The sequence below is a fragment of the Pan troglodytes genome, chromosome 4 (assembly GCF_028858775.2).
Source record: "Pan troglodytes isolate AG18354 chromosome 4, NHGRI_mPanTro3-v2.0_pri, whole genome shotgun sequence".
In the NCBI taxonomy this organism is placed as follows: Eukaryota; Metazoa; Chordata; class Mammalia; order Primates; family Hominidae; genus Pan; species Pan troglodytes.
This window is the reverse complement of record NC_072402.2, coordinates 178,749,288-178,819,388: the sequence shown is the minus strand read 5'-3', so window position 1 is coordinate 178,819,388 and position 70,101 is coordinate 178,749,288. Positions and strand designations below refer to the sequence as shown.

Here is a 70,101-nt window from a genome sequence, read left to right as displayed (position 1 = left end):
AAAGAATGGGAAGAGCCAAGGGACACATCAGGGAGTTTCCAAATGACAGACCTGCAAACCTGCAGGGCAGTCCTCTGCTGAGGAAGAGGTAGCTTACACTCTGAATGCATCTTGAGGAGTATTCTCCATACCTGAGGAATAAATTAAGGCTAACAAGGGGGCCTAAATTGTGATTGGCTCTGCTCTTGATCAATTGAATTCCATGCTCGGACTGAGGCAGCAGAGGGCTTCTTACACCCACCTCCACCACCATCACCCTGCCTAAGTCATCTCAGAGAATCCTCTATCTCAGTATTGGGCCTACATTCTTATGCTTCAGCCCTTTTCCATAATGACCCCTCCAGATTGCCACACTCTAGAACCACTACAGAGGGTGGCGTTACTGCTGTATGGACACTTCATCTCAAAGTGAGGGGCCAGCTCACGTGATTTGCAGGGTTCCTTTCTCTGGCCTTCTAAAACATTCTCCAGGTTGAGGCTGAAACTGCTCCCCCAAAGCCCCATAATAGGCATGAACAGATTATCCTCCTCTTCTTGGTTCTCATGGCTAGAATCCTTAACCAATCCTCTCCCCACAAAGTAGGGTTGATTTCACAAGCTGTTATTTCAGCTGCTCGTTCTGCCATCTGCTCTTGAGTTGCTTGGTGAACACCTCCAGCGGGCTTGGAGCTGCACTGTCACGCTTCACCCCAATCAGCTTCTGGCCCCCCACACTCAAACACATCTGCATCGGCACACCCCTCCCACGCCCCAGTTCTGCCCACAGTGGATCCATCCATCTGCGCTCCAGGCCCCAGCCCCTTGGGAGCTTGCGCTATCAATTACTTGCACTTAGTTCAGAATCTTTAGCCACTCCATGTTCATGGTTATTTCATTTATTCAATGTAGTAACATGTTTAAACCTCTCCCGTCCTGGAAAAAAAAAAAAAAGTCCTACATTTAACCCTATCTCCCTCTTTAGCTTAAAGTCATCTGTAATCTTCCTTGCCATTTATTTACTCCATGTCCCAGGTTGAACAGTATCCACACACCCCCAAAAATTCATGTTCTCCCTAGGAATCTTAGAATGTGACTTTATTTGGAAATAGGGTTGTTGCAGATGTAATTAGTTAGGACTGGATCCTTAATCCACTATGACTGGTGTCGGTGTCCTTAGAAGAAGAATAGAGGGAACGCAGAGGCACACACAGAGAGGAGGCCATGTGATGATGGGGGCGGAAACTGGGGTGATGCATCTACAAGCCAAGGAATGTCAGGGCTTGCAGGAAACCCCAGAAGCGAATGGAAAGGCATGGAGCAGATTCTTCCTAGCATCTTCAGAGAGAGCATGGTGCTGCCAACACCTCATTTTGAACTTCTAGCTTCCAAAACTGTGAGAGAAAAAATTTCTGTTGTTTTAACAAGACACCCAGTTTCTGGTATTTTGTGACAGCAGACCTAGAAACTGAATATACCCTTTAAACCACCACCGTTTTCCTTTTGGTTCCAAGATTCTTTCGTGTATGAACTGCGAGAGCCAAATCCAGTCTTTATTTGGCCTCTCTGGAGCACGTGCAACTCATTTATTCCTTATTGATGCTTCTCCCCCACATCCTTCTCGTCCTCCTTCATTGCTTCCTAATCTCACAGCCAGCTACCGCATAGTGGAGTCCCTGGGTTCATCACCACCTTTTCCCACTCTGTTCATGCTCCACTGCAATCTCATCCAAATACCAGCTCTCCTCCCACCCCCATGCTGATGATTCCCCAAGCCCTCTGGCCTAAGCCTCTCTCCTGAGATCTACTTTGAGTTCCCCACTGCCTCCTGGACATTTCCACCTAGAACTTGTACAAGCACTTCAAAAACTACATGGCTAAAATGGAAGTCATGGTCTAGAAGCCTCCTTCCCAAATAAACCTGCTTTTCCTCCTGTAACCTGCATGTCAATGAGAGGCTTCACGTTCACACAGGGGCATAAGCCAGACACCTGGCATCTTCTTGGGCTTCTCCTCTGCACCCTTGGCCATGGTCACTGAAGCCAAAGGACTCTGCCCATAAGGGTTTGGGGAATGTATCCTCTGCATCCCTGCTGCAGCTGCTTCAGCTCAGCCTCTTACCACCTCTTGTGGCTAGCGGAGACCTCCACTACACCAGACTTTCATGCTGCTCTGGGAGCACTTTCTTATACCACCTTGTTTTAAGCCATTCCCCTGCTTTGAATGCTTCAGGGTTTCCTGGTCACCTGCAGGATGCTGTCCTTAGCATTCCTCCACTTGGAATAACAATGCCTTGTAGCATCTGGCTTTCAGGAGTTTAGAGTGGAGGGGCTCTGCATTCAACTCCAGGACCTACCACATACTTGGTGCGTGGCCCTGGGCAACATACTTACTTTCTCTGTGCCTCAGATTCCTCACCCGAAAATGGGGATAATAATAGTACCTACCTCATAGGGTTGTTGTAAAGATTAAATGAGCGAATATGTTCAGAGTACCCGGAACTGTGTCCAGCATGTCGTAAGTGGGCACTAAATATTAACTGCTGTTGCTGTTAAGTATTACCTTTCCCCACTCATTTCTGTACAGCTTCCCATGTGCGTTGTTTTCCAGCCGATCAGAACACTCTTCCATCTTAGAAGAAAAAAAAAGAAGCCCCACCTGTGTTCCCCTGGCTCTTGGCCTTGACACACACTGTCTGGAACACCTTTCCCACCACCTCTCACCCCATGCTCCCTATGAACATACTTCGACTCATCTTTTCTAACCTAAGTACCCTCCCCTGCAGTCAAGCATGCTCTTCATTGAGCCTTCGTAAGGCCCTTGTGCTCACCTCTATTGCAGCACAGATCACACTGCATTATAAACGACCATCTCCTGTCTCTCTGTCCATCTTTCAGAGTTTGCTGTATTGATCTTAGTGATGTCAGCACGTGGCACTCAGCTAGACAAAGAAAGCAGGCTCAATAAAGGCTGGTAGAATTAAGTAAAGAATTGTATAAAGGCATTAAATAGAGATGGGGTACAAATATGTCCCAGGCTGCCTGGGATAGTCCTGGTTTAGGCCATGGTCCTGATGTAATTACTAACAACACCCTCTTTCACTGTCAAAAATATCTCCTTTGGACAATACATTATAAGGTCACTCTAGGTATTAGAGCTGTGATTCTCACCCTATCAGGCCCAATTTTCTCTCTGCTTAACAGCTATTTTAGAATACCATATGCACTATCTTTAAATGGGATTGATAGGCAATAGAAACTGCCAATAACAGAATTTCAAAAAAAACCAATGTAATACCCTAAATAGAATGCTAAATGGAAAATGAAGGAGATTTTTTTTAAAGTAGCTTAAACTAAAATTATGTGTGCAGTATTTTGATGTGTAAATGCTTAGGTCTTACACTTCTGGCCAAGATGGAGTAACAGAGACCAAAATTACTTTCTGACCTAAAACAACAAAAATACTGGACAAAATATATGAAACTATGGCCCTCAAGCAACAAAGGGAATCAATCACTGGAATCAAGCATCAAAAGGCAGTGATCCTCAAGAAATGAGAAACAAATGAGGCTAGCCCCACAATTGACCTCCCAAACACCTTAGAAAACTTTCCAGGCCACAGCACAGGAAGAAAGAATGCAGATGGAGCTCAGAGATCTTCCTGAGTTGAGAGGACAGAACTCTGAGTCTGGGAAGGCCAATGTGGCTAGAATTCATAGGGCAGAATATTGAGGAGGAGAGGGCTGTACAGAGACAGAGCTCTGGAAATCTGAAGATAATACTTACCCTCGTTGACTGTTTAACAGAGTAGTGATCAGAGTATGCAGGTATGAAAATCGCCTGAGAGGGTGGACCCGGTGGCTCGCACCTGCAATCCCAGCACTTTGGGAGGCTGAGGTGGGTGGATCACAAGGTCAGGAGATAGAGACCATCCTGGCAAACATGGTGAAACCCCATTTCTACTAAAAATACAAAAATCAGCTGGGTGTGGTGACACACGCCTCTAGTCCCAGCTACTCAGGAGGCTGAGGCAGGAGAATCTCTTGAACCTGGGAGGCAGTGGTTGCAGTCACCCGAGATCCAGCAAAGCATGGGCAACAGAGCAAGACTCAGTTTCAAAAAAAAAAAAAAGAAAGAAAAAAGAAAACTGCCCGAGAATGGAAAAAGAATCATCCACAAAGAGAGCCAGCCCCTCTTCCCCCCTGGCTCTTGGGACCCCGATAGCAAGGTGGGGAGGCACCTCGCGAGGCGTGGTCTCAGAGCCAGCCCCTCTAACCCTTCTGGCTCTTAGGACCCCCATCACAGGGGGCGGAGGCACCCCCCGCGAGGCGGGCACAGAGAGCCAGCCCCTCTTCTGATCCTGGCTCTTAGGACCGCCATCGCAGGGGGGAGAGGCATCCCCGGTGAGGCGGGGACTCAGAGCCAACCCCTCTTCCCCCCCTGGCTCTTAGGAACCGCATCGCAGGGGGAGGAGGCACGCCCCACGAGGCGGTGACTGAGAGACAGCCACTCTTGCCCCACTGGCTCTTAGGACCCCCATCGCAGCGGGGGGGAGGCACCCCCCGTGAGGCGGGGTCTCACAGCCAGCCCCTCTTCCCCCACTGGCCCGTAGGACCCCCATCGCAGGGGGGGGAGGCACCCCCAGCGAGGCGGGGTCTCAGAGCCAGCCCCTCTTCCCCCACTGGCCTTTGGGAACCCCGTCGCAGGGGGAGGAGGCACGCCCCACGAGGCGGTGACTGAGACACAGCCACTCTTGCCCCACTGGCTCTTAGGACCCCCATCGCAACAGGGGGGAGGCACCCCCAGCGAGGCGGGGTCTCACAGCCAGCCCCTCTTCCCCACTGGCCCGTAGGACCCCCATCGCAGGGGGGGGAGGCACCCCCAGCGAGGCGGGGTCTCAGAGCCAGCCCCTCTTCCCCCAAGGGCCCTTAGGAACCCCATCGAAGGGTGGGGAGGCGCCTACCGCGAGGCGGGTACAGACAGCCAGCCCCTCTTCTGCTCCTGGCTCTTAGGACCCCCATCACAGGGGGGGAGGCACCCCCCGCGAGGCGGGGTCTCAGAGCCAGCCCCTCTTCCCCCACTGGCCCTTAGGACCCCCATCGCAGGGGGGGGAGGCACCCCCCGCGAGGCGGGGTCTCAGAGCCAGCCCCTCTTCCCCCACTGGCCCTTAGGACCCCCATCGCAGGGGGGGGAGGCACCCCCCGCGAGGCGGGGTCTCAGAGCCAGCCCCTCTTCCCCCACTGTCTCTTAGGACCCCCATCGCAGTGGGGGGGAGGCACCCCCAGCGAGGCGGGGTCTCAGAGCCAGCCCCTCTTCCCCCGCTGGCTCTGAGGATCCTCCGTGGACTCACAGCCTCTTTACCATATTGTGAGTAATATCATCTCCCCCTCTGGAGATTACGAACTCTTTCACAGACGGGTGTACACCCTCGGTGTACAGAGGGTGTACACCCGTCTGTATTGGGAGTAATATCATCCTCTTCCTCCCTGAATATGAAGAACAGTATCACAGGGGTGTTTCTGCTCCCTGCGATATGGCGTGTCATATCCTCCTCTCCCACGCTGCAATTAGAGGGAATATCAGTGGGGGCGTGTCCACCTGTAGGGAAAAGAAAGAGAGATCCGACTGTCACTGTGTCCATGTAGAAAGGAAAGACATAAGAGACTCCATTTTCAAAAAGACCTGTCCTTTAAACAATTGCTTTGCTGAGATGTTGTTAATTTGTAGCTTTGCCCTAGCCGCTTGGCCCCAGCCACTTTGACCCAACCTGGAGCTCACCAAAACATGCGTTGTATAAAATCAAAGTTTAAGGGATGTAGGGCTGTGCAGGACGTGCCTTGTTAACAAAATGTTTACCAGCAGTGTACTTGGTAAAAGTCATCGCCATTCTCTAGTCTCAATAAACCGGGGACACAATGCACTGTGGAAAGCCGCAGGGACCTCTGCCCTTGAAAGCAGGGTATGGTCCAAGCTTTCTCCCCATGTGATAGTCTGAAATATAGCCTCATGGGATGAGAAAGACCTGACTGTCCCCCAGCCCGACACCCGTAATGGGTCTGTGCTGAGGTGGATTAGTAAAAGAGGAAAGCCTCTTGCAGCTGAGATGGAGGAAGGCCACTATCTCCTGCTTGCCCCTGGGAACTGAATGCCTCGGTGTAAAACCCGATTGTACATTCGTTCAACTCTGAGATAGGAGAAAAGCTGCCCTGTGGCGGGAGGCGAGACATGTTTGCAGTAACACTGCCTTGTTCTTCTTTACTCCACTGAGATGTTTGGGTGGAGAGAAACAAATCTGGCTTATGTGCACGTCCAGTCATAGTACCTTCCCTTGAACCTAATTATGACATGGATTCTTTTGCTCACATGTCTTCTGCTGACTCTCTCCTTATCATCACCCTGCTCTCCTACTACATTCCTTTCTGCTAAAATAATGAAAATCATAATCAATAAAAACTGAGGGAACTCAGAGGCTGGTGCCGGTGCAGGTCCTTGGTGTGCTGAGCGCCGGTCCCCTGGACCCACTGTTGTATCTTTACACTTTCTCTCTGTGTCTTATTTCTTTTCTCAGTCTCTCGTCCCACCCAACTAGAAATACTCACAGGTGTGGAGGGGCAGTCCACCACTTCATCCACCTTCTGTCATATTGAAAGTAACATCATCTTCTTCCCTCCAGGATCGTGGGAATAATATCCCTGGGGGGGTTTCCACTTTCTGCCATGAATGTAGTCATATCACCCCCTCCGCCGTGGAATATCATTAAGGAACATCTCACACGGGGGTGTATACTTCCTCCGATATTGGGAGTGACATCAACCTCTCGGTCTCTGAATATGAGGAAGAAAATCACAGGGCGGGTGTACACCTCGTGCTCTACGATGGGGAGTCATATCTGTCTGTTATGGGGAGTAATATCATCCTCTCCCTTTCAGGATACTAATAACAATTTAACAGGCTGGGTGAACACAGCCTGCGATGCTGAAATTATCATCCTCTCCCCCCGTTCCCCCCCTGGCTCTTCGGATCCGTATCACGAGGGGGGGAGGCACCCCCCGCGCGGCGGGGACTGAGAGCCAGCCCCTCTTCCCCCCCTGGCTCTTAGGACCCCCATCGCAGGGGGAGGAGGCACCCCCAGCGAGGCGGGGTCTCAGAGCCAGCCCCTCTTTCCCCACTGGCATTTAGGACCCCCGTCGCAGGGGGAGGAGGCACCCCCCACGAGGCGGGGACTGAGAGCCAGCCCCTCTTTCCCCACTGGCCCTTAGGACCCCCATCGCAGTGGGGGGAGGCACCCCCAGCGAGGCGGGGTCTCAGAGCGAGCCCCTCTTTCCCCACTGGCATTTAGGACCCCCGTCGCAGGGGGAGGAGGCACCCCCCACGAGGCGGGGACTGAGAGCCAGCCCCTCTAAGCCTTCTGGCTCTTAGGACCCCCATCACGGGGGGGGGAGGCACCCCCCGCGAGGCGGGTACAGAGAGCCAGCCCCTCTTCTGCTCCTGGCTCTTAGGACCCCCATCACAGGGGGGGAGGCACCCCCCGCGAGGCGGGGTCTCAGAGCCAGCCCCTCTTCGCCCACTGGCCCTTAGGACCCCCATCGCAGGGGGGGGAGGCACCCCCCGCGAGGCGGGGTCTCAGAGCCAGCCCCTCTTCCCCCACTGTCTCTTAGGACCCCCATCGCAGTGGGGGGAGGCACCCCCAGCGAGGCGGGGTCTCAGAGCCAGTCCCTCTTCCCCCACTGGCCCTTAGGAACCCCATCGCAGGGGGGGGAGGCACCCCCCGCGAGGCGGGGTCTCAGAGCCAGTCCCTCTTCCCCCACTGGCCCTTAGGACCCCCATCGCAGGGGGGGGAGGCACCCCACGCGAGGCGGGGTCTCAGAGCCAGCCCCTCTTCCCCCACTGTCTCTTAGGACCCCCATCGCAGTGGGGGGAGGCACCCCCAGCGAGGCGAGGTCTCAGAGCCAGCCCCTCTTCCCCCGCTGGCTCTGAGGATCCTCCGTGGACTCACAGCCTCTTTACCATATTGTGAGTAATATCATCTCCCCCTCTGGAGATTACGAACTCTTTCACAGACGGGTGTACACCCTCGGTGTACAGAGGGTGTACACCCGTCTGTATTGGGAGTAATATCATCCTCTTCCTCCCTGAATATGAAGAACAGTATCACAGGGGTGTTTCTGCTCCCTGCGATATGGCGTGTCATATCCTCCTCTCCCACGCTGCAATTAGAGGGAATATCAGTGGGGGCGTGTCCACCTGTAGGGAAAAGAGAGAGAGATCCGACTGTCACTGTGTCCATGTAGAAAGGAAAGACATAAGAGACTCCATTTTCAAAAAGACCTGTCCTTTAAACAATTGCTTTGCTGAGATGTTGTTAATTTGTAGCTTTGCCCTAGCCGCTTGGCCCCAGCCACTTTGACCCAACCTGGAGCTCACCAAAACATGCGTTGTATAAAATCAAAGTTTAAGGGATGTAGGGCTGTGCAGGACGTGCCTTGTTAACAAAATGTTTACCAGCAGTGTACTTGGTAAAAGTCATCGCCATTCTCTAGTCTCAATAAACCGGGGACACAATGCACTGTGGAAAGCCGCAGGGACCTCTGCCCTTGAAAGCAGGGTATTGTCCAAGCTTTCTCCCCATGTGATAGTCTGAAATATAGCCTCATGGGATGAGAAAGACCTGACTGTCCCCCAGCCCGACACCCGTAATGGGTCTGTGCTGAGGTGGATTAGTAAAAGAGGAAAGCCTCTTGCAGCTGAGATGGAGGAAGGCCACTATCTCCTGCTTGCCCCTGGGAACTGAATGCCTCGGTGTAAAACCCGATTGTACATTCGTTCAACTCTGAGATAGGAGAAAAGCTGCCCTGTGGCGGGAGGCGAGACATGTTTGCAGTAACACTGCCTTGTTCTTCTTTACTCCACTGAGATGTTTGGGTGGAGAGAAACAAATCTGGCTTATGTGCACGTCCAGTCATAGTACCTTCCCTTGAACCTAATTATGACATGGATTCTTTTGCTCACATGTCTTCTGCTGACTCTCTCCTTATCATCACCCTGCTCTCCTACTACATTCCTTTCTGCTAAAATAATGAAAATCATAATCAATAAAAACTGAGGGAACTCAGAGGCTGGTGCCGGTGCAGGTCCTTGGTGTGCTGAGCGCCGGTCCCCTGGACCCACTGTTGTATCTTTACACTTTCTCTCTGTGTCTTATTTCTTTTCTCAGTCTCTCGTCCCACCCAACTAGAAATACTCACAGGTGTGGAGGGGCAGTCCACCACTTCATCCACCTTCTGTCATATTGAAAGTAACATCATCTTCTTCCCTCCAGGATCGTGGGAATAATATCCCTGGGGGGGTTTCCACTTTCTGCCATGAATGTAGTCATATCACCCCCTCCGCCGTGGAATATCATTAAGGAACATCTCACACGGGGGTGTATACTTCCTCCGATATTGGGAGTGACATCAACCTCTCGGTCTCTGAATATGAGGAAGAAAATCACAGGGCGGGTGTACACCTCGTGCTCTACGATGGGGAGTCATATCTGTCTGTTATGGGGAGTAATATCATCCTCTCCCTTTCAGGATACTAATAACAATTTAACAGGCTGGGTGAACACAGCCTGCGATGCTGAAATTATCATCCTCTCCCCCCGTTCCCCCCCTGGCTCTTCGGATCCGTATCACGAGGGGGGGAGGCACCCCCCGCGCGGCGGGGACTGAGAGCCAGCCCCTCTTCCCCCCCTGGCTCTTAGGACCCCCATCGCAGGGGGAGGAGGCACCCCCAGCGAGGCGGGGTCTCAGAGCCAGCCCCTCTTTCCCCACTGGCATTTAGGACCCCCGTCGCAGGGGGAGGAGGCACCCCCCACGAGGCGGGGACTGAGAGCCAGCCCCTCTTTCCCCACTGGCCCTTAGGACCCCCATCGCAGTGGGGGGAGGCACCCCCAGCGAGGCGGGGTCTCAGAGCGAGCCCCTCTTTCCCCACTGGCATTTAGGACCCCCGTCGCAGGGGGAGGAGGCACCCCCCACGAGGCGGGGACTGAGAGCCAGCCCCTCTAAGCCTTCTGGCTCTTAGGACCCCCATCACGGGGGGGGGAGGCACCCCCCGCGAGGCGGGTACAGAGAGCCAGCCCCTCTTCTGCTCCTGGCTCTTAGGACCCCCATCACAGGGGGGGAGGCACCCCCCGCGAGGCGGGGTCTCAGAGCCAGCCCCTCTTCGCCCACTGGCCCTTAGGACCCCCATCGCAGGGGGGGGAGGCACCCCCCGCGAGGCGGGGTCTCAGAGCCAGCCCCTCTTCCCCCACTGTCTCTTAGGACCCCCATCGCAGTGGGGGGAGGCACCCCCAGCGAGGCGGGGTCTCAGAGCCAGTCCCTCTTCCCCCACTGGCCCTTAGGAACCCCATCGCAGGGGGGGGAGGCACCCCCCGCGAGGCGGGGTCTCAGAGCCAGTCCCTCTTCCCCCACTGGCCCTTAGGACCCCCATCGCAGGGGGGGGAGGCACCCCACGCGAGGCGGGGTCTCAGAGCCAGCCCCTCTTCCCCCACTGTCTCTTAGGACCCCCATCGCAGTGGGGGGAGGCACCCCCAGCGAGGCGAGGTCTCAGAGCCAGCCCCTCTTCCCCCGCTGGCTCTGAGGATCCTCCGTGGACTCACAGCCTCTTTACCATATTGTGAGTAATATCATCTCCCCCTCTGGAGATTACGAACTCTTTCACAGACGGGTGTACACCCTCGGTGTACAGAGGGTGTACACCCGTCTGTATTGGGAGTAATATCATCCTCTTCCTCCCTGAATATGAAGAACAGTATCACAGGGGTGTTTCTGCTCCCTGCGATATGGCGTGTCATATCCTCCTCTCCCACGCTGCAATTAGAGGGAATATCAGTGGGGGCGTGTCCACCTGTAGGGAAAAGAGAGAGAGATCCGACTGTCACTGTGTCCATGTAGAAAGGAAAGACATAAGAGACTCCATTTTCAAAAAGACCTGTCCTTTAAACAATTGCTTTGCTGAGATGTTGTTAATTTGTAGCTTTGCCCTAGCCGCTTGGCCCCAGCCACTTTGACCCAACCTGGAGCTCACCAAAACATGCGTTGTATAAAATCAAAGTTTAAGGGATGTAGGGCTGTGCAGGACGTGCCTTGTTAACAAAATGTTTACCAGCAGTGTACTTGGTAAAAGTCATCGCCATTCTCTAGTCTCAATAAACCGGGGACACAATGCACTGTGGAAAGCCGCAGGGACCTCTGCCCTTGAAAGCAGGGTATTGTCCAAGCTTTCTCCCCATGTGATAGTCTGAAATATAGCCTCATGGGATGAGAAAGACCTGACTGTCCCCCAGCCCGACACCCGTAATGGGTCTGTGCTGAGGTGGATTAGTAAAAGAGGAAAGCCTCTTGCAGCTGAGATGGAGGAAGGCCACTATCTCCTGCTTGCCCCTGGGAACTGAATGCCTCGGTGTAAAACCCGATTGTACATTCGTTCAACTCTGAGATAGGAGAAAAGCTGCCCTGTGGCGGGAGGCGAGACATGTTTGCAGTAACACTGCCTTGTTCTTCTTTACTCCACTGAGATGTTTGGGTGGAGAGAAACAAATCTGGCTTATGTGCACGTCCAGTCATAGTACCTTCCCTTGAACCTAATTATGACATGGATTCTTTTGCTCACATGTCTTCTGCTGACTCTCTCCTTATCATCACCCTGCTCTCCTACTACATTCCTTTCTGCTAAAATAATGAAAATCATAATCAATAAAAACTGAGGGAACTCAGAGGCTGGTGCCGGTGCAGGTCCTTGGTGTGCTGAGCGCCGGTCCCCTGGACCCACTGTTGTATCTTTACACTTTCTCTCTGTGTCTTATTTCTTTTCTCAGTCTCTCGTCCCACCCAACTAGAAATACTCACAGGTGTGGAGGGGCAGTCCACCACTTCATCCACCTTCTGTCATATTGAAAGTAACATCATCTTCTTCCCTCCAGGATCGTGGGAATAATATCCCTGGGGGGGTTTCCACTTTCTGCCATGAATGTAGTCATATCACCCCCTCCGCCGTGGAATATCATTAAGGAACATCTCACACGGGGGTGTATACTTCCTCCGATATTGGGAGTGACATCAACCTCTCGGTCTCTGAATATGAGGAAGAAAATCACAGGGCGGGTGTACACCTCGTGCTCTACGATGGGGAGTCATATCTGTCTGTTATGGGGAGTAATATCATCCTCTCCCTTTCAGGATACTAATAACAATTTAACAGGCTGGGTGAACACAGCCTGCGATGCTGAAATTATCATCCTCTCCCCCCGTTCCCCCCCTGGCTCTTCGGATCCGTATCACGAGGGGGGGAGGCACCCCCCGCGCGGCGGGGACTGAGAGCCAGCCCCTCTTCCCCCCCTGGCTCTTAGGACCCCCATCGCAGGGGGAGGAGGCACCCCCAGCGAGGCGGGGTCTCAGAGCCAGCCCCTCTTTCCCCACTGGCATTTAGGACCCCCGTCGCAGGGGGAGGAGGCACCCCCCACGAGGCGGGGACTGAGAGCCAGCCCCTCTTTCCCCACTGGCCCTTAGGACCCCCATCGCAGTGGGGGGAGGCACCCCCAGCGAGGCGGGGTCTCAGAGCGAGCCCCTCTTTCCCCACTGGCATTTAGGACCCCCGTCGCAGGGGGAGGAGGCACCCCCCACGAGGCGGGGACTGAGAGCCAGCCCCTCTAAGCCTTCTGGCTCTTAGGACCCCCATCACGGGGGGGGGAGGCACCCCCCGCGAGGCGGGTACAGAGAGCCAGCCCCTCTTCTGCTCCTGGCTCTTAGGACCCCCATCACAGGGGGGGAGGCACCCCCCGCGAGGCGGGGTCTCAGAGCCAGCCCCTCTTCGCCCACTGGCCCTTAGGACCCCCATCGCAGGGGGGGGAGGCACCCCCCGCGAGGCGGGGTCTCAGAGCCAGCCCCTCTTCCCCCACTGTCTCTTAGGACCCCCATCGCAGTGGGGGGAGGCACCCCCAGCGAGGCGGGGTCTCAGAGCCAGTCCCTCTTCCCCCACTGGCCCTTAGGAACCCCATCGCAGGGGGGGGAGGCACCCCCCGCGAGGCGGGGTCTCAGAGCCAGTCCCTCTTCCCCCACTGGCCCTTAGGACCCCCATCGCAGGGGGGGGAGGCACCCCACGCGAGGCGGGGTCTCAGAGCCAGCCCCTCTTCCCCCACTGTCTCTTAGGACCCCCATCGCAGTGGGGGGAGGCACCCCCAGCGAGGCGAGGTCTCAGAGCCAGCCCCTCTTCCCCCGCTGGCTCTGAGGATCCTCCGTGGACTCACAGCCTCTTTACCATATTGTGAGTAATATCATCTCCCCCTCTGGAGATTACGAACTCTTTCACAGACGGGTGTACACCCTCGGTGTACAGAGGGTGTACACCCGTCTGTATTGGGAGTAATATCATCCTCTTCCTCCCTGAATATGAAGAACAGTATCACAGGGGTGTTTCTGCTCCCTGCGATATGGCGTGTCATATCCTCCTCTCCCACGCTGCAATTAGAGGGAATATCAGTGGGGGCGTGTCCACCTGTAGGGAAAAGAGAGAGAGATCCGACTGTCACTGTGTCCATGTAGAAAGGAAAGACATAAGAGACTCCATTTTCAAAAAGACCTGTCCTTTAAACAATTGCTTTGCTGAGATGTTGTTAATTTGTAGCTTTGCCCTAGCCGCTTGGCCCCAGCCACTTTGACCCAACCTGGAGCTCACCAAAACATGCGTTGTATAAAATCAAAGTTTAAGGGATGTAGGGCTGTGCAGGACGTGCCTTGTTAACAAAATGTTTACCAGCAGTGTACTTGGTAAAAGTCATCGCCATTCTCTAGTCTCAATAAACCGGGGACACAATGCACTGTGGAAAGCCGCAGGGACCTCTGCCCTTGAAAGCAGGGTATTGTCCAAGCTTTCTCCCCATGTGATAGTCTGAAATATAGCCTCATGGGATGAGAAAGACCTGACTGTCCCCCAGCCCGACACCCGTAATGGGTCTGTGCTGAGGTGGATTAGTAAAAGAGGAAAGCCTCTTGCAGCTGAGATGGAGGAAGGCCACTATCTCCTGCTTGCCCCTGGGAACTGAATGCCTCGGTGTAAAACCCGATTGTACATTCGTTCAACTCTGAGATAGGAGAAAAGCTGCCCTGTGGCGGGAGGCGAGACATGTTTGCAGTAACACTGCCTTGTTCTTCTTTACTCCACTGAGATGTTTGGGTGGAGAGAAACAAATCTGGCTTATGTGCACGTCCAGTCATAGTACCTTCCCTTGAACCTAATTATGACATGGATTCTTTTGCTCACATGTCTTCTGCTGACTCTCTCCTTATCATCACCCTGCTCTCCTACTACATTCCTTTCTGCTAAAATAATGAAAATCATAATCAATAAAAACTGAGGGAACTCAGAGGCTGGTGCCGGTGCAGGTCCTTGGTGTGCTGAGCGCCGGTCCCCTGGACCCACTGTTGTATCTTTACACTTTCTCTCTGTGTCTTATTTCTTTTCTCAGTCTCTCGTCCCACCCAACTAGAAATACTCACAGGTGTGGAGGGGCAGTCCACCACTTCATCCACCTTCTGTCATATTGAAAGTAACATCATCTTCTTCCCTCCAGGATCGTGGGAATAATATCCCTGGGGGGTTTCCACTTTCTGCCATGAATGTAGTCATATCACCCCCTCCGCCGTGGAATATCATTAAGGAACATCTCACACGGGGGTGTATACTTCCTCCGATATTGGGAGTGACATCAACCTCTCGGTCTCTGAATATGAGGAAGAAAATCACAGGGCGGGTGTACACCTCGTGCTCTACGATGGGGAGTCATATCTGTCTGTTATGGGGAGTAATATCATCCTCTCCCTTTCAGGATACTAATAACAATTTAACAGGCTGGGTGAACACAGCCTGCGATGCTGAAATTATCATCCTCTCCCCCTGTTCCCCCCCTGGCTCTTCGGATCCGTATCACGAGGGGGGGAGGCACCCCCCGCGCGGCGGGGACTGAGAGCCAGCCCCTCTTCCCCCCCTGGCTCTTAGGACCCCCATCGCAGGGGGAGGAGGCACCCCCAGCGAGGCGGGGTCTCAGAGCCAGCCCCTCTTTCCCCACTGGCATTTAGGACCCCCGTCGCAGGGGGAGGAGGCACCCCCCACGAGGCGGGGACTGAGAGCCAGCCCCTCTTTCCCCACTGGCCCTTAGGACCCCCATCGCAGTGGGGGGAGGCACCCCCAGCGAGGCGGGGTCTCAGAGCGAGCCCCTCTTTCCCCACTGGCATTTAGGACCCCCGTCGCAGGGGGAGGAGGCACCCCCCACGAGGCGGGGACTGAGAGCCAGCCCCTCTAAGCCTTCTGGCTCTTAGGACCCCCATCACGGGGGGGGAGAGGCACCCCCCGCGAGGCGGGTACAGAGAGCCAGCCCCTCTTCTGCTCCTGGCTCTTAGGACCCCCATCACAGGGGGGGAGGCACCCCCCGCGAGGCGGGGTCTCAGAGCCAGCCCCTCTTCCCCCACTGGCCCTTAGGAACCCCATCGCGGGGGGGGAGGCACCCCCCGCGAGGCGGGGTCTCAGAGCCAGTCCCTCTTCCCCCACTGGCCCTTAGGACCCCCATCGCAGGGGGGGGAGGCACCCCCCGCGAGGCGGGGTCTCAGAGCCAGCCCCTCTTCCCCCACTGTCTCTTAGGACCCCCATCGCAGTGGGGGGAGGCAACCCCAGCGAGGCGGGGTCTCAGAGCCAGCCCCTCTTCCCCCGCTGGCTCTGAGGATCCTCCGTGGACTCACAGCCTCTTTACCATATTGTGAGTAATATCATCTCCCCCTCTGGAGATTACGAACTCTTTCACAGACGGGTGTACACCCTCGGTGTACAGAGGGTGTACACCCGTCTGTATTGGGAGTAATATCATCCTCTTCCTCCCTGAATATGAAGAACAGTATCACAGGGGTGTTTCTGCTCCCTGCGATATGGCGTGTCATATCCTCCTCTCCCACGCTGCAATTAGAGGGAATATCAGTGGGGGCGTGTCCACCTGTAGGGAAAAGAGAGAGAGATCCGACTGTCACTGTGTCCATGTAGAAAGGAAAGACATAAGAGACTCCATTTTCAAAAAGACCTGTCCTTTAAACAATTGCTTTGCTGAGATGTTGTTAATTTGTAGCTTTGCCCTAGCCGCTTGGCCCCAGCCACTTTGACCCAACCTGGAGCTCACCAAAACATGCGTTGTATAAAATCAAAGTTTAAGGGATGTAGGGCTGTGCAGGACGTGCCTTGTTAACAAAATGTTTACCAGCAGTGTACTTGGTAAAAGTCATCGCCATTCTCTAGTCTCAATAAACCGGGGACACAATGCACTGTGGAAAGCCGCAGGGACCTCTGCCCTTGAAAGCAGGGTATTGTCCAAGCTTTCTCCCCATGTGATAGTCTGAAATATAGCCTCATGGGATGAGAAAGACCTGACTGTCCCCCAGCCCGACACCCGTAATGGGTCTGTGCTGAGGTGGATTAGTAAAAGAGGAAAGCCTCTTGCAGCTGAGATGGAGGAAGGCCACTATCTCCTGCTTGCCCCTGGGAACTGAATGCCTCGGTGTAAAACCCGATTGTACATTCGTTCAACTCTGAGATAGGAGAAAAGCTGCCCTGTGGCGGGAGGCGAGACATGTTTGCAGTAACACTGCCTTGTTCTTCTTTACTCCACTGAGATGTTTGGGTGGAGAGAAACAAATCTGGCTTATGTGCACGTCCAGTCATAGTACCTTCCCTTGAACCTAATTATGACATGGATTCTTTTGCTCACATGTCTTCTGCTGACTCTCTCCTTATCATCACCCTGCTCTCCTACTACATTCCTTTCTGCTAAAATAATGAAAATCATAATCAATAAAAACTGAGGGAACTCAGAGGCTGGTGCCGGTGCAGGTCCTTGGTGTGCTGAGCGCCGGTCCCCTGGACCCACTGTTGTATCTTTACACTTTCTCTCTGTGTCTTATTTCTTTTCTCAGTCTCTCGTCCCACCCAACTAGAAATACTCACAGGTGTGGAGGGGCAGTCCACCACTTCATCCACCTTCTGTCATATTGAAAGTAACATCATCTTCTTCCCTCCAGGATCGTGGGAATAATATCCCTGGGGGGTTTCCACTTTCTGCCATGAATGTAGTCATATCACCCCCTCCGCCGTGGAATATCATTAAGGAACATCTCACACGGGGGTGTATACTTCCTCCGATATTGGGAGTGACATCAACCTCTCGGTCTCTGAATATGAGGAAGAAAATCACAGGGCGGGTGTACACCTCGTGCTCTACGATGGGGAGTCATATCTGTCTGTTATGGGGAGTAATATCATCCTCTCCCTTTCAGGATACTAATAACAATTTAACAGGCTGGGTGAACACAGCCTGCGATGCTGAAATTATCATCCTCTCCCCCTGTTCCCCCCCTGGCTCTTCGGATCCGTATCACGAGGGGGGGAGGCACCCCCCGCGCGGCGGGGACTGAGAGCCAGCCCCTCTTCCCCCCCTGGCTCTTAGGACCCCCATCGCAGGGGGAGGAGGCACCCCCAGCGAGGCGGGGTCTCAGAGCCAGCCCCTCTTTCCCCACTGGCATTTAGGACCCCCGTCGCAGGGGGAGGAGGCACCCCCCACGAGGCGGGGACTGAGAGCCAGCCCCTCTTTCCCCACTGGCCCTTAGGACCCCCATCGCAGTGGGGGGAGGCACCCCCAGCGAGGCGGGGTCTCAGAGCGAGCCCCTCTTTCCCCACTGGCATTTAGGACCCCCGTCGCAGGGGGAGGAGGCACCCCCCACGAGGCGGGGACTGAGAGCCAGCCCCTCTAAGCCTTCTGGCTCTTAGGACCCCCATCACGGGGGGGGAGAGGCACCCCCCGCGAGGCGGGTACAGAGAGCCAGCCCCTCTTCTGCTCCTGGCTCTTAGGACCCCCATCACAGGGGGGGAGGCACCCCCCGTGAGGCGGGGTCTCAGAGCCAGCCCCTCTTCCCCCACTGGCCCTTAGGAACCCCATCGCGGGGGGGAGGCACCCCCCGCGAGGCGGGGTCTCAGAGCCAGTCCCTCTTCCCCCACTGGCCCTTAGGACCCCCATCGCAGGGGGGGGAGGCACCCCCCGCGAGGCGGGGTCTCAGAGCCAGCCCCTCTTCCCCCACTGTCTCTTAGGACCCCCATCGCAGTGGGGGGAGGCAACCCCAGCGAGGCGGGGTCTCAGAGCCAGCCCCTCTTCCCCCGCTGGCTCTGAGGATCCTCCGTGGACTCACAGCCTCTTTACCATATTGTGAGTAATATCATCTCCCCCTCTGGAGATTACGAACTCTTTCACAGACGGGTGTACACCCTCGGTGTACAGAGGGTGTACACCCGTCTGTATTGGGAGTAATATCATCCTCTTCCTCCCTGAATATGAAGAACAGTATCACAGGGGTGTTTCTGCTCCCTGCGATATGGCGTGTCATATCCTCCTCTCCCACGCTGCAATTAGAGGGAATATCAGTGGGGGCGTGTCCACCTGTAGGGAAAAGAAAGAGAGATCCGACTGTCACTGTGTCCATGTAGAAAGGAAAGACATAAGAGACTCCATTTTCAAAAAGACCTGTCCTTTAAACAATTGCTTTGCTGAGATGTTGTTAATTTGTAGCTTTGCCCTAGCCGCTTGGCCCCAGCCACTTTGACCCAACCTGGAGCTCACCAAAACATGCGTTGTATAAAATCAAAGTTTAAGGGATGTAGGGCTGTGCAGGACGTGCCTTGTTAACAAAATGTTTACCAGCAGTGTACTTGGTAAAAGTCATCGCCATTCTCTAGTCTCAATAAACCGGGGACACAATGCACTGTGGAAAGCCGCAGGGACCTCTGCCCTTGAAAGCAGGGTATGGTCCAAGCTTTCTCCCCATGTGATAGTCTGAAATATAGCCTCATGGGATGAGAAAGACCTGACTGTCCCCCAGCCCGACACCCGTAATGGGTCTGTGCTGAGGTGGATTAGTAAAAGAGGAAAGCCTCTTGCAGCTGAGATGGAGGAAGGCCACTATCTCCTGCTTGCCCCTGGGAACTGAATGCCTCGGTGTAAAACCCGATTGTACATTCGTTCAACTCTGAGATAGGAGAAAAGCTGCCCTGTGGCGGGAGGCGAGACATGTTTGCAGTAACACTGCCTTGTTCTTCTTTACTCCACTGAGATGTTTGGGTGGAGAGAAACAAATCTGGCTTATGTGCACGTCCAGTCATAGTACCTTCCCTTGAACCTAATTATGACATGGATTCTTTTGCTCACATGTCTTCTGCTGACTCTCTCCTTATCATCACCCTGCTCTCCTACTACATTCCTTTCTGCTAAAATAATGAAAATCATAATCAATAAAAACTGAGGGAACTCAGAGGCTGGTGCCGGTGCAGGTCCTTGGTGTGCTGAGCGCCGGTCCCCTGGACCCACTGTTGTATCTTTACACTTTCTCTCTGTGTCTTATTTCTTTTCTCAGTCTCTCGTCCCACCCAACTAGAAATACTCACAGGTGTGGAGGGGCAGTCCACCACTTCATCCACCTTCTGTCATATTGAAAGTAACATCATCTTCTTCCCTCCAGGATCGTGGGAATAATATCCCTGGGGGGGTTTCCACTTTCTGCCATGAATGTAGTCATATCACCCCCTCCGCCGTGGAATATCATTAAGGAACATCTCACACGGGGGTGTATACTTCCTCCGATATTGGGAGTGACATCAACCTCTCGGTCTCTGAATATGAGGAAGAAAATCACAGGGCGGGTGTACACCTCGTGCTCTACGATGGGGAGTCATATCTGTCTGTTATGGGGAGTAATATCATCCTCTCCCTTTCAGGATACTAATAACAATTTAACAGGCTGGGTGAACACAGCCTGCGATGCTGAAATTATCATCCTCTCCCCCTGTTCCCCCCCTGGCTCTTCGGATCCGTATCACGAGGGGGGGAGGCACCCCCCGCGCGGCGGGGACTGAGAGCCAGCCCCTCTTCCCCCCCTGGCTCTTAGGACCCCCATCGCAGGGGGAGGAGGCACCCCCAGCGAGGCGGGGTCTCAGAGCCAGCCCCTCTTTCCCCACTGGCATTTAGGACCCCCGTCGCAGGGGGAGGAGGCACCCCCCACGAGGCGGGGACTGAGAGCCAGCCCCTCTTTCCCCACTGGCCCTTAGGACCCCCATCGCAGTGGGGGGAGGCACCCCCAGCGAGGCGGGGTCTCAGAGCGAGCCCCTCTTTCCCCACTGGCATTTAGGACCCCCGTCGCAGGGGGAGGAGGCACCCCCCACGAGGCGGGGACTGAGAGCCAGCCCCTCTAAGCCTTCTGGCTCTTAGGACCCCCATCACGGGGGGGGAGAGGCACCCCCCGCGAGGCGGGTACAGAGAGCCAGCCCCTCTTCTGCTCCTGGCTCTTAGGACCCCCATCACAGGGGGGGAGGCACCCCCCGTGAGGCGGGGTCTCAGAGCCAGCCCCTCTTCCCCCACTGGCCCTTAGGAACCCCATCGCGGGGGGGAGGCACCCCCCGCGAGGCGGGGTCTCAGAGCCAGTCCCTCTTCCCCCACTGGCCCTTAGGACCCCCATCGCAGGGGGGGGAGGCACCCCCCGCGAGGCGGGGTCTCAGAGCCAGCCCCTCTTCCCCCACTGTCTCTTAGGACCCCCATCGCAGTGGGGGGAGGCAACCCCAGCGAGGCGGGGTCTCAGAGCCAGCCCCTCTTCCCCCGCTGGCTCTGAGGATCCTCCGTGGACTCACAGCCTCTTTACCATATTGTGAGTAATATCATCTCCCCCTCTGGAGATTACGAACTCTTTCACAGACGGGTGTACACCCTCGGTGTACAGAGGGTGTACACCCGTCTGTATTGGGAGTAATATCATCCTCTTCCTCCCTGAATATGAAGAACAGTATCACAGGGGTGTTTCTGCTCCCTGCGATATGGCGTGTCATATCCTCCTCTCCCACGCTGCAATTAGAGGGAATATCAGTGGGGGCGTGTCCACCTGTAGGGAAAAGAAAGAGAGATCCGACTGTCACTGTGTCCATGTAGAAAGGAAAGACATAAGAGACTCCATTTTCAAAAAGACCTGTCCTTTAAACAATTGCTTTGCTGAGATGTTGTTAATTTGTAGCTTTGCCCTAGCCGCTTGGCCCCAGCCACTTTGACCCAACCTGGAGCTCACCAAAACATGCGTTGTATAAAATCAAAGTTTAAGGGATGTAGGGCTGTGCAGGACGTGCCTTGTTAACAAAATGTTTACCAGCAGTGTACTTGGTAAAAGTCATCGCCATTCTCTAGTCTCAATAAACCGGGGACACAATGCACTGTGGAAAGCCGCAGGGACCTCTGCCCTTGAAAGCAGGGTATGGTCCAAGCTTTCTCCCCATGTGATAGTCTGAAATATAGCCTCATGGGATGAGAAAGACCTGACTGTCCCCCAGCCCGACACCCGTAATGGGTCTGTGCTGAGGTGGATTAGTAAAAGAGGAAAGCCTCTTGCAGCTGAGATGGAGGAAGGCCACTATCTCCTGCTTGCCCCTGGGAACTGAATGCCTCGGTGTAAAACCCGATTGTACATTCGTTCAACTCTGAGATAGGAGAAAAGCTGCCCTGTGGCGGGAGGCGAGACATGTTTGCAGTAACACTGCCTTGTTCTTCTTTACTCCACTGAGATGTTTGGGTGGAGAGAAACAAATCTGGCTTATGTGCACGTCCAGTCATAGTACCTTCCCTTGAACCTAATTATGACATGGATTCTTTTGCTCACATGTCTTCTGCTGACTCTCTCCTTATCATCACCCTGCTCTCCTACTACATTCCTTTCTGCTAAAATAATGAAAATCATAATCAATAAAAACTGAGGGAACTCAGAGGCTGGTGCCGGTGCAGGTCCTTGGTGTGCTGAGCGCCGGTCCCCTGGACCCACTGTTGTATCTTTACACTTTCTCTCTGTGTCTTATTTCTTTTCTCAGTCTCTCGTCCCACCCAACTAGAAATACTCACAGGTGTGGAGGGGCAGTCCACCACTTCATCCACCTTCTGTCATATTGAAAGTAACATCATCTTCTTCCCTCCAGGATCGTGGGAATAATATCCCTGGGGGGTTTCCACTTTCTGCCATGAATGTAGTCATATCACCCCCTCCGCCGTGGAATATCATTAAGGAACATCTCACACGGGGGTGTATACTTCCTCCGATATTGGGAGTGACATCAACCTCTCGGTCTCTGAATATGAGGAAGAAAATCACAGGGCGGGTGTACACCTCGTGCTCTACGATGGGGAGTCATATCTGTCTGTTATGGGGAGTAATATCATCCTCTCCCTTTCAGGATACTAATAACAATTTAACAGGCTGGGTGAACACAGCCTGCGATGCTGAAATTATCATCCTCTCCCCCTGTTCCCCCCCTGGCTCTTCGGATCCGTATCACGAGGGGGGGAGGCACCCCCCGCGCGGCGGGGACTGAGAGCCAGCCCCTCTTCCCCCCCTGGCTCTTAGGACCCCCATCGCAGGGGGAGGAGGCACCCCCAGCGAGGCGGGGTCTCAGAGCCAGCCCCTCTTTCCCCACTGGCATTTAGGACCCCCGTCGCAGGGGGAGGAGGCACCCCCCACGAGGCGGGGACTGAGAGCCAGCCCCTCTTTCCCCACTGGCCCTTAGGACCCCCATCGCAGTGGGGGGAGGCACCCCCAGCGAGGCGGGGTCTCAGAGCGAGCCCCTCTTTCCCCACTGGCATTTAGGACCCCCGTCGCAGGGGGAGGAGGCACCCCCCACGAGGCGGGGACTGAGAGCCAGCCCCTCTAAGCCTTCTGGCTCTTAGGACCCCCATCACGGGGGGGGGGAGGCACCCCCCGCGAGGCGGGTACAGAGAGCCAGCCCCTCTTCTGCTCCTGGCTCTTAGGACCCCCATCACAGGGGGGGAGGCACCCCCCGCGAGGCGGGGTCTCAGAGCCAGCCCCTCTTCCCCCACTGGCCCTTAGGAACCCCATCGCGGGGGGGGAGGCACCCCCCGCGAGGCGGGGTCTCAGAGCCAGTCCCTCTTCCCCCACTGGCCCTTAGGACCCCCATCGCAGGGGGGGGAGGCACCCCCCGCGAGGCGGGGTCTCAGAGCCAGCCCCTCTTCCCCCACTGTCTCTTAGGACCCCCATCGCAGTGGGGGGAGGCAACCCCAGCGAGGCGGGGTCTCAGAGCCAGCCCCTCTTCCCCCGCTGGCTCTGAGGATCCTCCGTGGACTCACAGCCTCTTTACCATATTGTGAGTAATATCATCTCCCCCTCTGGAGATTACGAACTCTTTCACAGACGGGTGTACACCCTCGGTGTACAGAGGGTGTACACCCGTCTGTATTGGGAGTAATATCATCCTCTTCCTCCCTGAATATGAAGAACAGTATCACAGGGGTGTTTCTGCTCCCTGCGATATGGCGTGTCATATCCTCCTCTCCCACGCTGCAATTAGAGGGAATATCAGTGGGGGCGTGTCCACCTGTAGGGAAAAGAGAGAGAGATCCGACTGTCACTGTGTCCATGTAGAAAGGAAAGACATAAGAGACTCCATTTTCAAAAAGACCTGTCCTTTAAACAATTGCTTTGCTGAGATGTTGTTAATTTGTAGCTTTGCCCTAGCCGCTTGGCCCCAGCCACTTTGACCCAACCTGGAGCTCACCAAAACATGCGTTGTATAAAATCAAAGTTTAAGGGATGTAGGGCTGTGCAGGACGTGCCTTGTTAACAAAATGTTTACCAGCAGTGTACTTGGTAAAAGTCATCGCCATTCTCTAGTCTCAATAAACCGGGGACACAATGCACTGTGGAAAGCCGCAGGGACCTCTGCCCTTGAAAGCAGGGTATGGTCCAAGCTTTCTCCCCATGTGATAGTCTGAAATATAGCCTCATGGGATGAGAAAGACCTGACTGTCCCCCAGCCCGACACCCGTAATGGGTCTGTGCTGAGGTGGATTAGTAAAAGAGGAAAGCCTCTTGCAGCTGAGATGGAGGAAGGCCACTATCTCCTGCTTGCCCCTGGGAACTGAATGCCTCGGTGTAAAACCCGATTGTACATTCGTTCAACTCTGAGATAGGAGAAAAGCTGCCCTGTGGCGGGAGGCGAGACATGTTTGCAGTAACACTGCCTTGTTCTTCTTTACTCCACTGAGATGTTTGGGTGGAGAGAAACAAATCTGGCTTATGTGCACGTCCAGTCATAGTACCTTCCCTTGAACCTAATTATGACATGGATTCTTTTGCTCACATGTCTTCTGCTGACTCTCTCCTTATCATCACCCTGCTCTCCTACTACATTCCTTTCTGCTAAAATAATGAAAATCATAATCAATAAAAACTGAGGGAACTCAGAGGCTGGTGCCGGTGCAGGTCCTTGGTGTGCTGAGCGCCGGTCCCCTGGACCCACTGTTGTATCTTTACACTTTCTCTCTGTGTCTTATTTCTTTTCTCAGTCTCTCGTCCCACCCAACTAGAAATACTCACAGGTGTGGAGGGGCAGTCCACCACTTCATCCACCTTCTGTCATATTGAAAGTAACATCATCTTCTTCCCTCCAGGATCGTGGGAATAATATCCCTGGGGGGTTTCCACTTTCTGCCATGAATGTAGTCATATCACCCCCTCCGCCGTGGAATATCATTAAGGAACATCTCACACGGGGGTGTATACTTCCTCCGATATTGGGAGTGACATCAACCTCTCGGTCTCTGAATATGAGGAAGAAAATCACAGGGCGGGTGTACACCTCGTGCTCTACGATGGGGAGTCATATCTGTCTGTTATGGGGAGTAATATCATCCTCTCCCTTTCAGGATACTAATAACAATTTAACAGGCTGGGTGAACACAGCCTGCGATGCTGAAATTATCATCCTCTCCCCCTGTTCCCCCCCTGGCTCTTCGGATCCGTATCACGAGGGGGGGAGGCACCCCCCGCGCGGCGGGGACTGAGAGCCAGCCCCTCTTCCCCCCCTGGCTCTTAGGACCCCCATCGCAGGGGGAGGAGGCACCCCCAGCGAGGCGGGGTCTCAGAGCCAGCCCCTCTTTCCCCACTGGCATTTAGGACCCCCGTCGCAGGGGGAGGAGGCACCCCCCACGAGGCGGGGACTGAGAGCCAGCCCCTCTTTCCCCACTGGCCCTTAGGACCCCCATCGCAGTGGGGGGAGGCACCCCCAGCGAGGCGGGGTCTCAGAGCGAGCCCCTCTTTCCCCACTGGCATTTAGGACCCCCGTCGCAGGGGGAGGAGGCACCCCCCACGAGGCGGGGACTGAGAGCCAGCCCCTCTAAGCCTTCTGGCTCTTAGGACCCCCATCACGGGGGGGGGGAGGCACCCCCCGCGAGGCGGGTACAGAGAGCCAGCCCCTCTTCTGCTCCTGGCTCTTAGGACCCCCATCACAGGGGGGGAGGCACCCCCCGCGAGGCGGGGTCTCAGAGCCAGCCCCTCTTCCCCCACTGGCCCTTAGGAACCCCATCGCGGGGGGGGAGGCACCCCCCGCGAGGCGGGGTCTCAGAGCCAGTCCCTCTTCCCCCACTGGCCCTTAGGACCCCCATCGCAGGGGGGGGAGGCACCCCCCGCGAGGCGGGGTCTCAGAGCCAGCCCCTCTTCCCCCACTGTCTCTTAGGACCCCCATCGCAGTGGGGGGAGGCAACCCCAGCGAGGCGGGGTCTCAGAGCCAGCCCCTCTTCCCCCGCTGGCTCTGAGGATCCTCCGTGGACTCACAGCCTCTTTACCATATTGTGAGTAATATCATCTCCCCCTCTGGAGATTACGAACTCTTTCACAGACGGGTGTACACCCTCGGTGTACAGAGGGTGTACACCCGTCTGTATTGGGAGTAATATCATCCTCTTCCTCCCTGAATATGAAGAACAGTATCACAGGGGTGTTTCTGCTCCCTGCGATATGGCGTGTCATATCCTCCTCTCCCACGCTGCAATTAGAGGGAATATCAGTGGGGGCGTGTCCACCTGTAGGGAAAAGAAAGAGAGATCCGACTGTCACTGTGTCCATGTAGAAAGGAAAGACATAAGAGACTCCATTTTCAAAAAGACCTGTCCTTTAAACAATTGCTTTGCTGAGATGTTGTTAATTTGTAGCTTTGCCCTAGCCGCTTGGCCCCAGCCACTTTGACCCAACCTGGAGCTCACCAAAACATGCGTTGTATAAAATCAAAGTTTAAGGGATGTAGGGCTGTGCAGGACGTGCCTTGTTAACAAAATGTTTACCAGCAGTGTACTTGGTAAAAGTCATCGCCATTCTCTAGTCTCAATAAACCGGGGACACAATGCACTGTGGAAAGCCGCAGGGACCTCTGCCCTTGAAAGCAGGGTATTGTCCAAGCTTTCTCCCCATGTGATAGTCTGAAATATAGCCTCATGGGATGAGAAAGACCTGACTGTCCCCCAGCCCGACACCCGTAATGGGTCTGTGCTGAGGTGGATTAATAAAAGAGGAAAGCCTCTTGCAGCTGAGATGGAGGAAGGCCACTATCTCCTGCTTGCCCCTGGGAACTGAATGCCTCGGTGTAAAACCCGATTGTACATTCGTTCAACTCTGAGATAGGAGAAAAGCTGCCCTGTGGCGGGAGGCGAGACATGTTTGCAGTAACACTGCCTTGTTCTTCTTTACTCCACTGAGATGTTTGGGTGGAGAGAAACAAATCTGGCTTATGTGCACGTCCAGTCATAGTACCTTCCCTTGAACCTAATTATGACATGGATTCTTTTGCTCACATGTCTTCTGCTGACTCTCTCCTTATCATCACCCTGCTCTCCTACTACATTCCTTTCTGCTAAAATAATGAAAATCATAATCAATAAAAACTGAGGGAACTCAGAGGCTGGTGCCGGTGCAGGTCCTTGGTGTGCTGAGCGCCAGTCCCCTGGACCCACTGTTGTATCTTTACACTTTCTCTCTGTGTCTTATTTCTTTTCTCAGTCTCTCGTCCCACCCAACTAGAAATACTCACAGGTGTGGAGGGGCAGTCCACCACTTCATCCACCTTCTGTCATATTGAAAGTAACATCATCTTCTTCCCTCCAGGATCGTGGGAATAATATCCCTGGGGGGTTTCCACTTTCTGCCATGTATGTAGTCATATCACCCCCTCCGCCGTGGAATATCATTAAGGAACATCTCACACGGGGGTGTATACTTCCTCTGATATTGGGAGTGACATCAACCTCTCGGTCTCTGAATATGAGGAAGAAAATCACAGGGTGGGTGTACACCTCGTGCTCTACGATGGGGAGTCATATCTGTCTGTTATGGGGAGTAATATCATCCTCTCCCTTTCAGGATACTAATAACAATTTAACAGGCTGGGTGAACACAGCCTGCGATGCTGAAATTATCATCCTCTCCCCGTTCCCCCCCTGGCTCTTAGGATCCGTATCACGAGGGGGGGAGGCACCCCCCGCGCGGCGGGGACTGAGAGCCAGCCCCTCTTCCCCCCATGGCTCTTAGGACCCCCATCGCAGTGGGTGGGAGGCACCCCCCGCACGGCGGGGACTGGGAGCCAACCCCTCTTCCCTGCCTGGCTCTTAGGACCCCCATCGCAGGGTAGCAAGGCACCCCCCGCGAGTCAGGGACTGAGAGTCAGCCCTTCTTCCTCCCCTGGCTCTTAGGACCCCCATCGCACTGGGGGGATGCACCCCTGGCGAGGCACGGACTTAGAGCCAGCCGCTCTTCCCCCCCTGGCTCTTGGGACCCCCATCGCAGGGGGGGAGGCACCCCCTCGTGGCGGGGACTGAGAGCCAGCCCCTCTTCCCTCCATTTCTCTTAGGACCCCCATCGCAGGGAGGGGAGGCACACCCCGCGAGGCGGTGACTGAGAGCCAGCCCTTCTTCCTCGCCCAACTCTGAGGATCCCCATCACACGTGGGAGGCACACCCCGCGAGGCGGGGACTGAGAGCCAGTCCCTCTTCCCCCCCGGCTTATGACCCCCATCGCGGATTCTAAGATCCTTAGGACCGACCTGGAGGGCTGTGGGTATTAGGTGTCCAAGAAGAAAACTCAGATCTGCTGACGACCGCAGGTAGCTTACTTGGGATTTACTATTCAACAGGTGTCCGAGAGCAGCCCGGGATCCCAAAGAAAGCAGGTCATTTGCAATCTTCCGGAGCCTAAGGGCAGAAGGCTGGTGACAGAATTCCTAGGAGCTGTGGGGTTTTGTAGACTGCGGAGCCCAACTTTGCAGTATTAGCCACGCCTTTGTATGACGTCACAAAGGGGGCGGGGACCGGGAACGTTTGGAATGGGGATTCCAACAACAGCAAGTCTTTCATGACTTAAAGAAAAAACTTCTGAAAGCCCCAGCCCAGGGGCTAGCGGATCTCACAAAGCCTTTTCCACTGTATGCATCAGAGAAAAGATGGCAGCTGGACTTTAAACCCAAACTGTGGGGCCCTGTCTGAGGCCGGTGGCCTACCTCTCTAAACAGCTAGACAGGGTTTCTAAAGGATGGCCCCCCTGTTTGAGGACCTTGGCAGCAACTGCCCTGCTAGTACAAGAAGCAAATCAGCTTACTCTTGGGTAAAACCAGAACATAAAGGCCCCCCAAGCTGTGGTGACTGAAAGCCAGCCCCTCTTCCCCCCCCGGCTCTTAGGACCCCCATCGCAGGGGGAGGAGGCACCCCCAGCGAGGCGGGGTCTCAGAGCCAGCCCCTCTTCCCCCACTGGCCCTTAGGAACCCCATCGCATGGGGGGGAGGCACCCCCCCGCGAGGCGGGGTCTCAGAGCCAGCCCCTCTTCCCCCACTGGCCCTTAGGACCCCCATTGCAGTGGGGGGGAGGCACCCCCCGCGTGGCGGGGACTGGGAGCCAACCCCTGTTCCCTGCCTGGCTCTTAGGACCCCCATCGCAGTGGAGGGAAGGCACCCCCCGCGAGGCGGGGACTGAGAGCCAACCCCTCTTCCCCCCCTGGCTCTTAGGAACCCCATCGCAGGGGAAGGAGGCACCCCCCACGAGGCGTGACTGAGAGACAGCCCCTCTTCCCCCCCTGGGTCTTATGACCCGCATCGCAGGAAGGGGAGCCACCCCCGGCAAGGCGGGGACTGAGAGCCAACCCCTCTTCCCCCACTGGCCCTTAGGACCCCCATCTCAGGGGGGGGAGGCACCCCCCGTGAGGCGGGGTCTCAGAGCCAGCCCCTCTTCCCCCACTGACTCTTAGGACCCCCATCGCAGGGGGGGGAGGCACCCCCCGTGAGGCGGGGTCTCAGAGCCAGCCCCTCTTCCCCCACTGGCTCTTAGGACCCCCATCGCAGGGGGGGAGGCACCCCCGGCAAGGCGGGTTCTCAGAGCCAGCCCCTCTTCCCCCACTGGCCCTTAGGACCCCCATCGCAGTGGGGGGAGGCACCCCCCACGGGGCGGGGTCTCAGAGCCAGCCCCTCTTCCCCCACTGGCCCTTAGGTCCCCCATCCCATAGGGGGGAGGCACCCCCGCGAGGCGGGGTCTCAGAGCCAGCCCCTCTTCCCCCACTGGCCCTTAGGACCCCCATCGCAGGGGGAGGAGGCACCCCCGGCAAGGCGAGGACTGAGAGCCAACCCCTCTTCCCCCCCTGGCTCTTGGGAACCCCATCGCAGGGTGGGGAGGCACCCCCCGCGGGACGGGTTTTCAGAGCCAGCCCCTCTTCCCCCCCTGGCTCTTAGGACCCCCATCGAAAGGGGGGGAGGCACCCCCCGCGAGGCGGGGTCTGAGAGCCAGCCCCTCTTCCGCTCCTGGCTCTTAGGACCCCCATCGCAGGAAGGGGATGCAACCCCGGCGAGGCAGGGTCTCAGAGCCACCCCCTCTTCCCCCACTGGCCTTTAGGACCCCCGTTGCAGGGGGAGGAGGCACCCCCGCGAGGCGGAGACTGAGAGCCAGCCCCTCTTCCCCCCATGGCTCTTAGGACCCCCATCGCAGGGCGGGGAGGCACCCCCCGCGAGGCGGTGACTGAGAGCCAGCCCTTCTTCCCCGCCCACCTCTGAGGATCCCCATCACACGTGGGAGGCACACCCCGCGAGGCGGGGACTGAGAGCCAGTCCCTGTTCCCCCCCCCCCCGGCTTATGACCCCCATCGAGGATTCTAAGATCCTTAGGACCGACCTGGAGGGCTGTGGGTATTCGGTGTCCAAGAAGAAAACTCAGATCTGCCGACGACCGCAGGTAGCTTACTTGGGATTTCCTATTCGACAGGTGTCCGAAAGCAGCCCGGGAGCCGAAAGAAAGCAGGTCATTTGCAATCTACCGGAGCCTAAGGGCAGAAGGCTGGTGAGAGAATTCCTAGGAGCTGTGGGGTTTTGTAGACTGCGGAGCCCAAACTTTGCAGTATTAGCCACGCCTTTGTATGACGTCACAAAGGGGGCGGGGACCGGGAACGTTTGGAATGGGGATTCCAACAACAGCAAGTCTTTCATGACTTAAAGGAAAAACTTCTGAAAGCCCCAGCCGACGGGCTACCCGATCTCACAAAGCCTTTTCCATTGTATGCGTCAGAGAAAAGATGGCAGCTGGACTTTTAACCCAAACTGTGGGGCCCTGGCTGAGGCCGGTGGCCTACCTCTCTAAACAGCTAGACAGGGTTTCTAAAGGATGGCCCCCCTGTTTGAGGGCCTTCGCAGCAACTGCCCTGCTAGAACCAGATTCAAATAAGCTTACTCTTGGGCAAAACCAGAACAGAAAGGCCCCTCATGCTGTGGTGACTGAGAGCCAGCCCCGCTTCCCCCCCTGGCTCTTAGGACCCCCACCGCAAGGGTGCAAGGCACCCCCGGCGAGGCGGGGACAGAGAGCCAGCCCCACTTCCCCCCCTTGCTCTTAGGACCCCCATCCCAGCGGGGGGAAGGACCACCCGCGAGGCAGGGACTGAGAGCCAGCCCCTCTTCCCCCCCTGGCTATTAGCACCCCCATTGCAGCACGGGGAGGCATCCCCCGCGAGGCGGGGACTGAGAACCAGCCCCTCTTCCCCTCCTGGCTCTAAGGACCCCCATCGCAGGGGAGGTAGCCACCCCCCGCAAGGCGGGGAATGAGAGCCTGCCCCTCTTACCCCCCTGGCTCTTAGGATCCCCATCGCCTGGGGGTGAGGCACCCCCGCGAGGCTGGTATTGAGAGCCAGCCCCTCATCCCCCACTGGCTCTTAGGACCCCCATCCCGGAGGGGGCAGGCACCCCCGCGAGACAGGGACTGACAGCCAGCTCCTTTCACCCCCTGGCTCTTAGGACCCCCATCGCAGGGGGAGGAGGCACCCCCCGCAAGGCGGGGACTGAGAGGCAGCCCCTCTTCCCCCCTGGCTCTTAGGACCCCCATCGCAAGGGTGCGAGGTACCTCCGGTGAGGCGGGGACAGAGAGCCAGCCCCTCTTCCCCCACTGGCCCCTAGGACCCCCATCGCAGGGGGGGGTGGCACCCCCCGTGAGGCGGGTTCTCAGAGCCAGCCCCTCTTCCCCCACTGGCCCTTAGGACCCCCATCGCAGCGGGGGGAAGGACCACCCGCGAGGCAGAGACTGAGAGCCAGCCCCTCATCCCCCACTGGCTCTTAGGACCCCCATCGCAAGGGGGTGAGACACCCCCCGCGATGCGGGGAGTAAGTGCCAGCCCCTCTTCCCTCCCTGGTTTTTAGGATCCGCGGTGGACTCACAGCCTGTTTACGGTATTCGGAGTGTTATCATCTCCCCCTCTGGAAATTATAAACTATGTCACAGATGGGGGTACACCCTCGGTGTGCAGAGGGTGTACAGCCGTCTGTTTTGGGAGTAATATCATCGTCCTCCTCCCTGAATATTAAGAACAGTATCATAGCTGTGTTTCTACTGCAGGTGTGATTGGGCGTCACATCCTCCTCTCCCACATGGAAATTAGAACCGCTATCAGTGGGGGCGTGCACACCTTCTGTGATATTTAAAGTGACATCATCCTCTTCCCTCCAGGATCATGAGAACAATATCCCTGGGGGGGTACACTTTCTGCGATATTGGGAGCAATATCTCCCCCTCTGCCTTGGAATATTATTAAGGACCATCTCACACGGAGTTGTACACTTCCTGCCATATTGGGAGTAATATCGACCTCTCGGCCTCTGAATATTAGGAACAATATCACAGGGTGGGTGTACACCTCCTGCTCTGTTATGGGGAGTAATATCTATCTATTACGGGGAGTAATATCATCCTCTCCCTTTCAGGATGTTAATAACAATATCACAGGGTGGGTGATCACAGCCTGCGATACTTTCATTATTATCATCCTCTCCCCCTCGGGATACCAGGAACAATATCACAGAAGAGGTGTACACTCCCTGCGATATTGGGAGTAATATCATACTCTTCTTCCGTCAATATTAGGAGCAATATCACCGGGTGGCTGTACATTCATTGCTATGTTGGGAGTCATGTCATACTCTATCCCCTGGATATTAGGATCAGTGTCACAGGGTGAGTGTACACCTACTGAGATATTAAAACTAGTATCATGCTCTGCATCCCTGGACATTAGGAACAATATCTCGGGTAGGTGTACACCCCCTGCGGTATTAGGAGAAATAATACGATTAATTATTAAGCATCAATCTTAATATTATTATTAACTGTTAAACATCAGTCTTAATAATTATCAATGGTAATATTAATAGTATAAGGTTATTAATCATTAATGATTATTTTAAATGTTTATGCATGATTAAAATTAATTAGTATTGTCATTTTTCAATTAGTTATTAATCTTAATATTGTTTTATTACCAACATCACGTATTGATTTAATTAAGTAACATTACCGATATCATTATGTTATTAATAGTGAGGTTGCTATTAATTATTAATAGTAACCATTAATATTTTTAATCCGTATTAACTTTAACTATCTTTATAGTAATTTATATCGATGATTTCTATTGTTATTATATTTATGAATATTAATACTTAATATAATTGTTCCCGATATCCGAGGGGTAGAGGATGTTACTCCCAATATCACAGAACGTGTACACCCCTCTATGATGTTATTCCTAATTGCCAGGGAGTAGAGAATGACATTATGAAAAATATCGCAGTGGGTATACATCCCTTCGGTCATCTTTTTTCCTAATATCCTGGGTGGGAGAGGATGATATGACTCCCAATATCGCAGGGGGCGTAGACTTCCCCCGTGATATTGTCCCTATCATCCAAAGGTGGAGAGGATGATATTTCTTCCAGTTTCGCAGGGGATGTACACCACCCCTGTGATATTGATCCTAATATCCAGGGGGCGAGAGGATGATGTTAGTCTCAATATTGCAGGAGGTGTACACTCCCTAGGGATATTGTTCCTAATATCCGGGGTCAGAGAGGATGATCTCACTCCCAATATAGCAGGGAGTGGACACCCCTTCTGTGACACTGTTCCTAATAGCCAGCGGGGGAGGGGAAGATATTACCCCCAATATCGCAGGGGGTGTACACCCCTTGTGACATTGTTCCTTATATCCTGGGAGGGAGAGGATGATACTGGTGGCAATGTCGCAGCGGCTGTACACACCCACTGTGATATTGTTCCGAATATCTCGAGGGGGAGAAAATGATATGACTCCCAATATCCCAGGGGGTGTACATCCTCCTGTGACATTGTTCCTTATATTCAGGGGGAGAAGACAATATGACTCCCAATATCACAGGGGTTGTACACACCTCCTGCGATATTGTTCCTAATATCCCGAAGGGGAGAGCCAAATATTACTGTCAGTATCGCAGGGGGTGTACACCTCCTTTGGAATATTGTTCTTAATATCCATGATGGGAGAGGATGATATTACTCCCAATATCGTAACAAGTGTACAGCCGCCTGTGATATAGTTCCTAATATCTAGGTGGAGAGGATGATATTACTGCCCATATCGCATGAGTTGTAAAACCCCTTCCATATTTTGCCTACAATCCCGAGGGGAGAGGACGATACTACTCCCAGTATCGAAGAAGGTGTACACCCCCCTGGGACATTATTCCCAATATCCACGTTGGGAGATGATGACATTATGCCCAATATCGCAGGGGATGTACACCCACCCCGGGATATTGTTCCTTATATAGAGAGGGGGAGGGGATGATATTACTCCCAATATCGCAGGGGCTGTACACCCCTCCTGTGATATTGTTCTTAATATCCTAGGAAAGAGAGGATGATACTACACCCAATATCTCAGGGGGTGTACACCCACCTCCTTCAGATATTGTTCTTAATGTACTCCACCTCCCCCGACCAGGGATATTGTTCCTTATATCCAGGGGAAGAGAGGCTAACATCACGCCCAATATCGCAGGGGTGTACACACCCTCTGTGATGTTGTTCCTAGTATCCAAAGGTAGAGACGATGATATTACTGGCCATATCGCAGGGGGTGTACACCCCTCTTGTGATACTGTTCTTAATATTTAGGGAGGGAGACAATGATAGTACTGTCCATATTGCTGGGGTCACAACACCCCCGTGACGTTGTTTTTAATATTCAGTTTGGGAGAGGATGATAATAATTTCAATATAACAGGGGACACCCCCCCGTGATGTTGTCCCTAATGTCCAAGGGAAGAGAAATGATATGACTCACAATATGTCAAGGGGTGTACATCCCCTGTATAATATTCTTCCTAATATCCAGGGGGGATTAGAATGATATTACTCCCAATATCACAGGGGGTGTACGCGACCCCTTTTATATTGTTTCTAATATCTAGGGAGGGAGAAGATGATATTACTCCCAATATTGTAGGGGTGTACACCCCTCCCGTGACATTGTTTTTAATATTTAGGTAGGGAGTGGATGATATTACTCTCAGTATCTCAGAGGTTTTACACTCTTCCTGGGATATGGTTTCTAATATTAAGTGGGAGAGAGGATGATATTATTCCCAGTATCGCAGGGGGTGTGCATGTCCTGTTATTTTGTTCCTAATATCCAGGTTGGGAGAGGATGATATTACTGCCTATATCGTAGGAGTTGTACACCCCATCAGTGATATTATTCCTCATATTCAGGGGAAAAGAGAATGACATTACTCCCAATAGCGCAGGAGGTGTACACACCCCTTTGATATTGTTCCTAATACGCAGTGGAGGAGACGATGATATTACTGGCCATATCGCGAGGGGTGTACACCTCCTCTGTGATATTGTTTTTCATATCCAGGGGTTAGAGGATGACGTTACTCCCATGATCGTAGTGGGTGTACACCAATTCTGTTTTATTGTTCTTAATATCCAGGGAGGGAGAGGATGATATTACTGTCACTATCGCAAGGGGTAGACACTCCTTCTTTGATATGGTTCCTAATATCCAGGGGGGAGAGTATGATATTAATCCCAAAATCGCTGTGGGTATACACCCCTTTTTGATATTGTTCCTAATATGCCGGGGGAGAGTCTATGATATTACTGCCCATATCACAGGGTGTGTACACCAGAACTGCTATATTGTTCCTTATTTCCAGCAATGAAGAAGTTGATATTACTCCCAAAATGGAATGGGCTGTAAACCCCCCATAAGATACTGTTCCTAATATCCAGGGGGAAAAGGATGATATTACTTTCAATGTTGCGGCACGTGTATCATCTGCCTGTTATATTGTTCCTACTATCTGGGGTGGGGGCGGCGGGGTGAGAACGATATTACTCGCAATATCTCAGAGGGTGTACACTGCCCCTGTGATATTGTTCTAAATATCCACTGGGGTAAAAAATTATATTACTCCCAATATCGCAGGTGGTGTAAACGCCCCCCGATATTTTTTCTAATATCCAGGTGAGGTAGGATGATATTACTCCCAATATCACAAGCGGTGTACACACCTTCTTTGATATTTTTCCTACTATTTACTTGTGGAGAGGATGATATTACTCCCAGTATCGAAAGAAGTGTCCAAGCCCCCTGTGATATTGTTCCTAATATCCAGGTTAAAAGAGGATGATATTACCCCCAATATCGCAGGGGGTTGGCTGTACACTCCGCCTGTGATATTATTTCTAATATCCAGGGGAAGAGAGAATAATATTACTCCCAATATCGCAGGGGCTGTACACACCTTGTGATATCGTTCTTAATATCAATAAGGGGAGGAGATGATATTACCACAAATATCAGAAGAGACGTACACCTTTCCTGTGATATTGTTCCTAATCTCCATTTTGGGAGAGGATGATATTACTCACAATATCGCAGGGGTTATATACTTGCCCTGTGATATTGTTCCTAATATCCAAGTTGGGAGAGGATGATCTCACTCCCCATATCGCTGGGGGTATACACCCCTTCTGTGATATTGTTCCTAACATCCACAGGGGAAGAGATTAATATTACTCCCAATATCCCAGGGGGTGCACGTCCCCACTGTTATATTGTACCTAATATCAAGGGGTGGAGAAAATGATATTACTCCCAATAGCGCCGTGTGTATACACCCCTCCTGTGATATTGTCCCCAGTATCCAGGGGCTAAAGATAGATATTACTCCCAATATCCAGGGGATAGAAGTTGATATTAAACCGAATATCACAGTGGGTGTACACAACTCCTATCATATTGTTCCAAATATCCAGGCAGAGAGAGGATAATATTACTCAAAACATTCCTGGGGGTGTACACAGCCCTCTGTGATATTGTTTCTAATATACAGAAAGGGAGAGGATGATATTACTCTCAATAAACAGAAGGGTACAATTCCCATGTCATGTTGTTCTGAATATCTAGGGTGAGAGAGGATGGTATTACTCCCAACATTGCAAAAGTTGTAAACACCTTCTGTGATATTGTTCCTAATATCCGGGGGAAAGAGGATGATGTTACTCCCAGGATCGCAGGGGGGTGTACACCCCCGTGATATTGTTTCTAACATCCAGAGGGGGAGAAGTTGATATTACTTCAAACATCGCCGGGGGTGTACACCCCACCTGTGATATTGTACTTAATATTTAGCAGGAGAGAGGGGGGTGATATTACCAATAACGTAGGGGAAAGTCAACCCCCTCTCCCCCGCTGGATATTACGAGACATATGACAGGGAGGTGTCCACCCCCCACCATACGGAGAGTAATATCACCCTGTTCTCCCCCCACCTCCAGCTTCTTTCTGCTAAGGTCCCCTTGCCCCTCCAGGTGGCTTTCTTGGGCAGGGCATAAAAGAAATTACGTGGTTTTCTTGCACAGATTTGTTCGCAAGTCCACGAGAAATACTCAGGGAGTCTTGCAAAAATCCGGTGTTACAGCAGCTAAGTCAGCCAGCTAGCCGTGCCCTACAGTTGAGATGGCATGTCATGATTCCCCTCTCTTTCACCTGCTGACTCCTCCTCAGCCTTCCGGACCCTGCTTAGGTGCCTCTTCCTCCAGGTTGTCCGCTCCCGTCCCCACCCTTCCTTACCTGCTCTCCTAATACCATGGGCTGATCCAGCGCAGCATTTGTCACACATCTTACAGCTGCCTGCCTCCAGTCTGTATCCGGACTCCACGACCTGAAGGTAAGGGCTGCATCTGCCTTGATCATCATTGTATCCCTTGCTCCTACAACAGCACCTAACACAGAGTAATTCCTCAGTCAACATTTTCTGGATGGGTGAACAAAAAATAAATCTACACATCAAGTGAAAATTAGGCTGAGCAGAAATGAAGCAAGTGATAAAGTACAAGAGAAGCTTATATCTGTTATTCTAGGCATGCTAATTCTAATTTTAGAATTGCTGTGGTTACTTCATGTTACTCTGCCAGGCTTCAGTGTTAGGCAAGGGCAATTCTCTGTGTAAGCAGGGATAGCTTTCCTGAAAGGTCCTGTTGGTCCTGGGAAGTGATGGTACATGGGACTCATCCCTCAAACCAGAAGGCTAAGCTAAACTAGCAGGAGAGCTGCAGCAGGAACCTTCTGGCAGGAAAGAAACAGCATGCTCTGTGTACCACCCGTGTGTGACCGGAAATAAAGGATGCCCACCATGTGAAGACTGACCAGGACGCAGAGAGAAGGACGTCAGGCAAGATCCCGCCCGTGCTTAGGGACATAACATGTTTATTAGCATCATTAAGTACTAGCTGACATGCATAGAGCATTGAGTATGTGCCAGGCACTGTGCTAAGCACTTCACATTCACTATTTCATGGAATCCCCACCATGGCCCTATAAGGCGAAACTTACAAATATCACCATTAGATAGATGGGGAAATTGAGGCTTGGAGAGGTTAAGTTGTTTGCCTGAGGTCACAAAGCTGGTAAGCAGCAGAGCTGGAATCCAAACCAACAGAAATTCCATCTAGATACCCAACTTCCCACTGCCGTCTATCCTTGGAAACTAGACTAGTCTCCAAGGAAACATGAATCTACATTTTCTTTCAACTAATAAGAGCTCTTTCCTTACAGTAATTATTTAAATAGTTTTAACAAAAATTTAAAATGTATTTCAAGATTAAAGTTTCAAAGCCATCAAACATCAAATATATATGAAAATACATTTGTATATATTATAAACAGATATATGACGTGACATGAAGTGCTGGATCCAGTGCATCAGAAAATACACGCAAATATAAAATACCCGACAGCATTATGTAAAACATCAGCTGCTTGCCAAATCGGCATTAAATACTTAAGCACTGTGACCTGTTGCTTAAAGTATTACAAATCCAGCCTTATCTAAAAATCTCTATTTGTCCTAGGAAACTAATACTTTTTAAAAACAATAATTTGGTAATTTTAATAATATTTAGATCTATCTAAACTTAAAGCCTATATATTTACCACCCTTTTACATGCTTACCAGTATTACAGACACAATAAATTTTATCAGGTATTTTTGATAATGTGCTAGGAATTGTTTGAGATATAAAGAAGAATAAGATTTCGTTTTCACCATCTCAGAGATTCCAGATAGTGGTGGACACAGAAACCCGTGAAAATAACTGCAGGATGAAATAGACGAAATTATAGAAGCCCTATGTACCATGGAAAAATGGACATGGACATGGAAATTTTATTTCATATGCATACTCGTTAAAGAAAGAAGAAGCCTAAAAAAATTAGCTACCTTTGGTTTTTATTACTTACGTCTTACACTCAAGTGAACTTTTTTCTGTCTAATCTAATATCATTCAAATCCTGAGTCCTTTTAATTAAGTTATCCTAAAATGAATTTTCATGAACACAGAATTTGTGCTATTACTCTATCTGCACCTCATGGATATTACCAGATTTTAGATTTTATGTTTTAAAACACAAAACAATATAAAACCTAAAGTTTTAACATAAAATGTCTTTGGATCTTCAACTAAAATACTAAAGATACAAAAAACTTTATTCTCCTCAAGATAAAACTAGATTTAAAATTGTCAATGAAATAGTTGATTGATCATTTATATTTCTATAAATATATGGAAAATAATCTATTTTTTAATTGTAAGACATTACAATTTTAGATTGTATTTGCATTTAGGAAAATTTCACATAATCTTTACCAGATCCATGGTTAAGTAACATGTTACTGTTAAGTATGCTGATGGAGGCACATTTCCTCCATCAGCATAGGAATCGGATGACCTGGGAAAGGGAGTATTGTTAGTTTTCCTAGCGCCAGCTTCAATAGGGATTGGGGTTATTTAAAAATACAGGAGAAAAATAAGGAGGCGCTCAAAAACAAAACACAAAACCCACATCGATGGGGGTATGTCAAAGGGGGGAACAGGAGATAACTGAAAGAGTTCCCAATGGTCAAAGCTGGGATAATTTGAGCAACAAAATAAATCAGTATTAAATTGTAACCCAAAGTATAAAATATTCATGTGTCCACACTGATAAACATAAATGATCGAACTAATAAAGCGAAAGGGACAAGTGTCCCTTGCAGAAGAATTTCAATTAATTATGTAGACCACTCCCAAGAAAGTACACTACAACTCCCCATTCCTTTAGTGTGGGCCGTGCATAGTGATTTCCTTCCAAAGAGCACCGTATGAAATGGGGGAAAAGAGTAACTTTACAATGGAGAAACCTGACAAACACTCCTTCAGCCAGGTGATCAGGTCGTCAACATCAACATCAATAACAGTCATAACCTTTTATTTCATGCCATAAAATGGTGACACTTACTTGTGTTAGAAAAATTTAATAACAATGTAATCATTATATCTCTGCAATCAGCTGAAGTTCTAAGAAAAAATGACAATTTTGAAAGTTGTATCATCATTATTATAAACTTTCATGTTCAGTATATGTAAACTCCAAAGCCAATTTCAAAAGATATTTTTGTGAAATACCATTCTTTAAAAAAAAGGATATTATATATAATTGTATGAATGCTAAATGTTTTACAGTACTGATTTGCTACATTTTATGTATGCTGTAAAACAAATACCATTTTAAAGTATATTGGAATTCGTAACTAAAGTAATAAATAAATGCTTGAAATATACCCAGTAGAAACTTATTTTTATTATCCAATCCTTTTGATAAGAAATGCCTCTAGTGTTACGTACAAACTTGATCTTCTTTGAAATGTGTTGTCCACTGCTTTTCTGTTTCTGTCACAGTAGCTATAAACAGCTGTTTAAGGATATCCTTATCTAAATTTCTGCCTGCAAACAAAACAAAATATGACGTGATTACATTGTGCTTATTAAAATGACACAGTTCACCTATCAATTCCAGTTCATTAAATGCTTTACGGTGTTTAGAAATTTACAAAAAGAATAGTAATTGAGTGATTCCATCTTTAACTTTCCAGGTCAGTACATCAAAGTCACATTGGTCCTTGGATTAACCACTTTTCTAAAACTGAAGAACAAAAGTCCTAACAAGCTTTTACGAACGTTGTAACGTGATAAAGATGAAACATTGACCACAAGCTTATTTAGTTTTAAAAGAGGACCTGAATGGTTAATCTGTTTAAGTGGCACATGATATCCCTTTCAAATATATTTTTCACTTTGTTTTAAAACTGTGAATCCTTTGAGACTTACCAAGGAAGACCAATCGATTTGTTCTCTCAGTGTCATCCTTCCAGCTCACTGGAGTCTCCTCCAGATCATAGAGCTCATGGACACCCTGGACAATCACTTGTTGTGATTTGTCTTTGATTGACACCAATCCCTGCTCAAAGGAGAATTGACTGAACATTAATCAGCCTCAGTTCAAACTTAAAAGCAGAAATAGAGCATCAATGTTAATGGATTAATTACTGATATTCACTTAAAAAATACAAACTCTTAAGCTGAGAAAATTACATAATTCCAATTATTTGTGAATTACAAGAAGTTTCTTAATGTTTTTAATTTTCAAAAAAGGTTTCTGTGTATTGATTTTTTTTTTGAACAATCCCCTTTTCTAATGATAAAGTTAATACATATATTAGGATGGTTTTTCAGTGTTATTTATCACAACCAAAACCTGAAACAAAATGATGAAATATGTGTCATATCCTATTGATTAAAAATTTTATATAATGTTTCACAGTTTTAGTGGGAAAAGTTGAGAAGTTAAAGGAGTTTGGTTATACTAAATAATTTGTTTTAGAAATGGGTTGCAATCAATGAACAATGATGAAATAAAGAAAAACTATTATATTTATCTGAATATGAGCTCATTGTGTATTGATTTGCAGAAATGAGAAATGAATTATCTGATAAACTGGCTCCTATGGGGATGAAATTAATTTATTTGAAATAATATTCTTAATTTACCAAAAACTTTGTGCACACAGTGTGTAGACACTACAAAGCACCTTACAAGGAGAAACGTGTAAGGATGGCATGACTCGCCGGCAGCCCTGGGCTTGTCCACGGTACCCCCATGATGAACAGTAACTCCATTGTGTAAACGCCCATGAACATAAGATTACAGGACTTTTCCAGTTTAGACATACCATATTTTCTTTCAGACAATTCTTCAATTTGTTTACGTAGATCAGCGATACGATGATTCCATTTCTCTGAAAATCAAGCAAAAGTTGCTTCTCAATAATACGTCCCTATGTCAGAGCAGCACTAACGTATAATGACTGATTTCATATATTTTACATTCTAACAGTCCATATCATTTTATTGCTTTCAAGAAAAAATTTCCCCTTTTTGGTGGTTCTTAGAATTGGTTTAATGGGAGACTATTAGAGAAGCTGAAAAGCAGGAGGGCAGAAAAGTTCAATCAAATTAAACACAATAACAGGGAGGTCACAATGAGGCGGTCTCCAGGGGTCTTTTAGCAAACTTCCTAAAACATGTCTCAGCTGTGTGAAATAAGACTTTACAGCAGCCAGGTGCAGTGGTGCAGGCCTGTAATCCCAGCACTTTGGCAGCAGAGGCAGGTGGATTGCTTTGAGCTCAGGGCAACATAGCCAAAACCCCCCTCCCTAGCCCCAACCCCACCCCGTCCCTACCAAAAATACAAAACAGCAGGGCATGGTGGCGGGCACCTGTAGTTCCAGCTACTCAGGAGGCTGAGGCAGGAGAATCACCTGAACCCAGGAGGCAGACATTGCAGTGAGCCAAGATCACGCCACTGCTAGCCTGGATGACAGAGCAAGACTCCACCTCAAAAAAACAAAAACAAAAACACAAGATTAAGAGGGACCCCCGACCTTACAGATACAAGTTTAAGAGGGACCCCTAAGCAAAAAATGCCAACCCTTTTTCTCCCAATCATTGAAACACCAGGAGGGTGTAACAGTTTTGCAGCCTAGCTGTAGCAGGCTGATGCCCCCAAGATGCCCATATCCTAATCCCGGGAACTGGTGAACATGACCTTATATGGCAAAAGGGGCTTTGCAGATATAATGAAGTTAAGGGTCTTTGGCTTTTGGGGTTGATGTACTCACTCGGATCCTTGTAAGAGCAGAGCAGGTGATGGAGAGGGTGGGAGGTGTAGTGACAGAAGCAGGAAACTCCAGTCATTCGAGACGGGCAGCACAAGCTGAGGAGTGCAGGCCACCTCTACGGCCAGGAAACGGATTCTCCCTCAGAGCTTCGGAGGCCACCGACCCTGCTCCCACCTTGACTCAGTAGGACTTACTGTAGAATTCTGGCCTTCAGACCTGTAAGGGAATACATTTTGGTTGTTTTAAGTCACTAAGTGTGTGGTAATTTGTTGCAGCAGCCATAGGAAACTAGTATTGTAGTGAAGCCTCAAAACCCCCCTGAAGGGGCTGGGCTCAGTGGCTCATGCCTGTAATCCCAGCACTTTGGGAGGCCGAGGTGGGTGGATCACTTGAGGTCAGGAGTTCGAGACCAGCTCAGCCAACATGGTGAAATGCCATCTATACAAAAAATACAAAAACTAGCCGGGCATGGTGGCACATGCCTGTAATCTCAGCTACTCAGGAGGCTGAGACAGGAGAATTGTTTCAACCCAGTGGGGCGGAGGTTGCAGTGAACTGAGATTCCACCACTGCACTCCAGCCTGGGTGACAGAGCGACGCTCCATCTCGAAAACAAAACAAAACAAAAAAACCCCACCTGAAGGTTTCCAGTTCTGCCAGCAGTCTCCCACCCAACCCCCAGAATCAGACATTCCATTGCTGTGGGCCATGGACGGGCAGAAGGAAGCACCTTCTCATGGCAGAGGCCTACCCAGGAGAAACCCAAGGGAAGGCACTGCTGGGCTGGCCCCTCTCTGCCAAGGCCATATTCTTTTTTGTTTGAGGCCAGTTTCACTCTGTCTCCCAGACTGGAGTGCAGGGGCACAATCTCGGCTCACTTCAACCTCTGCCTCCCCAGTTCAAGTGATTCTCCTGCCTCAGTCTCCTGAGTAGCTGGGATTACAGGAGTGTAGCATGCCTAGCTAATTTTTGTATTTCTAGTAGAGATGGGGTTTTGCCATGTTGCCCAGGCTGGACTCGAACTCCTTGCCTCAAGTAGTCCACCTGTCTCAGCCCCGAAAAGTGCTGGTATTACAGGAGTGAGCCACTGCACCCAGCATTTGCCAAGACCTTTGATGGCAGGCTTTTTCCAGGTGATCAGTCCTTGTCTGGTCTGGCTCTGCCCCACTCTCCTCCTCACCTAGTTGGAGTCCCTAGCTACTTTTCAGTAGAGGACAGTGTGTACCCCAATCCCAGCTTGGTTCAGATCTGCATTTAACTCATGGAACCTGGCTGCTCCCCAGGTCCTGAAGAAAAAAACGGTCTCTCTGTGGGTATGATAAAGGATGGGCCTGTCCCCAGGACCCTGTGAGAGGGAAGCCCAATGTCCCACCAGGTTGGCAGGGCTGGGGAAGGGAAAGTGTTATGGCAGCCCCAAGAAAAAAAAGAGGCAGCAGAGGGAGCAGGACAGCGCTCACATGGAACTCATGCCACTGCCTGAGTGAGGGGAGGGAGGAGTGCACGCCAGTGACGTCAGGGGGCAGAGAGGCGCAGTTCCAGGACGGCTTTCCCCCTCACTTCCTGCCATGTTACTCTGATCGCCTCCAGGTGAGCCTGCCCACTTTGTGCCCAGGGGCCTGTAGAAAACCACAGCTCCCCATGGTTATGGCCCCAGGAGTGGGGCAGAGCAGGGAGGAGTCCTGGACAGAGGAGAGGCAGGGGCAGGAGGGAGTGGGCCTCAAACTCCAGGAGGGGGCCCTTCTCATGGGTCCTGCTTTCTGGCTTCTCCTTCCTTACCCCTGGGCTGATCACTCGGGGAAGAACTGAGACAAAGTTTCTCACCCTCAGGCCCAAAGGGTTTAATTACTGGGCCCTTAGGGAGGTGTGAGCCCCCTGAAAGGATGCAAGGTTTTGTTTTCTTTTGTTTTTTGAGACAGAGTTTCGCTCCTGTCGCCCAGGCTGGAGTGCAGTGGCGTGATCTCACCACACTACAACCTGCGCCTCCCAGGTTCAAGTGATTCTCCTGCCTCAGCCTCCTGAGTAGCTGGGATTACAGGTGCCTGCCACCAGGCCCAGCTAACTTTTTGTATTTTTAGTAGAGATGGGGTTTCACCACGCTGGCCAGGCTGGTCTCAAACTTCTGACCTCGTGATCCACCCCACCTCAGCCTCCCCAAGTGCTGGGATTACAGGTGTGAGCCACCATGCCCGGCCCCAAATTATCTTTTAATTATAAAGACATACATATTGTTTAAACAAGTCAATAAATAACTATATTGAATAACAAAGTGAAGCCTTCCCTTTACCACAATCAACCTACTGTTCTCTCTCTATCTGAGGCTCTCTTCCCACGTTCCACTGTCCCAGACTTCTGCAAAGTATTTATGTATCTATTTAGGTATCTGTCCATCTTTCCATTCCTTTCTCAATTATATATTCTGGTGGTTTCGCTCTCCACGTGGCAACTCTACATCCAGGATCAAAACGGCATCAAAGGAAGCTTGGAACAGTGACAACCCCTACCTGAGATGTCTCCATTCCAGGGGCAAGGCTGCCTGGTGCCTGATACCCATGAGATTAGGAAAAGCAGGTGGGGTCCTGTCCACCCCTTCTATTCCCGAACGCTTGGCAGAGTTCCTGTGGCTAACATGCCAGTTGTATCGACTTCTGCGCAGTCTCATGTGAAGTGCCACACTACGTTCTCAGCCTGAGAGGTTTCAGGGCTCAGCTGGCTCAGATCCCATGTGTGGGGAGCATTAAGAAAAATATGTCACCTGTATAAGACTAGTGGCAAAAATCTGACTCAGTGCTACTTCTCTGTTTGTCCTTTACTTAAAAGGAGAACCATAATTAAAATGATCCAGAAAAGAGAACCAAGCAGGAAACTGAGTTGCTTGGGGAAAGGACCATGCTGCATTGATTTTTACATACCCAATGCCAGCAGTGCATCAGGTACACAACAGGTTCTCAATAAATTGTTAAATGGGTAAGTTGATAGAATAAAAAACAAGGTCTCTTCCCAGTGCTGCATGCAGAAAAGCTCAGTTAGAGTGAATTCCTATTTGCAAAGATGAGAGATTTTTAGTCTTCTGATGGCTGTTTCCTCCTCTCTGTTTTCTTTGCCACAGTTTAGGAGCAAAGAAAAGTTTCTATCTCTCTGAAACAGTAGGAGAAACCCTTGGGGCTTAGCTAACAAATCAGGCTCTCTCTTTCACATGTTGTGAGAATAGAAATATTTAACCATCAGCACAGACAATGTCATTTGCATAAGGGAGTGACTTCCTGGCTGAGAGATGGTCAGAAAACATAAAGCCCAGGAGTGAAGGCAGTGAAGTTTGCGAGCCTAGGGCTTTGGTTCTGGTGTCTGCTTCGTGGCTGTGTGATCTTGGGCAAGTTTCCTAAATGCCCTGCTTCTCAGTTTTGTCATCCATAAAATGATAACAACAGTACCTGCCTCAAATAGTGTGTGGAAGAGGCTTAAACAAGCTAATGTAAGTCAAATCTTGAGCACAATCCCTGGTGTAGCTATACATGTTTGTGTATATATCAGAAGCTCGAAATTATACCATTAGTATTAATAACATACTCTGGACCCTCATTATGATGCTATTCTCAATATCCCAACACTTGATTTGTATTGACAACTCCTAGGCTCAACTGTTCCTCCCACCTCAGCCTCCCGAGTAGCTGGGAATACAGCCACCACACCTGGCTAATTTTTAATTTTTTTTTTGTAGAGACAGGGTCTTGCTATGTTGCCCAGGCTGGTCTCAAACTCCTGGCCTCAAGAAATCCTCCCACCTGGGCCTCCCCAAGTGCTAGGATTTACAGGCATGAGCCACCATGCCCAGCTCCCTTCCTCCCCTTTGCTCTCCTAACTCCATCTCAGCATCTGCCCCTGAGGACAAATGCAACAGGGCAATCAGTACATCCATGAACTTCCCATCAGTCCTGTGGTGGACTAACCCAGGGACAATGGTCACTGTCCCCTCTGGTGCATTCTTTGTCCCCATCAGCCTAGTAAGCTCCGGGGCTGGCAGCTGGCACAGAGTAGGAGGCTGCACTCCCTGACCTTTCTATGCTGCACACAGTCCTGTGTCCATCCTGTCCTCAGACCTGCCAGGGCCATGACCAACCTGCCAAGAGTGTGGGAATTGGTATGTGACCCAGCTCTAGGAGGAGGTGGAGCAAGCAAATATAGGGGAAGCTGCTCCCCCAGTAGGTTTAGAGGGAGAGTGGGGTGGGGGCGCAGCAGGGCCAGGCGGGTTAGGGTGTGTGGGTGACGGTGTGCAGGTGAGGGTGTGCGGGTGGGGGTGTGTGGGTGGGGGTTTGTGGGTGAGGGTATGAGTGCCTGTCTGGCTCTCCTGGGTGGGGCTGGATGAATGTTTGGGCACAGGCGGCGGCTGTCACGTGGCCTGGCTGTGGGTTTGAGACAGAAGCCAGGCAGGTGGGCTGTGTCAGGCACAGCTACAAACTGTGCCAAGGAAGCGGACCAGAGCAGGGGCCCAGGGAAACCTCTGCCTTAGCAGAAGATACTGGGGAGACAGGATCAATCGGGGAGGTCTTCCAAGGCACATGGTGCTTCATGGAGCCAGGGCCCAGGACAGGGAGGGCTATAACCCTGGCTTGCCTGATTGGCTGAGCACAGACAGAAGAGGGTGTGGGCAGCCCGCCAGGTGGATGCCTAAGTGAGGAAGGAATGGGTGGCCAGGTGACTGAGACCGCCAAGACCAGGACCCCACTGTCAGGCCTGTGGCTTCCAAACGCCTGTGGGAAGTGTTCCCCTTTGGACACTGAGGCCATCGGCTTCAGCTTCACACCCTTTTCCAGACAAAGACCCTCAGGTAACCTCAAAAGTCACTTCTGGCCTTCCCCAGAGGGGAAAGGAGAGGGGTGCCTGTGGGCAGGTGACCCTCAGTGCTGGTGGAGGGCACAGCAGAGAGACTGCCTGCATATGGGAGGCCCCCAGCAGACCTTGCCCAGACGTCAGCCCTGGTTTGAGGCAAACTGTAAAATTATCACAATTTAGGCCAGGTGCAGTGGCCTATGCCTGTAATCCCAGCACTTTGGAAAGCCATGGCAGAAGGACTGTCTGAGCCTGCAGTGAGCTATGACTACACCCCTGCACTTCAACCTGGTCAACAGAGGAAGACACTGTATCTAAAATAAATAGGCTTGGCATGGTGGCTCACACCTGTAACCCCAACACTTTGGGAGGCCGAGGCAGGTGGATCACCTGAGGTAAGGAGTTCGAGACCGGCATGACCAATATGGTGAAACCTCATCTCTACTAAAAACACAAAAGTTAGCCGGTCGTGGTGGGCCGTGCCTGTAATCCCAGCTACTCAGGAGGCTGAGGCAGGAGAAATCGTTTGAACCCAGGAGGCAGAGGTTGCAGTGAGCCAAGGTCGCGCCACTGCACTCCAGCCTGGGCGACAGAGTGAGACTCCACCTCAAGAAAATAAATAAGATGGGAAAGCTATGTTCTTAACATTTTTCAAATGATAATTCATACTAAAGAATGTTACCAATACTAATGCACAAAGCATTTTATAAGTTTTAGACTATTAATAAAAAGACACGAAAACTATGGTATTTGTAATCATGCTTAATATTGGAAGTTCCTATACCTGCAATGTAGCAACTAATTTTACAAAAATTTAATAAATGACAAAATAAAATTTTGCAAACAGATTTGTAATAACCAGAAAGAAATCTGTATTGGCAATTAATGTAACATAATTAAAAATAATTTGTTATGGTCACCTGCTAAATGCTAATTAATGTAAAATGTTAAAAGATTATTTCAATTATGACATCTTAATTTTTAATGGCTTGAAATATTATAAATATAAAAAACAGGTTTCTAAATTTAAAAGAAGAATGACTAAATTTTTCAGAAATATTTCATATTTCTTGTCATACAATATAAGAACACCATTCCATGTTTCCTTTTACATTAGGAACCTTCCCTCATCTCACTGAAAGGAGAATGCTGGAAGGTGCTAGTAAGATGACAGTCCGTCTAAGGACTCCAGAACTGAAGGAACTGTTTTATGGCAATGCATGTCACTTCCCTAACTCAACTGGAAAAGGAGACAAAAACCTAGTGTTTTCAACCCTCAAGCTAGCAAGAAAACACAGCCCAGGTAAGATCATCTCTTCTCCAATGGAGCTGGAGTCTACTCAACAAGAGGCGACCATTTAGAATAGAATTGTTCAGAAGTTTGCTAACAATAAGCAGCCAACATAGACACATTCTCCATTAAATCTAAAATTCCCTTTTCCCCCACTAGGGTGCCTGAGGGGCATGTAGCAAAAGTGATCCCAACCACACCACGCAAACTAGCCAAGAAACCTTTTTGCCTTCACACATCTGAGAGTCCCTGAGAAGCCAGAGACAACACAGAGGCAGCAAAACACCAACAGGAGAGTCCCAGCATCAGTTCCTGGCCACAGAAACCCTCCTGAGCAGCAGGCAGAACAGAATCCACTACAGCAATCAGCCTGCCAGAGAAGCCTCTGCCCCTGTGGCCTGAGGTTCCACTTTCCCCAGGTGACACCACGGGCAGGTGGGCTGAAGAAGTGGGAAGGTCAAATCGACTGGCCCAGCCAGGATGCCTCTTTGATGATACAAGTGATACCGGTCTAAGCCTCCCCTCTTCTGCAGGGGAAACTAGGTGGCCCAAAGGGTGCCCAGAGGCAGGGGACCTGCCACAGCAGCCACCCTCCTGGGAGGTTCCCTTTCTTCCCCTTGGTGAACTCCCTCTAACACACAGCTTGCCAGGGAAGCACCCTTTGTCTTACATGGAGGGATCCCACCACACCAAAACCCAGCCAAAGAAGCCTTTTGTCCCTTAAGGGTTACCACAACCAAAAACAAAAAGATACACAAATAGTAAGCCCCTAAATTCTGTTAAGAATGAAACAATGCTGCCACTCACACCTGGCTCAGACGCCAGCAGAAGGAGGGCACCCTCCAGAGACCGTAGGAGAAGGGGGAGGACTCCTCCTTGCCCTGGTCCACCACTGTCACTGAGGCCTGCGGTACAGAACCGGCAGCTTCTTACCCACCCCAGGCCGGGCCGGGCCCCAGAGCTCTCCTACTCCCCCTTCCTGGCCCCTAGACTTGCTGCTGCCGCCACCATTAGCGCCGACGCCAACGGAACCAGCGCTGCTGTCACCCTCCATGCACCTACCCACCCTCCAAGGCTCCTACTACTTGGCCTCCACGGGTACCCTCCTACCACTCCTGTTGAGCTGCAGTCTCCATCACCGTGGCCGCCACAACCGCAGGAGATGAATCACAGAGCTGTGCCATCTTCAGGCTACAACCTCCAGCTCACCACAGGGGACTCCTCCTTCATCAGCCTGGCTTGGAGCAGCTGGGCAGACAATGCCATAAAAACCTACAACAGGATGCAGAAAGTGGCAGTGTTGGAGCCTCACCTTGTCATGCTGGCCACTGGGTGGCAGGGACCAGTTTCAGCGAAGGCACTTACACCTACCCTCCAAAGTCCAGCCTCTCCTCCTAGACCAAGCTGGCCTCCTGACCTGGGGTGGGGACTGGAGACACCACAGTGCCCAGGGCTCACTGGGGAGCAAGAATAGCAGAAACTCAGACCCAGGCAGTCCTCTCCACCCAAGTACCAGTTCCCATTCCTCACTCCTCCACCCACAGGACCCTGAGCCCCCGTGGTGCCCACTACTCCACGCCTGGGGCCCCCAGATGGTCTCCACACCACGCAGCAAGAGGGCAAGGGCCGGGGAACCATGGTGGGTGTGAGGGCCCTGGGGTGGTCAGAGGATTGCCGCGAAAACTCTGTACACCCTCCACGCTCCAACACGAGCAGAAGTTGTTCACCCTCTAGAGCCTTGAGTCCGGGAAGAGGAGAAGGGCCCCTTCCTCAGAGGCCACCACTGTCGTGGCCACCTCCACAACCTGCCGCTGGCAGCAGCAGTGCAGCCTCTCCCCATAGCGCCCCAACCTGCCCCCCCACCGACAAGCGTAGCCCCCGGATTGTGCCCACAACACACCCAGAGACTGCTGCAGGCAGTGTAACCCTGATAGCGCCCCCAAACCACCCCTCTGCTCCTGGCAGTGTAACACTCGATAGTGTCCACAACCCATCCCCGCCACGGGTGTAGCAGCACCAAATAACGCCCCACCAAACCCGCCCCCCACCCGAACCACAAGCAGCACAGCCCCAGATAGCGCCCCCAATCTGCTCCCGTCTCGGGCACTGAACACCCAGGGTAGTGCACCCAACCAACCCCCCCACCCCACCTTCCCCTTTCCCCCACGGACAATGCAGCATTTGACAGCTCCCCTAAAGCACCCCCGACTGCCTGCCAGTTGGCATTGTTGCTGACATTGTAGCCCACGATAGCTCACCCAACCCGCCCCCTGCATCAGCCAGTGCAGCAGCTAATGCCCCTAACCCCCTGCCACCCACCACTGGCAGTGCACGACAGTGCACACAACCCACAACCTGCCTCCAACCCCCCGCCCCCTTAGGCAGTGTAGACCCTGATAGTGCAGCGAACCTGCCCCACTGCCAGCAATTCAACGCCTGATAGCGCCACCCACCAGCCCCCCGCGGCAGGCAGTGCAGCCCCAAAAGCACACCACACCTGCTCCCCTACCACCCCGCAAGCGGGCAGTGCAGCCGCAGAGAGCGCACCTACCCTGCCACCTTTCTACCAGTCTAACAGAGATGCAGTCTCCGTCGCCACCACCAACCACAGCCAGGAGAACCGCGGTGGCCAAGGCTCCAGCCACCAGTGTTGGACACGGTCCCTACCTTCTCCTAGACCTCTAGCCGGTCAAGAGCATCTCCAGCTGCCACCCACCCTCCAACGGCTCCCGCCGCCATGTTACTGCTCCAGCCCCCGCCTACCGCCCCGGCCGCCCTCTTACTGCTCCAGCCCCCTCCTACCGCTCAGGCCGCCATGTTACTGCTCCAGCCCCCGCCCACCGCCCCGGCCGCCCTCTTACTGCTCCAGCCCCCTCCTACCACTCAGGCCGACATGTTACTGCTCCAGCCCCCGCCCACCGCCCCGGCCGCCCTCTTACTGCTCCAGCCCCCTCCTACCGCTCAGGCCGCCATGTTACTGCTCCAGCCCCCGCCCACCGCCCCGGCCGCCCTCTTACTGCTCCAGCCCCCTCCTACCGCCCCGGCCGCCATGTTACTGCTCCAGCCCCCTCCTACCGCCCCGGCCGCCCTCTTACTGCTCCAGCCCCCTCCTACCGCCCCGGCCGCCCTCTTACTGCTCCAGCCCCCGCCTACCACTCAGGCCGCCATGTTACTGCTCCAGCCCCCTCCTACCGCCCCGGCCGCCCTCTTACTGCTCCAGCCCCCGCCTACCACTCAGGCCGCCATGTTACTGCTCCAGCCCCCTCCTACGGCTCAGGCCGCCGTCCTAAAACTCCAGCCACACTGCCATCTCTGTTGCCACCACCATCCAGAGTGAGACGAGCCACGGTGTTGCAGGCTGCAGCCTCCAGCTCCCCCTTCTCCTGGTCCTCTAAGCCGGGGACAGAGTAGCTCAGTGGGAGATACTGGAGAGCCTAAACTGGCGTGAGGCCCCCTCAGCCTGCACATTCGGTTATGCGCATGGTTTCTGGACTACATGTTCTGATTGGGTGAGAGAAAACCTCTAGGCCTTCTCTGATTGGACTTTATTTTCATACTCTGATTGGTTGTCCAGTCCTGGAACGTGTAGTCCAGGAACCTCATATGAAAAACCTCAGTATATAATTGGTGCTGAAGAAGAGAGGCTCTTCCAGGTTTTTCTGTGTCTGCTCCCGGTGCTGCTCCGAGCCCGGCTTAGAGGACCAGGACAGACTGGAGGCTGTAGTTTGCGGCACCGCGGCTGGCCTCCCTGCAGTTGGTGGCGACAGAAACTAGTGTGGCTGGAGTGGTAGGAAGGGGAAAATAGTTTTGGGATAGATGGAGGGATAAAGAGGGTGGTTAGTGCCAAAAGGAAAAAAGGATGGCGAGCCGGAGAAGACATTGCATAAAGACGGTGAGAAAAAGATGTTGGGGAAAAAAAATTGGGGGGTAGATGGAGGGAGAAAACAGGGTGGTGAACAGGAGGGAGAGAAGGTTTCATGGAAAGACGGTGGGGGAAAAGTTTTTGGGTAGATGGAAGGGGGAAAGAGAGGGTCGTGAGGGGGGAACGGGGATGAGCAGGAAGGAGAGAAGGTTTGCAAAAATACGGTGGGGAGAAAAGAAAGGGAAAGAAGACTGTGGGTAAAAAGATTTTGAGTAGATGGAGGGGGGAAAAGGGTGACAAGTGGGAGGAGAAAAGAGCGTGCAGAAGAGGGAGGGGGAAGAGAGTGGTGAGCAAGAGGGAGAGAAGGTTTTGCAAAAAGACAGTGAGGAGAGAAGCTTTTAGGTAGATGGAGGGGGAAAAGAGGGTGGCAAGTGGGAGGAGAATAGAGAGGGTGGCCAGAGGGAGTGGGGAAAGAGGAATGGGAAAAAGGCTATGGGGAAAATATTTTGGGGTAGATGGAGGGCAAAAACAGGGTGGCAAGCAGGATAGAGGAAAGAAGAGGGCAAGCGGGAAGCGGGGAAGGCTTTGTGAAAAGATGGCAGGGAAAAATTGGGGAGGTAGATGGGTAAAAGAGCGTGGTGAGCAGGAGTAGAGAAGAGGCTTTGCAAAAAGACGGCGGGGAAATGTTTTTGGGTAGATGGAGAAGGGAAAGGGTGGCAAGGAGGAAGGGAGAAAAAGATGATAGGGAAACAGTTTTTGGGTAGATGAAAGGGGAAAGAGGGTGGCGAGCAGCACGAGTGGGGAGAAGGCTTTGGGAAAAGTTGGGGGAAATGTTTTTGGGGAGATGGAGGAGCAAAAGAGGGTGATGAGTGGGAGGTAGAAAAAAGGGTGGCCAGGGAGAGGGAGAAAAGACGGTGGGGAAAAGTTTTGGGGTAGATGGGTGGGGAAACGGTAGTGAGCGGGAGAGTATAGAAGGCTTTGCAAAAAGATAGTGGGGAAAAAATGGTGGGGAAAAAGTTTTGGGGTAGATGGAGGAAGAAAAAGGGTGGCGAGAGAGGGAGCCAAAGACGGTCAGGAAAAAAATTCCTCCTGTTACTGATTTTTTGATACTCTTCCCCTCTGGTCAGAAAAAATAATTGATATGATTTCAGGTTTTTTTGTTTTGGTTTGGTTTGGTTTGGTTTTTTGAGATGGAGTCTCGCTCTGTTGCCCAGGCTGGAGTGCAGTGGTGTGATCTCGGCTCACTGCAAACTCCACCTCCCGGGTTCAAGCCATTCTTTTGCCTCAGCCTCCTGAGTAGCTGGGATTACAGGCATGCGCCACGACGCCCAGCTAATTTTGCGTTTTTAGTTCTAAATGGGGTTTCTCCGTGTTGGTCAGGCTGGTCCTGAACTCTGTTGATTGGCCCACCTCTGCCTTCCAAAGTGCTGAGATTACAGGTGTGAGCCACCGCACCTGGCAAGGATGTTGAATTTTATTGAATGTTTTTTCTACATTTGTTGAGATAATCATATGATTTTTGTTTTAAATTCTGTTTATGTGGTAAATCACATTTATTGATTTGCATATATTAAATAGTCCTTAGATCCCAGGAATAAAACCTATGTAATCACGATGAACTACATTTTTGATATGCTGATGGATTTGGTTTACTAGCATTTTGTTGAGGATATTTGCATCTATGTTCATCAGATATTGGCCTGTAGTTTATTGTTGTTGTTTTCTTGCTAGATTTTAGTGTCAGGATGATACTGGTTTTGTAGAATGAGTTAGAGAGGAATTCCTTCTCCTCAATGTTTTAGAATGGTTGCAGTAACATTGATACCATCTATTTTTTTGTATGTTTGGTAAAATTCAGCTGTGAATTCATCTAGTCCTGGGCTTCTCCTGCTTGATAAATATTTTTATTACAAATTCAATTTCATAATTAACTACTGGTCTGTTCAGGTTTTTTTAAATTTATAGAGAAAAAATATTTATTTGGTTTATAGTTGTGCAGGCAGTAGAAGCATGGGACTAGCACCTGCTCAGGTTTGGGTGAGACCTCAGAAAGCATCCGATCACAGAGGAAGGCAAAGGGAGGGCCAGTGTATCACATGTCGAGAGAGAAATGAAGAGCAAGAAGGGGAACATGGCAGGCTGTTTTAAGCAACCAGGTCTCGTGTGACACAACAGAGCAGGGACTCGCTCATCGCCAAGGGGATGGAGCTAAGCAATTTATGAAGGGTCCACCCCCATGATTCAACACCTTCCACTAGGCCCACCACCAACATTTGAGATCACATTCAACAAGAGATTTTGAGGGTAAACACATCAAAACAATGTCATTTCACCCCTATGGCCCCCAAACCTCATGTCCTTCTCATATTGCACAATACAATTATCTTCTCCCAGTAGTCCCCAAAAATCTCAAGCTGTTTCAGCATCAACTCAAAAGTCCGAAATATCATCTGAGCTTCTAGGTACGTTCCTCCACCTATGAGCCTATAAGATCAAAACCAAGTTATTTGCTTCCAATATTCAATGCAGTACAGGTGTTGGGTAAATACTCCCATTCCCAAATGGAGAAGTTGGGCAAAAGAAAGGGGCAACAGGCCTCAGGCAAATCTGAAACCCAGTAAGGCATACATTAAACCTTCAAGCTCCAAAATAATTCTTGATTTCATGTCCCGCATCCAGGGCACACTTGTGCAAGGGGTGGGTTCCCAAGACCTTATGCAGCTCTGCCTCTGTGGCTTTGCAGTGTACAGTCACCATGGCTGCTGTCTTGGGTCAGAGTTGAGTGCCTGTGGTATTTCTAGGCTCAGGATGAAAGCTTCCCGTGGCTCTACCATTCAGGGATCTCGAGGTGGCGGCCCCATTCCCACAGCTCCAGTAGGCAGTGCCCTAGTGGGGACTCTGTGTGGAGGCTTCAATCCCACATTTCCTATTGGCACTGCCCTGATGGACTTTTGGTTTCTTTCTGATTCAGTCTTGGAAGGTTGTGTGTTTCCAGGAATTTATCCATTTTCTCTAGGTTTTCTAGTTTATGCACACAAAGATATTCATAGCAGTCTCTGAGGATCTTTTTTTATGTCGGTGGTATCCTTTGCAATGTCTCATTTGTCATTTTTGATTGTGCTTATTTGAATCTTCTTTTTTTCTTGCATAATCTAACTAGCAATCTGTCATTTTTATGTGTCCTTGCAAAGAACCAACTTTTTAATTTTGCTGATTCCTTGGATGGTTTTTTTGGTCCCGATTTCATTAACTTATTCTCTAACCTTTGTTATTTCCTTCTACTAGCTTTGGGTTTGGTTTGTTCTTTTCTAGTGTGTTTGTCTATTTTAGCTTGTTAATTTGAGATCTTTCTTTCTTTTTATGTAGGCATTTAGTGTTATAAACTCTCCTTTTAACATTGTTTTTTCTGTATCCCAGACGTTTTGGTATGTTATGTTTCTATTTTCATTTGTTTCAGGAATTTCTTTAAATTTCTGCCTTAATTCTGTTATTTACACAAAAGTCATTCACGAGCAGATTGTTTAGTTTCCATGTACCTCTGTGGTTCTGAGAGTTCTCGATATTGACTTCTAATTTTATTCCACAGTGGTCTGAGAAGATACTTAATATAGTTGCGATTTTTAAAAATTTATTGAGGCTTATTTTATGACTGAGCATGTGGTCAATTTTAGAGAATGTTCCATGTGCAAATGAGAAAAATGTACATTCTATGGTTTCTGGGTGGAGTATTCTGTAGATATCTATTAGGTCTGTTTGGTCAAGAGCCCAATTTGAGTCCACAGTTTCAATGTTAGTTTTCTGCCTAATAATCTGCCTAACTAATAATCTGCTTACTGCTGTTGGTGGGGTGTTGAAGCCCTCCACAATTATTGTACAGCTGTGTATCTCTTTTCTTAGGTCTAGTAATATTTATTCTAAAAATCTGGGTGCTCCAATGTTGGCTGCATATATATTTAAGACAGTTAAGTCTTCTTGTTGAATTGAACACTTTATATAATGCCCTTCTTTGTATTTTTTTTACTGTTGTTGGTTTAATGTCTGTTTTATCTGATACAAGAATAGCAATACCTCTCCTTTTTTGTTTTTCATTTATGTGATGAATCTTTTTCCATCCATTTACTTTGAGCCTGTTGGGATCATTACACATGAGATGGGTCTCTCAAAGGCAGCAGAAGTGTCTTGTTTTTTTATCCAGTTTGCCACTCTGTGTCTTTTAAGTGGAGCATTTCAGCCATTTACATTCAAGCTTAATATTGATGTGTTAGGTTTTCTTCCTTTTATAGCATTAGCTAGTTATCTTGTAGTCTCAATTGTTTAATTGCTTTATAGGTTCTGTACATTTTGTATTCATGTATGCTTTTATCATAGCAAGTATCATTCTTTTATTTTCACGAGTCAGACTCCTTTAAACATTTATTTTAGAGTCAGTCTAGAGGTAATGACTTCCCTTAGCATTTTCTTGTCTGGAAATACCTTATTTTCCTTTCTTTATGAAGCTCAGTCTGGCAGGTTATGAAATTCTTGCATGGCTGGGCGCAGTGGCTCACGCCTGTAATCCTAGCACTTTGGGAGGCCGAGGCAGGCAGATCACCTGAGGTCAGGAGTTCAAGACCAGCCTGGCCAACATGAAGAAACTCCATCTCTATTAAAAATACCAAAATTTGCCAGGTGTGGTGGCGGGCACCTGTAATCCCAGCTACTGGGGAGGCTGAGGCAGGAGAATTGCTTGAACCCAGGAAGCAGAGGTTGCAGTGAGCTGAGATCACACCACGGCACTCCAGCCTGGGTGGCAAAGTGAGACTCTGTCTCCAAAAAAAAGAAATTATTGGATGGCATTTTTTTTTTCTTTGAGAAGGCTAACGCTAGGCCCCAATCTTTTCTAGGTTGCAGGGTTTCTGCTGCTAAATCTGTTGTTAATCTAATTTACTTTATAGGTAATTTGGCCCTTTGTTTGAGCTGCCTTTAATATATTTTCTTTTGCATTGACCACGGCTATTCTAATGACTGTGGATGCCTTAGGAATGGGCATCTTGTTTACTATCCCACAGGTGTTCTCTGAATTTCTTATATCTGAATGTCAACCTTTCTAGCAAGACTAGAGAACTTTTCCTAAATCATTCCCTTAAATATACTTTCTTAGTTGGTTACTTTTTATTCTTCTGTTGTAGGAATGCCAATAAGTTATAAGTTTGGTCACTTTACATAATCCCATATTTCTTAAGGGCTTTGTTTTTCAGTTCTTTTTTCTTTTATTTTTGTCTGACTGGGTTACTTTGAAAGACCAGTTTCAAAGTCTAAAATTATTTCTTCTGCTTGGTCTAGTTTATTGTTAAAGATTCCAACTGTGTTTTGAAATTCCATTAGTGAATGTTTTAATTCCAGAAGCTCTATTTGTTTTTTTCTTAATCCAGCTATTTATTTTTCCATATTTCAAATTGTACTTAATGATTGTTTTGCACATAAAATTAATGTATACAAGATTAATGCTTTAAAGGAACTAAGCACCCACCAGACTCAAGAAAAAATGATGTCCTATGATACATCTGAAAAAAATTTAATCTTTCTATTAATTACAGTTATGCAAATTAAGATAATATGTATTTTTGTCTAGCAAAATAAAATATAAGTATCAGTTTTGGTGAAGCGAAAGCATAATGGACATTAATTTGCCGATTGGTGCTGCAAGTATAAATTGATTCAACGTTTTGCAGGGACGTTAGTCAATATGTGTGAAAATTATACACTAATATCTCTTTACACAGTAATTAAAGTGCTAGGACTTTTTGAAAAGAAAACATGTCTCAATGTGCCCATATTTGTTTCTGTGAAAATGTTTACAAAAAATGTTGTTCATTGAAAGCAATAAAATATTTAATAATAGAGTAGGCCTGTAAATCATGGAACTTATTCAACAGGGGATGCCTGAAGAGGGTCTAAAAATAATCTATATGTTTAAATAAATAAATTAAAAGAAATTTATTTTAAAATCCTACATTTAATTATATTAAAAATTATCAATTTAGGTGATAGGATTATTGGTAAATTTTAATTTTTTAGCATTTTTGTTCCTTTATGTGCCAATTTTTCTATTACTGTCTTTTACTCCTTTCGTAGATAAAATATACTGTTTTAACATAAAATAAATGTCATTCATAATTTCTTATACAGTAAGAACATGTTTTGGGGGGTGTTTTGGGGGGAGAGGGGAAGGATAGCATTAGGAGATATACCTAATGCTAAATGATGAGTTAATGGGTGCAGCACACCAGCATGGCACATGTATACATATGTAACTAACCGGCACATTGTGCACATGTACCCTAAAACTTAAAGTATAATAATAATAAAAAATAAATTAATTAATTAAAAAAAAAAAGAACATGTTTTTGAGACAGGTTCTTGCTCTGTCACCCAGGCTGGAGTGCAATCATAGCTCACTGCAGCCTCAACCTCCCAGGCTCAAGCTATCCTCCCACCTCAACCTCCCAAGTGTCTGGGACCATGGCTGTGCACCACCATACCTGGCTAACTTTTAAAGAAAGATTATTGTAGAGCCAGTGTCTCACTGTGTTGCCCAGGCCGGTCTCAAACTCCTGGTTCAAACAGTCCTCCTCCCTCAGCCTCCCCAAAGTGTTGGGATTACAGGCGTAAGCCAATGCACACAGCCAGAGCTTTTTTAAAAAAAAGTATGCAATATATTTGGTCTTTAAAAAATGTTTTTGTTTGAAGAGCAAGGTACTCATGCAGGAAAATAATCCAATTTATGCTGCAGTTTAATGTAAAATGAAATCACTTGGCATTATTAAAAAATAAAATTTTGCCCAGGCGCAGTGGCTTACTCCTGTAATCCCAGCATTTTGGGAGGCCAAGGCAGGTGGATCACCTGAGGTCAGGAGTTTGCGACCAGCCTAACATGATGAAACCCCGTCTCTACTAAATACAAAAAAAAAAAAAAAGCCGGGTGTGGTGGCCCATGCCTGTAATCCGAGCTACTCGGGAGGCTGAGACAGGAGAATCACTTGTACCTGGGAGGCAGAGGTTGCAGTGAGCCGAGATCGCGCCATTGCACTCCAGCCTGGGCAACAAGAGTGAAACTCTGTTTAAAAAAAAATTAAAATTAAAATAAAATTTCAAGTGTCCATTTGTTACCAAGAAAATAATTTTTAAAAACATTATTCTAATGCAATCTACAATTGTGTAGAATCATGATAGAATATACCACAGCATACTGCTGAGTTTTATTTGCTATTAAGATTAAGTGGGGCCGCACGGCCAGACAGGCCCTGCTCCTGAGGCCGGGCGGGCTGCGCGCCTGCGATCCTGCGCCTGTGGTCCCGGGGCAGCCCGGACCAGCGCAGGAGAACCCGCGAGCCCAGCGGCGCCTGCCCCGGGCTGCAGCCCCACCTGCCGGCGCGCCGCCTGGGAGCGGCTTCTGGGAGCCGGGCGGCCCCCGCGGTGCAGGCGCGCTGCTAATGGCCTTGCGAGGCTCACTGGGTCTGAGAGGTCGGAGGCTGCGAGTATCGCTGCTGAAGGCTGTGGTGGACCCGGCTGGATCGCGGATTCTGGGCTAGATCGCAGATTTGGGATCGCGGGTTGGGGTTTGGATCGGGGATTTGGGGCAGGGTGGGGGGCCGTGAAAAGGTGCCGTCATCTTACAGGGAGTTGCCCCGGCTGAGGAGCCGGTGGTTGGGTGTCTGAGAAGATTACAGGCGCCCGCCACCACGCCCAGCTAATTTTTGTACTTTTAGTAGAGACGGGGTTTCACCGTGTTGGCCAGGCTGGTCTCAAACTCCTGACCTCGTGATCCGCCCGCCTTGGCCTCCCAAAGTGCTGGGATTACAGGCATGAGCCACCGCACCGGCCTTATCACTACTATTATGGGTTTTTTTGTTTTTTTGTTGTTGTTTTTTGTTTTTTTGTTTTTGAGACGGAGTCTCGCTCTGTCGCTCAGGCTGGAGTGCAGTGGCGCGATCTCAGCTCACTGCAAGCTCCGCCTCCCGGGTTCACGCCATTCTCCTGCCTCAGCCTCCCGAGTAGCTGCGACTACAGGCGCCCGCCACCATGCCCGGCTAATTTTTTGTATTTTTAGTAGAGACGGGGTTTAACCGTGTTAGCCAGGATGGTCTGGATCTCCTGACCTCGTGATCCGCCCGCCTCGGCCTCCCAGAGTGCTGGGGTTACAGGCGTGAGCCACCACGCCCGGCAAACTCTACTATTCTTTATTGGGTGTAACCCAGGAGGTCAACAAATTATTTTTCTTTTCTTTTTTGTTTTTTTTTTTTTGTTTTTTTTTTTTTGAGATGGAGGCTCACTCTTGCCCCGCCTCTGCACTCCAGCCTGGGTGACAAGAGTGAGAAATTTGTTATAAACATTGTTCTGTTACCTTTCCTTGCAGGCTTGGGGACCCTTTGGAGACGATGAAACTATCACCTCATGTTCTTCTCCAGTTTTAGAGCATAGATTCTCTGGAACCACTGAAAAGTGACTTCCTGGTTGTGGAACTTAAATACTGACTTAACCGTAACTAAATGGTTACTTACAGAAACGGAGCTGTCCCTCAGTGACTCCTGCCTTAGGTGCCTTTCTCATTTACCAGGACAGGTTATTTGTCGCATCCTTCTGGTCCATCACAGTCTCAACTTGTCCTGTTTTCTCAGAAAACGTATTTTTTTCCTTCTTATTCTTCCGTAACAAACCTTATCTCTCACCCACCCCACCCTCAATTTGCACTCACTAGCCCCCTGCTGTTCACCCTCAGGTCTCAGGATGACATGCACATTTCAGGAAGCAGTCTACAACTTGATGTTCATGTTCAAGACAGTGGACTCAACTTGGAGCACCATAGCATATATTTCACACAAGTGGAACACCTAGATTTTAAAAACTCTGATCAATTCCGTCATCTGATCCTCGGGCACGCTGGCAGGCAGGCAGCAGCGGGGCCCTCAGATGACAGAGACCCCTCACAGTCTCAGGAAACATGACTTTATGGTGCTCCGACAGAAACTCATGCATTGATATCTAAGTAAACTTCAATGTCCCCAGCGTTTCTCAAAGGTAAATGCTCCTTTGTGGATGAATCTGTGATGGACAAAACTGCATCATCTAGAAGATGGGGCAACACAGACATTTAAACAAACTGTCACCTTTAAAGAGGAATCATCCTGAATGCAAGACAATGATGGCAGAGGGGAGGACTGAGGGCACCTGTAAGTCCTCCAGAGTGTGGATCCCTGCTCTTCCTGCTCTTGCTTGGAGATCGCTTCTAAGAACTGGTGGAGGGTTTTGGTTCTCAACTTCTTTTGTTTGTTTGTTTGAGACAGAGTCTCGCTCTCTTGCCCAGGCTGGAGTGCAGTGGCGCGATCTCGGCTCACTGCAAGCTCTGCCTCCCAGGTTCACGCCATTCTCCTGCCTCAGCCTCCTGAGTAGCTGGGACTACAGGTGCTGCCACCACGCCTGGCTAATTTTTGTATTTTCAGTAGAGACGGGGTTTCACCATGTTAGCCAGGATGGTCTCCATCTCCTGACCTCGTGATCCACCCACCTCGGCCTCCCAAAGTGCTGGGATTACAGGCGTGAGCCACCGCGCCTGGCCTTGGTTGTCAACTTCTACATCAACTCTTGCTATGAATTCCTCTGCTGAGTGTAGAATCTCTAAAGAAAAAAAAGTTTATTTTTTTAGTTCAGAGACCAGAAAGTTATTAATTGTAAATGGCATCAGCAGTCCAACACAATGCCCTTAGGGGCAACAAAAAAATTGAGGCAAAAAGATTTTTTAAAGAATTAAAAAAGGGGACTAGAAATGAGTAGAGGAGCAGAAAAAGCAAAAGCACATCCAACTGGTAAATGAGATAAGATCAATTTAGAGAAAATATCCCAAAATGTCTTCAGTGGTACTTGCTGGGGTCATGTACATTTACGTAGGTTTGACCCAAAACAGCAGGCTATCTGCCTCACTGTCAAAACAACACACTTGAGAAATTAGTCAAAGCGTTCACATTTACTGACAGAGGAAATAAGTCTCAAATTTGTAGTTTATTTGTCTATAGAGTAAAGCAATTCCTGCAAAATGTTAAACATAATACCTGAAGAGCCAATGCTTCTTTGCACTCTGGAAAAGAACTGAAATTATCAGAAATTCTGGACTTTATGAGATAAAAATAAGAAATTAATGTAGGTTAGTCTTAAGATTAAAATTTGAAAGAAAAGCAGTTTGGAAAAACTTACCTTTTTTTTTTTTTTTTTTTTTGATGGAAAGCCCATCCTCTCCTACCTGTCCCTCATAACTGGCAGGTGTCACCTGGTTGGCCGCAGAAGGGCCTGCCAGCCGAGGGACCACATCAGTGTAAGAAGCAGCTTCCACAGGAGCTCAGCCAGGATCCTTGGAAAACGTCAGACCTTGCCAGGCCATGGTGCTCTGTTCAGAAAGAGAAGATGCAGTTTCAGTAAAACAAAGAGTGTAATGTGAAATTTGTTAACAAAAATTATTGGCCAGGCGTGGTGGCTCACGCCTGTAATCCCACCACTGGGAGGCCGAGGCGGGCGGATCACAAGATCAGGAGATCGAGACCATCCTGGCTAACATGGTGAAACCCCGTCTCTACTAAAAATACAAAAAATTAGCCAGGCCTGCTGGCACGCACCTGTAGTCTCAGCTACTCGGGAGGCTGAAGCAGGAGAATCGCTTGAACCTGGGAGGTGGCGGCTGCAGTGAGCTGAGATGGTGCCACTGCACTACAGCCTGGGTGACTGAGCAAGACTCTGTATCCAAAAAAACACACAAAAAAGTAACAGTAATGATAAAGACATCTGAGCAGCAACATACATAGTTACACATTACAAAACAATATTTTCAGTGTCATGTTTATATAATACTGCATTCTATGTTTCTGATCCAACACGGGAGCCTGCTGAGGCCTGGGGGATTTAACAATTGCTAAATATGTAAAGGCTTTAGGTAGTATGTTAATTTGTACTCACAAGCTGGCCTCCAGCAGGACTTCCTACCCCACAGACATAGCTCTGCACCCTTTCTGACCTGGAGATTGGGTGCTCCTGAAGGCCTGGAGAGAACAAGGCCCAGAGCACCAACTGGCCATCAAGTGGACGGGTTGTTGTTGGAGGTGTTGCTAAATGCCCACTCATCAGTCAAGCTTGCTGGGATAAAGCTGTGGGTACATCACACTGAATCAAGGCCGCACCACTGGAGGCTCCCTTCTGTCTCAGAAGCCAGAAAAACAGTGGGTTTGCAAGCCCGTGGAAGATCTAAAGTCTTTTTTAGTTTGGTTGGTTGTTTTGTTTTTGCAAAAAAGGTAAGTAAATTAAAAATGTACACCATTATTTGTCCTGTTTGTCTTTTGGGGACCCTTGCTTGCTTGACAAGGTAACTCCTTTTTTTTTATTCTTTTTTTTTTTTTTTTTTTTTGAGACGGAGTTTCACCATCTCGGCTCACGGCAACCTCTGCCTCCCGAGTTCAAGCGATTCTCCTGCCTCAGCCTCCCCAGTAGCTGGGATTACAGGCATGTGCCACCATGCCGAGCTGATTTTTGTATTTTTAGTAGGATGGGGTTTTCTCCATGTTGGTCAGGCTGGTCTTGAACTCCCAACCTCAGGTGATCTGTCCGCCTTGGCTTCCCAAAGTGTTGGGATTACAGTTGTGAGCCACCGCTCCTGGCCAAGATAACTCTAGCAAGGATTTCCCAATGTAGTGCTCCTTCTGCTAACTTATCCCACTGCTGGATTTGTCACCCTGGACCTCATATAGTGCATGATCACTCTGACACTGTAGTTGCTACTTATACAAGCCTGCCCCTTACACAACAGATCCCCAAAAGCCTCGTTCTCAAATCACCTATATAGTTTGTTTGATAACCTCATGCTCAAGGGACTCATGGCTCTTTATTACTCAGTCCCTCATTAGACACCATGTGCAAGCAAGTCATAAAGATCCACAAGTATGATCTTTCGGAAGGAGCCATTTTTCCATGGACATGACAATTATGATCAGTTGGTGAGGATAGCCAAGGTTCTGGGGACAGAAGATTTATATGACTATATTGACAAATACAACATTAAATTAGATCCACGTTTCAATGATATCTTGGGCAGACACTCTCGAAAGCGATGGGAACGCTTTGTCCACAGTGAAAATCAGCACCTTGTCAGCCCTGAGGCCTTGGATTTCCTGGACAAACTGCTGCGATATGACCACCAGTCACGGCTTACTGCAAGAGAGGCCATGGAGCACCCCTATTTCTACACTGTTGTGAAGGACCAGGCTCAAATGGGTTCATCTAGCATGCCAGGGGGCAGTACGCCCGTCAGCAGCGCCAATATGAGGTCAGGGATTTCTTCAGTGCCAACCCCTTCACCCCTTGGACCTCTGGCAGGCTCACCAGTGATTGCTGCTGCCAACCCCCTTGGGATGCCTGTTCCAGCTGCCGCTGGCGCTCAGCAGTAACGGCCCTATCTGTCTCCTGATGCCTGAGCAGAGGTGGGGGAGTCCACCCTCTCCTTGACGCAGCTTGCGCCTGGCGGGGAGGGGTGAAACACTTCAGAAGCGCCGTGTCTGAACCGTTGCTTGTGGATTTATAGTATTTCAGTCATAAAAAAAAATTATAATAGGCTGATTTTCTTTTTTCTTTTTTTAACTCGAACTTTTCATAACTCAGGGGATTCCCTGAAAAATTACCTGCAGGTGGAATATTTCATGGACAAATTTTTTTTTCTCCCCTCCCAAATTTAGTTCCTCATCACAAAAGAACAAAGATAAACCAGCCTCAATCCCGGCTGCTGCATTTAGGTGGAGATTTCTTCCCATTCCCACCACTGTTCCTCCACCGTCCCACACTTTAGGGGGTTGGTATCTCGTGCTCTTCTCCAGAGATTATAAAAATGTAGCTTCTCAGGGGAGGCAGGAAGAAAGGAAGGAAGGAAAGAAGGAAGGGAGGGTCCAATCTATAGGAGCAGTGGACTGCTTGCTGGTCACTTACATCACTTTACTCCATAAGCGCTTCAGTGGGGTTATCCTAGTGGCTCTTGTGGAAGTGTGTCTTAGTTACATCGAGATGTTGAAAATCTACCCAAAATGCAGACAGATACTAAAAACTTCTGTTCAGTAAGAATCATGTCTTATTGATCTAACCCTAAATCCAACTCATTTATACTTTTAGTTTTAGTTCAGTTTAAAATGTTGATACCTTCCCTCCCAGGCTCCTTACCTTGGTCTTTTCCCTGTTCATCTCCCAACATGCTGTGCTCCATAGCTGGTAGGAGAGGGAAGGCAAAATCTTTCTCAGTTTTCTTTGTCTTGGCCATTTTGAATTCATTTAGTTACTGGGCATAACTTACTGCTTTTTACAAAAGAAACAAACATTGTCTGTACAGGTTTCATGCTAGAGCTAATGGGAGATGTGGCCACACTGACTTCCATTTTAAGCTTTCTACCTTCTTTTCCTCCGACCTTCCCCTTCCCTCACATGCCATCCAGTGAGAAGACCTGCTCCTCAGTCTTGTAAATGTATCTTGAGAGGTAGGAGCAGAGCCACTATCTCCATTGAAGCTGAAATGGTAGACCTGTAATTGTGGGAAAACTATAAACTCTCTTGTTACAGCCCTGCCACCCCTTGCTGTGTGTATATATATAATACTTTGTCCTTCATATGTGAAAGATCCAGTGTTGGAATTCTTTGGTGTAAATAAACGTTTGGTTTTATTTATCAAAAAAAAAAAAAAAAAGATCCACAAGCTTTTACAAGTACCTTCTACTGGCCGAATAGCCTCCCTAAGTTCACCACCTATTGCAAGACCTCAAGCGTGATGGCTTTTTCAGAACCACCGTCTTTCTTTAGATTATCTCTTTAATAAATGCTTCAACTCCTTGTTAAAGGGCACAATAGTATGTCAGCAAAGACATCTCCTTTCCTTAAGGCTGAGAAAAAGGAACAACCTGCCAGCTCAGAGGAAGAGAATCAACTCCCTCACAAGGATCCCTGGTTCAAAAATCTAACTTCTATCTTGCCTAAAATTGCCACTACAAACCATTAGGAGCAGGCACTGTCCTGGAGATACATATATGTGTGTGTGTGTATACATATATAATATGTATGTGTGTATATATGTAAGTGTATATATACGGGCAAAAAACATATATTTTTGTTTGTGGGAATAATGAAAAACCCTGGGCTGGTGATTGTTTAAAAGGTTGGACAGCGGGAGGATGTTTGTTAGGATTCCTCCTTTTATGACCTCATTTTCTCCCTTTGGCTGAGAAATTAACAGATATGGGCCTTAAAAAGAGAAGCCTGCCATACATTTTAACATGCATGTGTTAAAGATAGATTTTGTTTGTGTGAAAAATGAACACCAATAAAACTGATAGTTGTCTTCTGATGATAAAGGTAGTATGTATTCCTGAAAATTTAGAATAAAATGTATATATCATAGGAGAATTCTACCACCCATATAAAACCTTTGTTAACTTTTTGAGGTACTTCTAGTCATTAAAAAAAACATGTTTGTGTACAAACTTTTTTAGTTACAGCCCTACTTTATAAATTTTGTCATTAAACTTTTTGAAATATTTCATTTGTATTATTTAAATATATTATAATTGAAGTAACAATTCTGTGGTTAAACATTTAAGCATTTTTGTACTTTGTTTATATTGTAAAGAACTTCACACTGAACAACCTTGAAATAATTCCCGGATCACATTTTTTATTTTCATAAGATGGATTCATGGCCGGGCGCGGTGGCTCACGCCTGTAATCCCAGCACTTTGGGAGGCCGAGGCGGGTGGATCACAAGGTCAGGAGATCGAGACCATCCTGGCTAACACAGTGAAACCCCGTCTCTACTAAAAATACAAACAAATGAGCCGGGCGTGGTGGCGGGGGCCTGTAGTCCCAGCTACTCAGGAGGCTGAGGCAGGAGAATGGCGTGAACCCGGGAGGCAGAGCTTGCAGTGAGCCGAGATCGCGCCACTGCACTCCAGCCTGGATGACAGTGCGAGACTCCATCTCAAAAAAAAAAAAAAAGATGGATTCATACATGTTAGCACTGAGTCATTTTTATGGATTGTAGTTGGCACCTGGCTTTTCAGAAGGGAGTTCTTATTTGTGCGCCTGTGGGTTAGTCCATCTCAGTACTTCTGTCTGCATTCAGTGCTATCTATAAAGACTTTTTTTTTTTGCCACTTTGAAAAGTGGTTTCTTCTTAACGTTTGTAACGAGCATGTCTTCCATTGCTTGTAAGTGAACATATTTATTGAAGGTATATTGGATGTGGCATTTCTTTGGTGAATTGCTTGTGTCCTTTGCCTATTTTTCGATTGACTTTTGGAAGAAAACCGGGCTGTTGTCTTGGAAAATGTCCCTCATTCTGGGTCATTGTTTCCTGGAAGTGTCATTTAACATGTTCTTGCTCTGTTTCCCCAGATTCCTACAAACTGCACATTAGGATGGAGAGCTTGATTAGATTGAGGCTAAACATTTTTGGCAGGTGTGCATGTGTGTGTTTCTAGAAGTTTGCTTAGAGGTAGCCTTAGATACCATTTTCAGCTGCTTCTATGACCATTGGTTGAGGCTTTCTGTGGTGCTGGTTGTGGTATTGTGCTTGTTTTCTTTTTGTTTTTGTTTTTGTTTGAGACGGGGTCTCACTCCGTCACCCAGGCTGGAGTGCAGCGGCATGATCTCGCCTCACTGAAACCTCTGCCTCCCGGGTTCAAAGGATTCTCCTGCCTCAGACTCCTGAGTAGCTGGGATTACAGGCGCCTGCCACCGCGCCCCGCTAATTTTTTTGTATTTTTAGTAGAGACAGGGTTTCACCATCTTGGACAGGCTGGTCTTGAACTCCTGACCTCGTGATCCACCCACCTCAGCCTCCCAAAGTGCTGGAATGACAGGCGGGAGCCAGCCCGGAAGTTATAAATCTTGCAGTCCTCAGTTATGTGACTCTGGGGCAGTCGTTAACTTACAGAAAACCTGCTAAGCGACAGCAATCAGTGCTTAATTATTCCTATTCTTTAGCAAAGTCCAAGCCCCTGCCATAATACTAACCTTGTCATGTGAATGCAGCCCGAACCTCTGGATGGGGTGGAGGGGGTTCGTTTCCCTTGCCTCCAAGTTTAACTATAAACTAAATCCCTCTCATAGTTATTTTGGCCTCTGTGCTAGAATAACCAAGAGAAAAATACCAAAACAGCCTATGAGGTTAGAAGCCAGGTGGGCCAGTCTGTGGGGAAAAGAAAGAGATCAGACTGTTACTGTGTCTATGTAGAAAGAAGTAGACATAAGAGACTCCATTTTGTTCTGTACTAAGAAAAATTCTTCTGCCTTGAGATGCTGTTAATCTGTAACCCTAGCCCCAACCCCGTGCTCTCTGAAACATGTGCTGTGTCCACTCAGGGTTAAATGGATTAAGGGCGGTGCAGGATGTGCTTTGTTAAACAGATGCTTGAAGGCAGCACGCTCCTTAAGAGTCATCACCACTCCCTAATCTCAAGTACCCAGGGACACAATACACTGCGGAAGGCCACAGGGACCTCTGCTGAGGAAAGCCAGGTATTGTCCAAGGTTTCTCCCCATGTGATAGTCTGCAATATGGCCTCCTGGGAAGGGAAAGACCTGACTGTCCCCCAGCCCGACACCCGTAAAGGGTCTGTGTCGAGGACGATTAGTAAAAGAGGAAGGCATGCCTCTTTGCAGTTGAGATAAGAGGAAGGCATCTGTCTCCTGCTCGTACCTGGGCAATGGAATGTCTCGGTGTAAAACCCGATTGTATGCTCCATCTACTGAGATAGGAGAAAACCGCCTTAGGGCTGGAGGTGGGACATGCTGGCAGCAATACTGCTCTTTAAGGCATTGAGATGTTTGTGTATATGAACATCAAAAGCACAGCACTTTTTTCTTTACCTTGTTTATGATGCAGAGACCTTTGTTCACATGTTTTCCTGCTGACCCTCTCCCCACTATTACCCTATTGTCCTGCCACATCCCCCTCTCCGAGAAACACCCAATAATGATCAATAAATACTGAGGGAACTCAGAGACTGGTGCTGGCGCAGGTCCTCCGTATGCTGAGCGCCGGTTCCCTGGGCCCACTTTTCTTTCTCTACGCTTTGTCTCTGTGTCTTTCTTTTCTCAAGTCTCTCGTTCCACCCGACGAGAAACGCCCACAAGTGTGGAGGGACAGGCCACCCCTTCACCAGTCGTGGTAGGTTTCACTCATTGTTCATAATTTGGCAAAGGTGGTTTTGTTCTTTTGGGGGGCTTATGTAATTCAGCTGGGCACTTTCTCGTAGATTCCAGAAGTCCCAGCTGGACACAGTGAATGTGACCAGTGGGTCTGCATCAGGCCTGGTTGTAGGTTTGTGGCATGT

The 70,101-nt window shown here is 49.9% G+C and overlaps 2 protein-coding genes and 2 long non-coding RNA genes across 22 annotated transcripts in view; 2 read left to right on the top strand and 2 right to left on the bottom strand.

The window, feature by feature from the left end:
- LOC134810139 (uncharacterized) overlaps window positions 1-17,957 on the bottom strand; it is a 21,470-nt gene extending 3,513 nt beyond the window's left edge. Inside the window, exons 1-9 of one of the 2 annotated variants that reach the window (XR_010157456.1) lie at window positions 16,998-17,948; window positions 14,513-15,996; window positions 11,867-13,511; window positions 9,221-10,865; window positions 6,575-8,219; window positions 3,762-5,573; window positions 2,807-2,917; window positions 2,539-2,607; window positions 1-1,370 (exon numbers count right to left, since the gene is read on the bottom strand). The exon at window positions 1-1,370 is cut by the window's left edge and continues 57 nt beyond it. This is a non-coding gene — a long non-coding RNA (uncharacterized LOC134810139). Of the gene's footprint in view, window positions 1,371-2,538; window positions 2,608-2,806; window positions 2,918-3,761; window positions 5,574-6,574; window positions 8,220-9,220; window positions 10,866-11,866; window positions 13,512-14,512; window positions 15,997-16,997 lie in introns of both variants that reach the window. The other variant, XR_010157455.1, reaches the window with a different exon arrangement.
- A 2,554-nt stretch (window positions 17,958-20,511) lies between these two features.
- Window positions 20,512-52,350, bottom strand: LOC112206370 (putative COBW domain-containing protein 7). Of its 18 annotated transcripts, none has more exons than XR_010157454.1 (14): window positions 51,661-51,683; window positions 50,230-50,315; window positions 49,925-50,130; window positions 42,744-42,959; window positions 41,796-41,861; window positions 40,411-40,509; window positions 40,025-40,083; window positions 37,319-37,470; window positions 30,052-30,199; window positions 27,945-28,092; window positions 26,937-27,160; window positions 24,452-25,935; window positions 21,967-23,450; window positions 20,512-20,965 (listed from the first exon to the last, which is right to left on the bottom strand). XR_010157454.1 is itself a non-coding variant. In XM_063811778.1 (13 exons), the coding sequence occupies exons 4-9, from the start codon at window positions 42,402-42,404 to the stop codon at window positions 30,179-30,181; spliced, it is 489 nt and encodes a 162-aa protein (XP_063667848.1). In that variant the 5' UTR covers window positions 42,405-42,459; window positions 42,744-42,959; window positions 49,925-50,130; window positions 50,230-50,315; the 3' UTR covers window positions 22,111-23,450; window positions 24,452-25,935; window positions 26,937-27,160; window positions 27,945-28,092; window positions 30,052-30,178. The 18 variants fall into 18 exon arrangements, 16 of the variants coding, with proteins under 16 accessions (XP_063667848.1, XP_063667850.1, XP_063667852.1 ...); XR_010157453.1 differs by lacking the exon at window positions 40,025-40,083 and adding an exon at window positions 42,342-42,459 and having other exon boundaries at window positions 51,661-51,682; XM_063811778.1 differs by lacking the exons at window positions 20,512-20,965; window positions 40,025-40,083; window positions 51,661-51,683 and adding exons at window positions 40,894-41,023; window positions 42,384-42,459 and having other exon boundaries at window positions 22,111-23,450.
- LOC129144059 (uncharacterized) lies at window positions 48,689-49,931 on the top strand. Its single transcript, XR_008548180.1, has 3 exons — window positions 48,689-48,870; window positions 49,018-49,277; window positions 49,849-49,931. It is a non-coding gene; the product is annotated as an uncharacterized LOC129144059 (long non-coding RNA).
- Window positions 52,351-64,651: 12,301 nt separating the features above from the next.
- LOC134810137 (casein kinase II subunit alpha-like) lies at window positions 64,652-65,282 on the top strand. Its single transcript, XM_063811773.1, has one exon. It carries the CDS (start codon window positions 64,678-64,680, stop codon window positions 65,179-65,181), a length of 504 nt encoding a protein of 167 aa, XP_063667843.1. The 5' UTR covers window positions 64,652-64,677; the 3' UTR covers window positions 65,182-65,282.
- The last annotated feature ends 4,819 nt before the right edge of the window (window positions 65,283-70,101 follow it).

Coding starts and splice junctions, on each gene's coding strand:
- LOC134810137 (XM_063811773.1), top strand. CDS start 64,678: ATGATCTTTCGGAAGGAGCCATTTTTCCATGGACATGACAATTATGAT.
- LOC112206370 (XM_063811775.1), bottom strand. CDS start 42,404: ATGTCTGCCTCCTGGGTTCAG. Junction 37,471..40,410: donor TTTCAAAGAAGATCAAGTTT/GTACGTAACACT, acceptor ACTCTGTGTTAG/GTGCTGTTGTAGGAGCAAGG. Junction 25,936..37,318: donor CCATGGTATTAGGAGAGCAG/GTAAGGAAGGGT, acceptor TTTTCCCTACAG/GTGGACACGCCCCCACTGAT.